Source organism: Kogia breviceps, chromosome 12, assembly GCF_026419965.1.
Source record: "Kogia breviceps isolate mKogBre1 chromosome 12, mKogBre1 haplotype 1, whole genome shotgun sequence".
Taxonomy (NCBI): domain Eukaryota; kingdom Metazoa; phylum Chordata; class Mammalia; order Artiodactyla; family Physeteridae; genus Kogia; species Kogia breviceps.
In genome coordinates this window covers 80,137,469-80,209,557 of record NC_081321.1, presented here as the reverse complement: position 1 = coordinate 80,209,557, position 72,089 = coordinate 80,137,469, and positions in this window count along the sequence as shown.

The following is a 72,089-nucleotide window of genomic DNA, read 5'->3' as shown; positions in this document are numbered from 1 at the left end:
ATCCATTTAACTGCAGAATTAAGATTAAAACAAGTATGAGGATTATGTTTATATAAGAGAATATAATGATATAAACATGAAAAATTAGAAATGCTATAACTGACAACAGTTTGGAGAAGATAGGATAGAAGATCAGTGGTTTTCTCATATTTAATAGCTGGAAGTCAAAGGAAATCAATTAAAGCTGACATGACATGGAAAAAAAGTATAATGTTAAAAAGGTAGTTATAAAAAGGTAAGTTTATCATCTAAAACTGGGAAGAAAGAGAGAAGGAGGGAAGAGGAGGAAGAAGCATTAGACATTTTCATTGTTACTTGTGGTAGGGAACTAACAGACAGTGCCAAAAGAAATGAGGAAAAAGGAAATTATCAAAAGTTTCATAATGATAAGCAAGTACAAAAAATCCATAAATCTTCAAATTCATCAGAAGAAACATACATACACATAAAGCAGTTTAAAAACAAGGTACATGATGAAAGTATTTGAAAGTAATAAAAACAAAAGCTAAACATAAAGTAACAAACCTAACTAAGACCAAATATATCTAATCATACCATTAAATGTTAATGGTACAATCTCACGTATTAAAAGAAAAAGATGTGAGATAGTATCGCAGAGAAAACTCCCTTGTGTGTTATGTAAAAGATGGGTAAAGCAAAGAGATTCAGAAGGGTTGAGAACAAAAAGATGGGCAAATGCATAGCAAGTAACTATAAACCAAAAGAAACCAGGGTTGTGATCTAATCTCAGACAAAGTTTGGTTCAGCACACAAAGTATTAACTAAGACAAATAAAGATACTTTATAATACCAAAGGGTACAATCCACAAAGAAATTCTCAATATCTAGTTACCAAATAATACATTAACATTCCTAAAACAAAAACTACGAGTGATACAACAAGAAATAGAGCCACATTAGCAGTTACTTCACTTTAGTCCATAACATATCAAAAGTCCAAACATTATACATGAAGATATAGGAGGCCTAAAAATATTAACATGGTGGTTCTAATGGATACATATCAAGCCCTATTAACCTGAAAACAGAATATCTTTAATGTTAGATACTGAATGGTCATTAGAAAAAGACATATTTTAGGCCACAATGTAAGTATCAAAAAACTCCAAGTATTAGTAGCACTGAAAATATCACTCGATACCAATCAGAAAACAAAAATCACCCATTACCCCCAAATTTAAAACCTCACTCTCAAACAACTATTAGGTCAAAGAGAATATGCATAAAACAAAATTGCAGAATGTCTGAAAACTGATAATAAAAACTCTACATATAAGAACTGCAGTTAAAGCAGCAATCATCAGTGAAGTCATACTTAAAAACTCATATTAATAAACAAGAAGAATGAATTATGTATCCAACTCATGAAATTAGAAACAGATTATAAGACAAACATAAGGAATCAGAAGATAAGTATATATTAAAGCAAAAGTTAGTTAATTAGAGTACAGAATATATGGAGACCTAACAAATAAATCTAAAAGATGGTCTTTAAAAATTAGGGCTTCCCTGGTGGCGCAGTGGTTGAGAATCCGCCTGCCAATGCAGGGGACACGGGTTCGTGCCCTGGCCCGGGAAGATGCCACATACCGCAGAGCAGCTGGGCCTGTGAGCCATGGTCACTGAGCCTGCACGTCCGGAGCCTGTGCTCCGCAATGGGAGAGGCCACAACAGTGAGAGGCCCGCGTACTGCCAAAAAAAAAAAAATAATAATAATAATGCAACAACAACATGCCCACATATAGCAAAATGGATAAACTACTAACTAATATAATCAAGAAATGAGGGGACATAAACCCAGAAAAGAAATAATTATAAATACAGAGGAAATTTAAGTAATCATATCAGATGACTTTGATCAACAGCTTTTCCAAATTAATTTCAAAATCTGGTTGAAATGGATAATTTTCTAGGGAATATAATATTCCCAAGCTGACTTCAGAAGTGAGAGAAAATCTAAACTGATCAATTACTATAGAAGAAATAAATAAATTTGTGAAATAGCTTCAACTCCCCACCCCCTCCCCACCAAAAAAGCCCAAGGCTCAGCTGGTTCATAGGAGAAGTTCTGACAAACTTTTAAAGAACAACTAATTATCAGGCTATTTAAAATTGTTTCAGACCATAGAAAAGAGAAGAAAGCTTCCAATTTTTTTCTGGAGTAATAAAAACATTTATGCAGAAACCCAAAAACGTTGTTCAGAAAGAAAACTACCAATCAATCAGATTTATGAACGTGAATAAACAAATGTCATATAAAACATTATTATGTGGAAACAGTAAGCATGTTAAAAGGAATATACTATGACCAAGCAGGGTTTATTTCAGGAATGCAAGATTGATTCTTTATTTCAAAATCTATTATTATTATTAATTATATTAGTAAGACAGATCTAAGGAGAAAAATCATAATTACTACCAAACATGCTAAAGTAAGTGCATGATAAAATTCAATATACATTCTTGAGAGACATTCTTAATAAAATAGAAATTATAGAAAAATATATGAACATAGCCTCCTTGCTTCCATCTTGCCCTTTCTCGCCCTAGTCTGTTCTTTATATGTTGACCACAGGGATGGCTTTTTTTTTTTTTCTTTTGCAGTACGTGGACCTCTCACTGTTGAGGCCTCAGATACCACTGAGAGAGAGAGAAAGACAAAGAGTGAGAGAGAGTCAGACAGACATAAACAGAGAGAGACAGAGACAAAGAAGAGATAATGTTGTTGGACAACAACATCACCTATGAAAAAAAAAAGCAATAACTAAAGGGGCAAAAACTCCCTGCACAAAGCTGATACAGCCATTACATGGAATAGTCACACAATGTTAAATACCTAAAGGTTATTTCATGCACCCACCAGCACTCTACCTGCTGAATGTATTTAAGCCACCTTTTAGGTGTTCTCTTATAGAATGTGACTAAAGACTTTTGAGTATTGGGGAAAGGGTGAAATTTCACGGACTTTCCTTCACACTTTTCCCTAAGTCCCTGAAGAATAGGAACATAAGAGATAAACTAATGAAATATAGTTAATAATTTATGACTTAATCTTTACAGCCAGCATTTCTTTTGACATTTTCTAAAAAGAAAAAAAAGTGAACAAAAAACTTGCCCCAGCATTCCAATCTGCAGGCGGCATCAAAGGAACTAAAACCAAGAAGAAAGTTCCATTCATCAGCCTCCCGCTGGCCAACAATTTCTTCCAGTAGGAGCTTGTGGAAGATCATTGTAAGACACAGTCAACCACTTTTTCATACTGTTTTCCTTGTTGGTAATAAAATTGGTTTTCTGAAATATTCTTAGGGTTTTGTACATTATGAAGTGCTAGACAAATGAAGGGGTAATACTAATAATTGCTCTCATTATTAGAAAATGGTGGTTTAGAGCAATGATTCTCAACCATGGGTGACTTTGCCCTCCAGGAGACATTTGGCAATGTGTGGAGACGTTTGTGGTTGTCACAGTTGCGGGTGGGGGGTAGTTGTGGGTTACTGGTATCTAGTGGGTAGAGGCCAAAGATGCTACTAAATATCCTACAAATGCACAGGACAGTCTCCCACAACAAAGAATTTCCTGCCCCTAACGTCAATGGTGTTGAGGTTGAGAAACCGATTTAGAGGAAGTGCAGTGTTTGTTTTGTGCAGCCACAGTGATATGATGTCGGTGTGTGTGTGTGTGTGTGTGTGTGTGCGCGCGCGTGCGTGTTGGCAGAGGGGGGGATTTGTAGAGTCAAGATATTCTCTTCCATGCTCTTATAGGCACCCACTGGGCATCCAGCTTTCCGAGGCTGAACCTAGTGTGTCTGAAGTAAGCATTCTGCCAATCAAGTCATCGTCACCGATGGCAATTTCAGGCTGCCTTTATGGAAGGAACAGCTGATGTTTATGTAGAAAAGATGGTTTCAGTAGTACATATAAAATTAGCCTCAAATCTGAGGGACTAAAGTATCTCCAGGTGGGTCTTTTGGTTGTTTCAGTTTGGGGTAGCCTCTTGTCATCACTTTGGAAGTATTGTCATGTCTCCAGGATATGCATTTGTCCCATCTGCAATTTCAGCACCTATTTATCTGACAAGGATGGAAATGACTCTCTCTTTAAGCCTATGTTGCTATGTACTAATTTTCTAAGACTTTCTGTCTTCCCACACATTATGTCTCCCCACTCATCATCATTAATAGGTAAATAGTCTTCCCAACCACCTGTGGCCACATTTCAACACACCTGAAGAGGCTCTTAGAAAATGCCTTTTAAATAAACTCATTAGCGAAATACGTACAATCAAATAACATGCTTAAAGGAAACAGAAATCCTAGGTAAAGAGTGGATCTGCTACCAAGAGTGGATCTTCTTTCACAAACCTGAAAGGTCCTTCCAACAGAAGTGGAAGGTGATGGGCTTCCCTGGTGGTGCAGTGGTTGAGAGTCTGCCTGCCGATGCAGGGGACACGGGTTCGTGCCCCGGTCCGGGAAGATCCCACATGCCACAGAGTGGCCGGGCCTGTGAGCCATGGCTGCTGAGCCTGTGCGTCCGGAGCCTGTGCTCTGCAACGAGAGAGGCCACAACAGTGAGAGGCCCGCGTACCGCAAAAAAAAAAAAAAAAAAGAAGTGGAAGGTGATGACATGGAAATTTCTCACTGTTTGTGTCCTCCACCGAAACTCCACTGAGGGAGATGGTCATGGCAAAAATAGATTAATGAATAGTGATTCTTTCCTAGTCAAATCTGAATGTTTTGGCACAGTTCTATATTTTAGTGATAAATGTGATTCAGACTTACTATTTTAAAACCAACTATTTAGAAAGTAGAGTAAAGGGAAGTCCCTGGTTGCCCAGTGGTTAGGACTCTGTGCTTTCACTGCTGAGGGCCTGGGTTCAATCCCTGGTTGGGGAACTAAGATTCTGCAAGCCATGCAGCGCAACCAAAAAAAAAAAAGTAGAATAAAAAAATAAAAACCCCCTTCACCCAGCTCCTACAGTTTCTTCCTGCTTTAGAGATTTAGAGGAAACCACTGTTAACAGTTTTTTTGTGAATCCTTCCATATCAATTTTATATCCCTTCATTCAGCAAATATTTATTGAGTACCTACAATGTGTTTGTCTGCTGGGGTTACAAGGGTGAACAGAAGAGATGTGGTTCCTGCTGTTTGGTACCTTATATTTTAGTGAAGGCAAGAAACAGAAAAACAACAACTTCAGATTAACATGTAAATAAAAGAATTATCAATTGTGATGAGCCCAAAGAAAGAAATAAACACAGAGCTGGAAAAGAGAATATTGAGGGGTCCTGACCTAGGCAAAGGGATAAGAAAACGTTCTCAGAAAAACTAAAACTTGAAGGATAAGAAAAGGCAAGCAAAGAATAGGGAGAAAAGTTCTATAACTTGCTTTTTCACTTAATATATAATAGAATTTTGTCCATGTTAATTTGTAAATATTTATTCCCTATTTTAATCAACAATCACTGAGACCATACGTGCTAGTCCTGTTCCCTAAAGATAAAATAATGAATAATATCTTTGTTTCTATTGATCTTACAATCTAATGGCAGTTTCTACAATTATGATTAATTTTAATTCTATGGTGTCATACAGTGATATTTATTTAGTTATGCCCCTATGGATGGACATTTTGGTTCTTTCTAGTTTTTCACTATTACAATCAATGTTCCTGGAAACATCTTTGTTCATATATGACTGTGCACATTTTTTGTAGGATAATTTCTAAGATTGTTTACTTTGTGACAGTACAATTATTAATGTGTCATTTACAGAATCCTCACAATCACACTTTAAAGTATGTGAAGTTCTTGTCCCCACTTTATCAATGAGGAGCCCATAGGACAGCTATGCAGAGAAACTTATTCAAGACTACATGATGGTAAGTGGCAGAGCCTGGACATTAAGCCAGAGTCTGACTCCAGGATCTGCTATAGTCCCTCCCAGGAATTAGAGTCCTAGATTTTGTTTTTTGGATTTTAAAAACTCATAATATGTGTTTACTTTTTAAAATTTGAGAAATACAAATTTAAAAAATTTAAATCATTTTTTAGCTTTTTAACAGTAATTTATAATAAAAACATCATTCATTATTGCATCCATTCAGGAAGTAAAAAGCAACTGAAAGCAATGTCATCATTAGTGACTCTACAAAAAGACAGTCCTTTAAAATATTCCTGTCCAGCTGCAACCTTGTTTAACACTCCTCAGGAAGCAAAACAAGCCAACAAGATGGTCCAAAGAATGCTTCTAGGTTATAGGTCAGTGTCCTGAATCCTCAGATTCCAGGGCATCCCCTGGAAGTTCTGGTGCACTGTAGGGGAGCAGCACAGAACAGAGATTAAGGACACAGACTCTAGAGCCAGATGGTCCAAGTCCAAAGATATATGACCATGGACAAACGATTTAATCTTTCTGGGTGTTCATTTCTTCATACGTAAAATAGAGAAAACATATTAGAACTTGATCCATATGTTATTAGCAGTAATTGTGAGCAGTATATTTAAGATTTTTAAAACACTTAAGGTAATGTTCTCAGAGTTAGCACTTAATAATGTTATTAGTTATTGTATTATAAAGTCATCTCTAGGTCTCTCTAAGATTTCTTCCTTAGTTTCAAGTACTTAGTACTATCAGAAGATAAACATAATGTAAACATAGGGAAAAAATTAAAACTTGAAGGGTCAGTCACCATTGGTTTTCTTTTCCTTTCTCTTTTTCTGTTTTTAGATCATGCCATGTGGCTTGCGGGATCTTAGTTCCCAGACCAGGGATCGAACCTGAGCTCTGGCAGTGAAAGTGCTGGGTCCTAACCACTGGACCACCAGGGAATTCCCACCATTGGTTTTCTAGAGCTAGCAGAATTGGAGTGATATTTTTCTTCTTACATTTTCTTCCCTGTATTTTCTAAGTTGTCTTTACTGAATATGTGCTACTTCTAAAAAATTAGAATAAAAACATATTTTAAGCAATTTTCCACCAATTCAATTAGATGAGAGAAAACTGAATGATTAATCCCAGTTTTGAAAAATAGATGCTACAAACGTTATGCATGGTGGATTAGTTCTTAGTTGCTTAACCTCTCTTGACTGTTAGCTATTACCACCGTGATTGCAATAACCAACAACATCGTCCTCATCACCTAGTAGTGATACCTTAAATAAGCAGAGCAATTCTAATATTAATCAAATCACTTGGACACTAAGTTCCCTCATCTGTCAGATAGGGTTAGTAACATCTGCTCCACCAATCCCAACACTTCACAAGAAGATAAAATAATATAGAATTTTAAAATGAATTAATGAGATTGACATTGAGACATACATTAGGAAATCATTTACATAATTGACTCTCATAGTTATACATACTATTGTTTTATTCTGACAAGGTAATTGAGAGCTCTTATTACCCCACTTGAGGAATAAGGAAATGGAGGCATAGAGCATTTACAGTGGCTTCTCAACTCACACACTGGATAGTAGTAAAGAATGAACTAAAAACTCAGTGTCCTGATGTCTGATCAGTTCTGTGACCTCTCTGTTCAATATTTATCTGCCTTAATCCAGAGAAGCCCTCTTCCGGCAACTGACAGCTTCTACACCTCTAATGATTGCAATCCTACTCCAAAGCAAGTCTTAGAATGTGGATTAATTTTTAAGAACCATTCAATGACCTTTTCAGTCCAACAATGCTAAAAGACACACTGAAAAGGTTTAGAAAGCATGGTGAGTAAAAAAGGCATTTCTTACCACTGTTTATTGTCTCCCCCAATACTTCTACTCAGCTATCCTTGAAAAATTAAGGTTCTAAATGTTATGGGGAAAGTTTTCCAATAGTGTTAGCCTGAAATGTAAAATAGGATATAAAGTTGAAGATAGATACATAAATAGATAGATAGACAGACATAGAGTGCAATCTTAATATTGCATCTTTTAAAATGATTAAAAAAAGATAGCCCAGTGCTTCCCTGGTGGCGCAGTGGTTGAGGGTCCGCCTGCCTATGCAGGGGACGTGGGTTCGTGCCCCGGTCCGGGAAGATCCCACATGCTGCGGAGCGGCTGGGCCCATGAGCCATGGCCGCTGAGCCTCTGCGTACGGAGTCTGTGCCCCGCAACGGGAGAGGCCACAACAGTGAGAGGCCCGCGTACCGCAAAAAAAAAAAAAAAAAAAAAAAAAAAAAGGATAGTTCAAATGTTCATAGTTAGTTGACATTTCACTAGTTATCATCTCTAAAAGTGAGAGTATGAGTGATTTTTTTTTATTATTCTCGAAGGCGTTTTTCAAATTTTCTACAATAAGCAGACATTACTCTTATGATTACGAAGAGTGAAAGATGCATGGATAGTAGTACAAGTTACGGACGTCTGCCCTATAAATACAGGGCAGTGGCTGGGGTTAAGGAAGTAAGCACAGGTCTTCCTCCAACTCGAGGCCTAGTCCCTGATGGTTAACCCAGTCAGTTTAACCCATAGTTAAACCTATGGTTTTACCCACATCCCTGGCTACTTATCAAATAAACCCAGACCTGTGCAATTCGACCTGTGGCAGATTCTGGCCAGAGGTATTGGTCTAATTTAAACATGACCGACACGTGGGGCTTCTGAGAAAGAAGTTGATCTGTTCATCTGAGAAAGCCAGAATTTTCTCTTTTGATCCTGTTGGTAGGATATGTAGATGTAAAGCCTAAAACTGCCAAGGCAGAATGGGAGAATCAGCCTCAGAATGAAGCTGACAACAAGGAAAGGTGGGAAAGAAACAAAGACCTCTATGACATCCATGAACAGCTGAATCAAACCAACCCTGAAAGCTGGCATACCTTTAGACGGTCCAGTTACAGAAGCCAACAGATCTCCTTCATCGTGAAAGCCAGTTTACCTTTTCTATTACTTATGCAATAGAGTCAGATGTGTGGGTATATGCCATACATATGAATTTATAGAGAGAGACTCTTCTACATTAGTATCACAAATTTTTAAGTAAATGGGTTTATTAAGAATAACTTTCTAATTGAATTTTTTCTTCAATATTTTCAATAAATAGGTATTGAATTAGATAATCTCTAGATCTACCTCTCATATCTAAAAACCTATGCTTATCAATTCAAGCTACAATGACATGAAATTTTTGAAGTTTAGATGTTTCAAACTTAAGCTTCAGGTGCTTTATTGAAGCCATTTGATTTATGACAAACTTCTCCAACGTAGAGAAAATTCTGCCAGTTGTAGTTTTATGCATATGTATAGCCTTCAAAAGTGGAGAGAATAAACTCTAGTAAGATGGATAGAAAATGTAGACAAAACTCATTAGCCTTGTCAGACATTTGATAAATAATTAGAAACCAACTGCAGCAAGATGCATGCATAAAACCAACCTTTGATCTCTTTGAAAACAACTGTTCCTGCAACAATTTAAAATTGTAATCACATGTAATGTATCTTCAAGTATAGAACACATAAATGTTCTTTCAATTCTGCCTGAGTCCGGATTATTTTCCAACTGATTGTTAGTTAAGAAGCAGATTCTATTCTATACCACATTTAAATAATGGGATAAATAGGGGACTAATCAGCAAAATGTTTATCATACACTAAAATGTAATCTTTCCCACATTAACTTGTTAGACTGTGGAAAGATTAACTACACCAAAGAAATATACTCATTAGCTTTTAATGATTGTAACAGACAGATACCATAGCTTTAAATTGCTTTTCAAAGTCTGGTTTCTATATTTATAATCAATGTTCTAACTAAACATTCATCATTATGAAGACAAATCCTGTAAGTCATACACATATTTCTGTCTCCCTATGACAGACATTGATTTAGAAAGGAGAGACCAGATCCAACCTCCAGGAAACAGCTGGTCTCCTTAGATAAGGAAATCATTGAACTGGCTTTTAATATTGTAAGAAAAAAGGAGAGAGAAACGAAAAAAGGGAGACAGTAGAAGCAGACAACAAAAGTCTGAACTATCTACCGGAGACAACACAATGTACAATTCACAGAACATAATTATATTTCTTGATAGTCAACTTTAAACTATCGGTTATATTTTCCCTGAAATAAAAATTGCCAGCTTTGCCATTGATAGTAAAATAAAATGTACTGAGAAAATCAGGTGGCATAAAAGGGTTAAAGGAGAAGAATTGAAATCCTGGGGGTAATGAAGCTGGAATACCTGATAGGCCACTCTTGAAAGCACAAATAGCAGTGAAACTTTGAAGAAAGCTAAACGCCCAGGGAACTGCTTTATTTCCCTCTTACACTAATAGATCCCTGTTGCACAATGATTTAACCCATACAGATATATGATGTTATCAGAATATATGAGATTTTCCCAAGGTAATTGATGATGGAGTACTGTTTGCCGAAACTTCACAAGTTTTAGAAATGAAGGTACATTTTATTTTACAGTTGCCAGGAATGTTCCTCTTTAAGAAACAGACACAAATCAGATTCCCCTTTTCCTAGTTTCCTCAGCAAAACTCTCTACTGGAATCTTCATAATGTCAACATTAAAAGAAAAATTAAATTATCTCTTCTGTATTTGGAACTAAATGTTGCCTTAAGACATGAAAATGTGTTAAGAAAAGACCATTTCAAGTTGCTTGGCTATGTTTAACCAATAGGTTTTCTCGGTCAACTTTTTTTTTTTTTTTTTTTTTTTAGAATTGGAGCGCTTGGAAGGGACTTTTCATTCCCAAATTTATAAAATACTTAAAGACTCTGCGAATGAAAGTTCCACTGAGTATATGAAAGAAGGTACTTAGAAACTTTAAGGGCTGCTTGCTCTGCACAAATTCACAGGTAATGAAGAGAGCAGTTGCTTACATTTCATGCCATGCTGTTCCTTCTCGGCATACATTTGGTTTCCTTACAACTGAAAGGGATTTTAGGTAATGTACTTCTAGGATTATATGAGCCAACTGCTAATTTTCAATTAACACAAGTCCTGCAGAGAGGAGTTCCCCCCGGGTGGATAATACAGACCTGCAGACAATCCCCAAATCCTTGTTTGGGGGGATTAAAATGCATTATATGATTTTAAAATATTTTTAACTTACTAATTCTATTTACCCTGCCCTAATACTAAAACGGGTTTGCTTGTCCAGGCCACACATCAGTGGTAACCTCTGAACATTTCAATGATGAGGGAAACCTCCTTGGTTAAAAAAAAATTATGAATAAACACAAAATGGCTAATACTGACTTTTAAGAAGAATTATAAATGCACAATGTATCATGTTTTGCTTAAGAAGAATTATAAATGCACAATGTATCATGTTTTGCTGAAAAACACGTCACTTTAGAAAGTATTATTAGTGGTAGTGCTAACATGCAAATACAATTACCTTTTCACTCAAAATTGCATATCATCTTCCATGTGCATTCTTTTTTTTTTTTTTTTTTTTTTTTTTTTTTTTTTTTTTTTTTACGGTACGCGGGCCTCTCACTGTTGCGGCTCACAGGCTCCGGACGCGCAGGCTCAGCGGCCATGGCTCACAGGCCCAGCCACTCCGCGGCATGTGGAATCCTCCCAAGCCCGGGCACGAACCTGTGTCCCCTGCATCGGCAGGCGGATTCTCAATCATTGCGCCACCAGGGAAACCCCCATGTGCGTTCTTAATTCTTATTCTTACATCTTTAAAAAAGAGAAACAGAGCATGAAAGAGAGCTAGGGTTGATAATAAGGAGAAGAAAGAATAGGAAAGGACCCACAGGTGATGAAAGAGGGAGGTGAAGAGGAAAGGGATGGGAGAAAGAAAAATCAAGAGACTGGATGGAAAGAGAGAACAAGAGATGAAGAACTCATTACAGACAAAATTAGGGGAAAAGTTAAGGAAACTAAGGTCAAGTGAGATCCTCAAAAAAGAGGCTACAAAAAGCCTCTCTTAGACATTAAAAAAAAAAAGTCTTAAAAAAAAAAAACACGTCTGGATGCAGACAGACCAAGACTGGTACAGGGGCTACTTCCTACTGCAGCATCCCAGCACATGGCTTCAACCTTAAAGCCATGCTATCATGGGATTGTGCCAACTTTCTTATCCACGTTGCCAGCTGAAGGAGGACCGACAGAAGGACAGAGAGATGCCTTGCAGTTGGATTAACTCCCTGTAAACAGTGTTCCTGGGGTTCCCCTGCATCACTTCCTTTGAATCTCATTGGTCAGCACATGGTCATAAGGCCACATGTAGCTATAAAGCAGACCGGGGAATGCAGTCTAAAATCAGGCAGAAATGTGAACAGCTGGCTTTGGGGTAGTGTTACCATACAGGAAGGGGGGAATGGAACAGCAGCTCTGACCCACTGCAAATTCTTTAGCTACTGTAGTATCATCTGCACTAGAAAACAGCAATCTGGACCCAGACTGTCTCTGATGAAATCCTGGCTCAGTCCCTTAGGAGCTGTGTGGCCTTCTGCAAGAGTCTTTGTTCAATTCTTGTGAGGACTAAGTGAATTAATACATGTAAAGCACTTGAAACTGTGCCTGGCACACAGTAAATACTCAAGATATGCTAATTAGTAATCATTTATTTTCAAATATTTGTTTATTCTAAAAAGAATGGTTTGTAGCTTACTGGAATTCTGTGCACCTTTAACATGTGTGGAGCATAAACGTCATTTTTTAGAAAGTTTCTTGAGGATCTTAGCTACGGTGGTCTATTTGGTAAGGATCCTCTAAAAGTCCCTTGACATTCAAAATGTGTCAGGTTTTAAATTCCCTCTGGCGGTAACATTTTGTGATTGCTTTATCTTTGTTATTTGAGAGATTAGGTAGGGCTGCATCCCTCCTTAAGGCCTGAAGGTTGTGTAACATATGAAAACTGTGTTTATTTCATGATGCTGATACTTCTTCTAATGTCAAATATATTTTTTGTAATCAAGTTTGGGTCTAAGGGGATAATGCTCATGAAGGCCAGGGAAAAAAAAAAAAAAAGAGAGTCAAGGAAAAATCCTTCAGAAATAAAAACATTAACCGCTGTTAACAACTCCCAAACTATTCTTAGGAACTTTTGAGCAGGGGTTATCACCTGCTTGGTCCCTGGGTTGGTCACTGTGCTCCTTATCTAAGGATGCAGAGAAAATGCTAGGGATTTGCTTAGCACATTTACATAGGTTGCCTCCTTTTATCTACCCTCCGCTTGGTGAGGTCCTATATTATTCTCCTTTCAACCATAAGAAAGCCGAAAGTTCAGGAAGACAAGACAATCAGCCTGAACACTCGAACTGGTCAGTGGCTAATTTCACGCAGCCTCTTCAAACACATGCCGCCCCGCTTAGAAGTTAGTATACTGATGCAATTAAACTCCTAAAACTGGTTTTGAAAGGGACTGAACAGCCCCAGAGAGGCATATGGCCAAAACCTCATCTCTGACTATAGGATGTGAGTTCTGTCTTTTCTGAGGGCCTGGAGAGAACATGTCATTTCAGTCAGATTATGTAGTAGGAACAGATTAATCTTTCTGTTTGCTGAACTGGTTTTTCAGTCACTTCAGTGGGCACTGATGTCATGTGTTGATATGCATGGAGGGTTTCTTTTGGGGAGAACAGAGGTTTGTTTTGTTTGGCTCAAGAAAAAAGATTTTATTGTTGCTTTATGCTTGTGTGTGTGTGTGTGTGTGTGTGTGTGTGTGTGTGTGTGTGTGTGTGTTTGGACACCCAGGAGAGGGAGAAATGAAGCAGACTGGGGACAGGTTGACAGGACGTCTGATGCACACTAGCTGAAGAGTGCACTCAAGTGTTTTTCATGGAAGGTGTAATCAGGTTTAGAAGCTGAAGGCAGGGTTGCTGAAGGACTACAAAACAAAGGGCAGAAGCAATGCTGCTTTTAGGATGTAAAATACTGAGCATACTTTTCTAATCAAATCTCCTCCGGGAGAAAGGATTCTGTTGGTTAGCAAGTGTGGGTGCATAATGGTTTCACATATTCAACAGGCTCCTATTGAAGACCCATTATCGGTTATGCCAAGTTGGGAAACACTGCCACCTGGACTTGGCATTAGGCTTCAAAAACTGCTAGACTTGGGACTATCAGACATCTGGATCTAGGATGAGGCATAGTTCTTGCACTTCAGAGGCTTATCATTTAGAAGACATCAACAACCCCCTTGGAATTTTTTCTATATAAAAAGGGCATATCCATAAGTGACATGTAGAGGGACTGAAGTTACATTGATCAGTATAACCCATTACATTTGCCCTCAACAAGTGGGCATATGGGGCAGGGAAGACAGAGGCAGTAAATAAGGATAACCTAAATGTCAGCAGAGCTCCCCTGCCTTTTGAAATAGCAAAAAAGTTACGACGACATAAATACATACATACATAAATACATAAATGCATAAATACATAACTAAATAAATCCTTTCAGTTCCTGTTCTAAGTCCTCTGTGTGCCTTAACTCACTTAATCCTTACAACATCCCTTTGAATGATGAACCAAGAGGCACCTACCATTATAAACCCCACCGTCCAAATAAAGACACTTTAACATAGAGTTAACACAAGTTAAGTAACTTGTTCAAGGCCAAACAACTAGTAAGGGAGGAGCTGGGATTTGAACCAGCTGCAAACAGAATTGGGTTAAATCACATTCCATGTGTGATGGGAGAGCCTCATTCCTGCTGAGCTCTCCAGGAATTTCTGAGACAGGGTGGCAGCTTATATTTTTCCTCATCACCTTTGGCTCCAATTTCATGCTTTTGCTGAATTGTTGCAGTTCACAGATTGTCTTATCATCCTCTGCATACTTTCTTTGTTGTGTAGCTCAACACGATAGATTTGAAACACAACTCCTATATATATATACATATATATTCACAAAATATATATATATATTTACATAAGATCTTCATATGAGTCACAGAATTAACTGGACAAATTTGAAGGACTTGTAAAACAAAAATTAGATTTATGAACAAAATCAGCTTTTAATCCCATTATGCTTGAAATTAGGAATCATAACTACAAAATGGCATTCCGCAAATGGTAATATAAATGCGTTATTGGCTAGCACAACTTTTCAAAATGTGAATCTGAATACCTCAGATGAGGCCAGTACTTTCCAACTCACTGCAGGCCCCCGTCCCTACTGTTGCAGGCAGGTCAGCTTCGTTGGTTTGCATTGCCATTCTAGACCATGAAGCACTTCCTTCCATTTGCTATCCTCATAACTACTTCCTTGCATTAAGCAAGTTTAATGCTTGGGTTGTCGCTTTCAGAGTCTGGAGTTGAAAACCAGAAGGCCGAATGTATGGTATGAGGTATTGAGAGTCTACTGTAAATTTCATCCATATTTCTCAAGGTGGAAAAAAATATCATTGCTAAATACTGTTTATTATTAATGTATCATTAATCATTTATTAATGAGAACAGAAAAAATCCTATCACTAAATAAGTTAGCAGAATCTGAAAAACCATAATCCTTTTCCTCATTAAACAAAATAGTATACAATTTGGTCCAAGTACCTGGACTAGGGAGAGAAGCCATGAATTTATGCAGGTGAAAGCTAGGCTGCTGGGAGAGAGAGAATTGGGAAAAGGAAGAACTATTAGAATTTTAAAGTAACTGGAAGCTTTGGATGACACCAACCAGTAAATTTAAATAAGGTGACCTGAGGCAGGCCATCAAGCCTCCTCTGGATTTCCCCTAAGTCTTCTGAAAACCTAAGGGTCATGGCAGCTCCCATTCAACCATTTATTCATGCATTCAAAGATAAGTATCAGGATCCATTCTGAATCAGGCACTGCTGTAGGTCCTTGAATTATAGAGGGAAACAAAACAGACAAAATCCCCTTACCTAGTAGGAAAATCCAGACCGTAAACAAAAACATAGATTATATAGATCTTATATAAGAGTTTCAGAAAATAAGTGCTCCAAAACAAAGCAAAACACAAAAAAATTAAAAAGCAAAACAAACAAACATGGGATCAAGGATGCAAGAGCCACTTAGGAGTTTACCAAAGGTTTCGAGAGAGGGAGAGGGCTTACATTACAAACATTCAAAATTCAATATTCAGCTTCCTGTTTTTTGGGGTTTTTTTGCGGTACGCGGGCCTCTCACTGTTGTGGCCTCTCCGGCTGCAGAGCACAGGCTCCGGACACGCAGGCTCAGCGGCCATGGCTCACGGGCCCAGCCGCTCTGTGGCACGTGGGATCTTCCCGGACCCGAGCACAAACCCACGTCCCCTGCATCGGCAGGCGGATTCTCAACCACTGCGCCACCAGGGAAGCCCCAGTTTCCTATTCTTAGAGTGACCATCATTTCTGCTGCTCAGAGCCTAACTCCTCACCAGCTGCCTCAGCCTTTCTTTTCTCCTATTTCTCTTCCTCCTTATCTGTTTCCTTTTACACACCCCTGTACCGATTTATTATGTATTTAAATTAGTTGAGTTCTCTTTGGTTTTCACTCTCCTGCCAACCTAGGCCCTCAGGTTCTCACCCTCCATCCTGTGGTATTTATCAAGTTATGTTCCTTACCCTGCTGGGAAATGTTAGGCAATTACCAAACCATCCTGAACCTACAATTCATCTCTATTCCTTTTGTATTGTTCCTTTTTCCAACTTGGTTCTTAAATGTCTGTGCTGAGCCATTGTTCCATCCGGAAAGTGAACTGGAATAAGGTCATTACTTTGTATGATACTATTTACACAGTGATTTTTTTTTACCCCTCAAGCAGCAAGAACTTTGCTTAATGATATTTTATTCGAAATGTGAGGAAGATTTCCATGTTCAATTTTTGCTAAGGACATAATAGGTATCCTAGAACAAAATATATGTGCAGTTATCTGAGGAAAAAATGACTTTTCTTTAACAAAAAAAGTAAATTTTAGGAAACACTGTTAGCAAATAGAACCATTCAGTTAAGAGTGGCAATAAGTAACTTTAGTTGTGGGTACTAAAGATAATGAACCGCTTATTTTTTGCTTATCGCTGGAAATGGCCAAATCATTATGGATCTCAGTAGTAACTAATGGTCTAAGACAACAGGGTTTGGCAAATGAGTATTTTATAGCTCAGTGACTCTTTGAATGCAGGCTAGACCATTCAGGTATTTAAGTGTTATCCATGGCCTCTTAAATGGAACAAATGGGTCTATAATAATTAAAATACAGTAAACACCGGTGACACCATTCCTGAGTTTTCAAAGAGATTCTCTTTATTCCTAACGGAAGGAAATGAGGTGTTGCCTTGTTAGAAATGCACTGTTTGAATCTACAAGCATCTTGACAAGCTGGTGGAAGAGGCTCATTTGTGAGCCCATAGACCCTCGGCTGCCCTGCCTCTGCAGTTCCCCAGAAGTTTCCATGAAGGGGGGCAGTGAAAGGAGACAGCAGCCGAGCTCACTCTAAAGCTTCTTTCTAGGGCTTTCCATCTCAGTGAGCAGCCCTTTCACTTCCTGAGTCAGACTTCACCATCATATCACACTCTAGATCTCCATGCATCAGCGAAGTAAAAAGTAGTTTCTATTTCTAAAATGATTGGAGACACTCTACATACAGGAATGTCGTCTTCTCACCTTTGGGTGGATATCTCATCTTCACAGGAGAAAATGTTATTACAGACTCTTCTGGAGAAAGGAAGTTCAAATGAAACTCTTGATACATGACCATTTTAACTCTGGGTAGCAAGTAGAGATCAGGTGGAATTTCTATTGCTTTTAAAACATTTAAAGAGCCAAAGATATTATTAATTTTAGCTTTGAAATATTTTGTTGACCTTTGGCTAAAGGTATATGAGAACACTGAACCAAAGTATAACAAAATGGCACCGGAAGGATGTCAGGCAGTGAGGTCAGGTGCTACCTTGTTGAAGTTTAATTAGTTGTACTTCTGAGGTCTGAGAGAAACTACCTGAGCAACCACAATAAATTGGCTTGCAGGAAATAGAAAAAAAATATCCTTACAGGGACACTTTCAAGAAGACATGACCTAAAAAAGGATGCAGTTGATTTTTGATTGACTGTTTGGGGAATCTCATCTCCTAAAGGACAGGATTTGTGTCTTTTTCCATTAATTCCGGAGTGAACCTAGTCCAGGGCCCTTGCCAGAAAAAGGTTCAAGCCATTTACAGAATCACAGACTGAAGGAAGCTCAAGTGGCCATGGCCCAAAGTCCCCTGACTATAGGAAATACCCAATGCAAATAATTTAATTTTTTAAAAGGTAAATTTTAATTTTTTTCTTTCCTCAGAAAAAAATCCATAATAAGACATTCCAAACATTTTCTTAAAGGCAAGAAGGTCTTCCTGATATTGCAGGATGAATCCCTCTTAACCTGTCAAAACTAAGAGCAGAGAACAGCTGCTTAAATCCGTTCAAATAATGTGGTTGCTTCCTTCCCATGAAGATGGTGATTAAGATCTTTCTCTCCCCAGGGTTCTCGGTCTAGGGAGAAAAACCTAGTTCTTTAACATTTCTTCACGAGAGACTCTTCCCCAAACCATTTAATAACATTTAAAAATGATCCCTTACAGGTCTCCTCCAAGTTCTCCTCAATACCCTTCCACTGTAAGATTTATGCTTCTGAAAGTAGTGGGTTTTAACAGGCTTTCCCTCTTATTTTAAGCAGAATCCCTTCTCAAGAACAATTCTTCTTGTCTAGTATACTATAGGGTCATCAACTGACCTGGTTTCCTGGGTTCTCAGGGAGTTCCTGGGATGTGGGGCTCACAGTGCTAAAACCAAGAACGTCCCAAGCAAACTGGCGTGAGTTGGTCATCCTACAAACAAAAGTCTAGCCTGCTCTGACTGGTGCGGGAGAGGGTAGGAGTCCCAGGGTCCCATCACTCTCCCCCTGAACCACTCTGACAGAGCTCCAAGGCTCCAAGGAGCTCACAGACTGAAAATCATGCTCTAAAGAATATTTAGAAGGATGTTAAGTATAGAGCCAAGTTTCTCAGCAGCAGCACTACTGACATTTTGGGCAGGATAATTCTTTGTTGTGGGAGCTCTCCTGTGCATTGTAGGATGTTTTGCAACATCCTTGGCCTCTACCCACTAGATGCCAGTAGTACCCTCCCAACTGAGACAACCTAAAGCATCTCTGGATATTGTCATATACTGCCCGGCCTGCACCCTGTTGAGAACCACCGGTCTGGTGATAATCCTTCCAACCCTTCCAGGTTGGCCCCGATCAGGTGGGTCATCAAATCAATGTAGTAAGTGACACCCACATTAAAATGTTTAGAAAAGAATGGAGAGATATAGAATAGGGCAGGATAGGATAGAATTAGATAGCCTGGGATGGGATGGGATAGAAGGGAAGAGAAAATAGAGTTTCACATATAGTAAGGGTAAGTATTATTTCGTTAAACGTTTGTCTCAGATACATACGTGTAATGTACATATGTTAGGTCGCAATGTAAAATTATTTTTTACTATGAGCCATGATCAAAAAGGTTTTAAAACTTTTTTTTTTAACTTCTTGTTAGGCTCTGTCCATCCTATTTGTGCATATTAATCCACATTAGGACACTGTCACCCTCAACCTTGACCTGCCCACTCCACCTAGCCTCTGATACTTAGTTGCTATTCTTTTGCAAAATCAATCCGGTGAGTGGCTTATATTTACAAAGTTTTAATTATCCCACATGAATTACCTGTGAAGTCTCTCCCTGTTTGCATGTATTCACTTCTCCAATTTGTCAAGGTCACCTTGAACTTGATTTAAGCTCACAAAAGCAGGTGTCACTGACAGATTTAAGATGAATACATTTTATTCCACTATTTGAGTCACTCACTTTAATTCTGTAGGCTCTCAGGGGAATACTTGTGGGGTTCAAGTTGCTCGTAGCTGGTGGCATGATATGTCTATGTCCCCTCAGGTTTTGTGAATACTGAAGGTGTTCAAATCCCAGCCATTTCTCACCGTAGGTTTCATTTCATTGCTTTCTCTGAACTCACTGCTATTTGGGTAAGGGAGTCTGCCCACGGCATTTTGCTTTAAATCAAGGTTGTCCAGTGTGTAGCTGACTTCCTCAGATTATGCACAGACCACACCTCACAGATACAGCAATGATAAAACCAGGACCCAGGGGACCCTGGAAGAGTGCCCAGTAAAGAAAATCACTGACATTTTTGTTTTCCTGAAGATGGGAGGACTGAGGGCTGGGTAGATTTGTAGGCCCTTGATCAGGGATCAGTTGGGCCATTAGAAAGAAATTATGGTGGGTTTGATTTTTTAGTGGAAGTAAACCTTGCCAGCAGTCCATCAAAGATCATTTGTCTTGTTCCTCTGTTCACCTCTGGTCAGGAAGTAAAAGTCAGCACAGTGGAAGGATTTGTGTTTTTTGACTGATGCTGAGTATAATCAGCCTGGTCTAGTATGACCTCAAGGCCGGCCAGGGAACAGGCCTTCTCAGGAGGCCTATTTCTCTACAACAGCTTGGACCCAACCCCAGGTGGATGTGGGGAGGACAGAGAGGATGATTCAGGGACCCCACATTCCTCTTCTCATTTGTAGTCCGCTATTTTGGATGTTATGGGTTGAATTGTGTCTCCCCAAAATTCACATGTTGAGATCCTAATCCCCAGTACCTCAGAATGAGACCTCTTTTGCAGATAGGGTCTTTATAGAAGTAATCAAATTAAAGCGATGACATTAGGGTGGGCCCTAATAAGTATGGCTGGTGTCTTTATAAAAAGGGGAAACTTGGAGACAGACATGCACAGAGGGAGAAAACCATGTGAAGACTGCAGCTATGCTGCCACGAGCAAGGAGAAGAGGCAAGGAGAGAAGCCCCCTTTCCTCAGAGCCCTCGGAAGGAACCAACTCTGCTGATGGACTGTGAAGCAATACGTTTCTGTCGTTTCAGCCACCCAATCTTTGGTACTTTGTTACAGCAGCCCTAGCAAACAAGTACAGTGGGGAATGGAATAATTGTTTTCCCCTCATCATGCACATTAAATACATGCACATAAATATACACACACACACACACACATACTATACACACCCCCCACATACACACACTGAATATACCACACACCTGACATTTTCATTTCTCTTAATTATCTTTCTAATTCACCTTCGTTGCTAAAAAAACAAACCAAAACCAAAAAAAAAAAAAAACCTCTTTAAAACTATTTGGAATCTTGTAAAGTAAGATATCATTTAAACCAACTCTTTCTTTCTCTCTGTCTCTCTCAATCTCTTTCTCTTTCCCTTGAGGAAAAGAGTAGAAAAGTGTAAAGCACATGTCCTAGGTCACTAGCAGTTTTTTTTTTTAACATCTTTATTGGAGTATAACTGTTTTACAATGGTGTGTTAGTTTCGCTTTACAACAAAGTGAATCCGTTATACATATACATATGTTCCCATATCTCTTCCCTCTTGCGTCTCCCTCCCACCCTCCCTATCCCACCCCTCTAGGTGGTCACAAAGCACCGAGCTGATCTCCCTGTGCTATGCAGCTGCTTCTCACTAGCTATCCACCCTACATTTGGCAGTGTATATATGTCCCTGCCACTCTCTCACTTCGTCACATCTTACCCTTCCCCCTCCCCATATCCTCAAGTCCATACTCTAATAGGTCTGTGTTTTATTCCCGTCCTACTCCTAGTCTCTTCATGACATTTTTTTTTCTTAGATTCCTTATATATGTGTTAGCATACGGTATTTGTTTTGAGAGCACAATCTAGCTTTTCTGCTTCAGAGTTCTTCACAGAAGAACTTCTCAAACTTTCATATGCTGCTGCATGGAGAGCTGGGTAAAATGTTGATTCTGACTGATGCAATAGATCTGGGGTGAGGTCTGAGATTCTGCATTTCTAACAAGTCCCCAGGTGAGGCTGACACTGCTGGTCTGCAGACCACACTCTGAGTAGCAGGTTTTACAGGAAAGCAGTGTTTCCCAAATCTGGTCCAGCATTAGAAACCATCTCAGATCTACTAAAACCAGAATTTCCAGAGACAGAGCCCAGGACTCTTTTATTTAAACAAAAATCCCTAGGTAATTTAGATCATCACCAAGGTGTGGGAACCACTGCTCCATATCGTGCTGCCCTTTGATTGGATTTTCACACTCTGTGAGCAAGGTGGAGAGAATGAAAGAAGTTCCAGAATTGAGCAACCCAGACCCAAACATCATGGCAACAAGGTCCCAGGAGGATTCTTGACCTGACTGGGTGTGAGTTAATAACCATAACAACAAAGTTGGGTAAGCATTTACAGCCCTGATTTGGGGAGGTAGGGGGCAACAGAAATGAATGAAAGAAGGAAAAGGAGGAGGAAGAGATGGTGGAGACACTAAATCCAATTAGAAATCTATCATGTCACAGACACACTTTGAGTTTCTAGGGGTACAACCAAGATCACTAATAGAATGAGATTTCTATCTGATGCTGGGAATTGAAGAACTCAAAAATGATAATACAATACTCACACCAGGCCCAGGTGATAGCACAGATGTGGGCTTCCCAGGATATGGATGAATTTCTATTCCAGCTTTGTGAATGTGACCACAGCTATGATGCCTTGATATCAGATTTAAGGCCAGTTTCTGGATTAAGGATAAACAAGACAATGTTTGCCAGTATGAAGCTCTTCAACATACTTAAATCTCCTACGCATAGAGCTGAGTTGTGAGAGGTTACGGTTTATGCCTGGAGTGTGGTTCAAAGTTATCCGCCCTGTGGATGCAACTTGATAAATACTTGTTGAATATCTGATTTAACCCCACCATGAAAGCTGAGCTCATCTGTATTTTCTATAATCATGTCAGATACACTGGAACCACAGAAGCTCCAGGGTGGGAGATTTCTCCCATCTCTGTAAGAACTCCCTGTGCTGCTTATAAATATGCTGATCAAAACCTGCATCAAAGAGAAAACACATTTCCATATTCCCAGTTTCCTTTATGATCAGAGAATGGATCAAAGAGAAAACACATCTCCCCATTCCTGTTTTTCTTTTCATTCCTGATTTAGAAGCCAAAAATGATTCACCTGTGGGAATAGAACAAGCAATGCAAAGTCCACTTAGGGGAAGAACCCCGTATGAGCTCAAGGTACAAGTATTTTCAAATTCTTTCCCCAGATGCACTTACATGGATAGAAAAATGTCTCAATTCTTTTACTTAATATATTCTATTTTACTAAAAGGTGATAATAACCATTTTTACATTTTGATACTTGAAATAAAAAGGAAAAGTATTGTAAGACTTAATATAGTGCATGATGATTTATTAAATTTTAGTTATAAGGCCTAAATTCAAAAATAATATTTTAGGATTTCAAATACACCTTAGATATAACTAAAAGATGAAAATGAATTTGCTCCTTTTAATTGAAAATGTTCTAAGATCCATCTCAAAACGGACTCACTTCCTTGGTTGTTTAATTGATGATGACTAGGTTAAGTTTGAAAATTTTAATTGTTGACTTTTCTCTCAATATTTGCATGTCATTTCTTTTTGTTTTAGTTTTACAAACCCAGAAGTGAGAACCCATGCTGTGAACATGAGCAATTTTCCTAACAATTTAGTGTGAATTAAAGAAATTAAAATGTGCTGTTGTGTTTGTTTGAACAGCTTACCCAGGATTATAATATTAATGTTTCTGCTTTTCTTTTGTGAAGGTGCTATTGACCCTAAGACAATCTTATTACACATTTTAAAGCAAGTGCCTACACAGAAAACAAATACACTATTTTACTTCACAGTTCCATTTAGATAAAGAACTTGGAATAAATTTCAATATATTAAATAATTCAATCCGAATAACAATTTATGGACCAGAGTGAACTAAAATAAATATAATTTCTTAATATACAAAAAGTATTATAATTATTCATCCTGTTGTTAAGGGGATTATTAAACATGCCTTCCTAACTTGAAAAAGAAAGGAGGGCCGGAAGAGGGGAAAATAAAGGAAGGAAGGGAGGAAGGGAGTCAAGAAGCAATTTACTACGTAAATTTAAGTTCGCTTTAGCTTTAAATGAACCAACTATGTCACTATGGATAACTTCTTGAGGATTAGCTTCTAGAAAATGAGGCTGTTGAATCAGATGGCATCTGAAATCCTTTCAGTTCTGTCATTCTATGATTCCATGCAAGAAAATCAGCCACAAAATGTTCATAAAAGTTTCCCTATAGATAGTTGGTACTGTGAATTTTACTTTAGAAAGCCAGAATTTCTAGAGTTCTCCCACATTTCTTTGTGGTGTTAAAAAATATCTCCAACTTTCACAAGGAGATTTTACAACTCGCATCGTGGGCTCAGAGCAGACATTTCCAGGGGCTGCAGCACGATCAGTTCTTCTTTTAACTTGAAAGAGAACTCTCTTACTTGAAGCTGCTTCACAGCTTGCCATGTGAAGACTCAACACTAAATGACCTCCAAACGCCTCCCCTACCTCCCTCTCCTACGTCCCTCCACAGCCCAATGAGCGTCTCAGGTAGCGGCACCAACATCTTTCTGGTGTCTCGAGTCCAAGTTCTTCTCTACACCACTCATCACTGATAAGTTTCTTGCTTGAATCTCTCCTTTCTTATGGGTTTGCATAGCCATCCATGTCATCATCACCTTATCATTTCAAAGCAAGTTTCCTTGGGACTACATACACACACACACACACACACACACACACACACACATGCACACACGTACACATGTAGACACGCACATGCACACACACATAGACATATTCTACTTTTTAATTGAAGTGTAACTTCCATACAGTCAAGTACACAGCTTGACAAATTTTAACTAACATACTGTAACATGTACTGCTTCACGAATTAACATATGTATTCATCAATGTACAGCTTCATGAATTAAAATATGTATTCATCAATGTAACCACCTGCCAGATCGAGGTAAAGAACATTTCCAGTACCCCAGCAGGCTACCTATCACCATTTGCCTGCCCTTGTGACTTGATTTTCACAATTCCAAACACCCACACGTGTTTGAAGACTCTTCCCCATCCAGTATTTGTTCATGTCATGACCTCCTACGATGGCCTCGGTTTTCCACATCCCCTTCTTCATCTCGCTGTCTTCACATGGCTCAGTGATTCTTAGCCTGCTCCAACACTCTCATTTCTTTCCACACAGAGCAGGACCTGTCCTTAAGCACAATAAGGACAGCAAACATTCTGCCACTGGTATCCAGCCCCTACTACAGGCACACTCTGTACTTAGACTGAATATTCATTATTTCATTCAATCCCCACACATAACTTATTTGTTTCTGTAGACTCTGCTAATGTCTCTTTCAAGTCTCTTATCTATTTAAACCTACTCCTCCAGAAAGGCTTTCTGATAGTAACAACAGCTGTTACTTACTGAGCGCCTGTTGTATGCCATCAACAGGGCCACCCGTACAAGAATGGGAGAGATTACTAGTCTCACTTCTACAATTAAAGACGAGGCGACACACACAAGAACACTTCTAGGCAGTAATGAGGGGGATAGTCTTCATTTTACAGGTGAGGTTCACAGAGGCTAACTGTTACGCCTGGGATTACCCAGCAAGTAAATGGTGGAGATGGAGTCTAACTCTAAAAAGCCTGTGTACTTTCCCCTTCTATTCTATGCGGTGCTTTCATTCAACAAATATTTATTGAGCTCCCACTATGTATCCGGTGTTGTTCTATACACCCTGGAGGCCCAGCGGTCAGAAAACAGATAAAAATCTCTGGTCTCAGGGAGCTTACGTTCTAGAGGGAAGGCAGCAAAAAACCCAGGATAACATAGTATTATTACATGGTGTAAAATGCACTGGTGAAAAATAAAGGGAGGGGAATTGTGAGCATTGGTATTGGTTGAGGTCGCAGTTTTAAACAGAGCGGACAAAGTAGGTCTCACTGAGAAGGTGACTGAGTGAAGTCTTGAAGGATTTGAGGAAGCCAGCCATGTGTTTCTCTGGGGGAAGAGCATGCCAGGGGAGGGACCAGCAAATGTCAAAGCCCTGAGGTAGAAATAATGAGTTGACCAGTATGGAGTGAAAGAAGAAAAGAGTAGACGAAAGGGGAGTCAGAGAAGTAAGAGGGGTTGGGATCCAGATTGTGTAGGACCCTGTAGATCACTGGGATGATTCTGTCTCTTCCTTATCATTATGGCTACAGAAGAATGCTCTATATGTATGTGTGTGTGTGCCTGTGTGCGTTTTTCCGTATTGTTAGAAATTCAGATTTGCTTTATGTTTTTGTATGGACCATATCCCAACTAGATTATGAGCTACTGAAAGACAGAGAACACTTCTTATATTTCTTTGGAATTTCTCTGAGATTCCAAAATACTATACCAAAGAGGGCAAGTATAGCATCACTTCCCACCTCTTAAGCCCATAGCATCTGTGACATTAATCCTTTCCTGTCATATACTGACATGGCCTCAGAATCCTAAAGAACTAATTACATTTCAAAGTGTTTCTGCATATCTATTACCTTTTTTACAACTGCATTCACAGTGGTAATCATTCAGTACATCAAAAACCATTTTAAAGCTAACATTCTTCTCCACAGAAAATTTCTGGCTACATTACATCAACTGTGTGCATTATATTATGAACAATACACATTAACAAGGACAGTGAGATTATAACTGTGTGGTTAGATTTATGAAACATACTACCCCAAATAAAAGAGCAATAGAAAGTTTCGGTTTTCAACAGTCATTAATGGTATCACTGTAGATTGTGAGACCACAGCGCGCTAATTGCCAACACACTGTGCCAGTGCAAACATGAAACAGAATCCTTCTTGGATGCAAGCACACATCTAAGTCAGAAATTCTTAAGTGTAATCCAGGAACACAAGCTATGCATTAGCTTATTCAATAAATATTTATTGGGACTGTACTCTGTACCAGAATTGGAAACACAGTGGTGAGCAAAAATACATAGTATGTGCCACGATGGTTCTTCCTTTAATCAGATTGTCATACAGGTGTCACCACGATGTGTTATGAACAAAAGGTACATATGCTATGAGAGCCTACAGGAAGGGAATTTGACCAGTCAAGTGAAGACTTATCTGAGAAAGTAAAGCTAAAGCTGAAATCTAAAGGACAAGTGGGTAATTAACTAGGCAAAATGTGGGGGGACAGTGTTCCAGAGAGAGGGGACAACCTGTGCAAAGGTCCTATGGTAGGAGGAGCATGGCAAGGACACATAGATCACTGGTGATATCACCACACTCCTCTCATGGAAAATGGGTATAGAGAAACTGAGAAGGAAAGTATAGATATCATATAGGAGATCCAGAAAGTGGTTACTGGAGAAAAAAACTGATGGAAGTAGGAGAAGGTATGTCTTTTGACTGCAATTATTTCTTCTATCACCCATACCAAGCTGTGCCTTCCATGTCTACTACCCAAGAGGTTGAATTTTGTTTAACACTTGGAGTGCTAGAGTATCTGCCTCATTTCTTCAGAGACAGATGCAATAAGTTGAAAGAAATAGACAAAGAGCAAGATACATCTTAGGGATTAAATGAGTTGTTAAGTTGGGGGAAGAAAGAAAAGGTGGGGTGTGAAAGGTGGATCCTATGACAGCAGGAGAGAGCTCTAAGAAAAAGATCTCCTTCCTAATTCCATACTGAACACCAAGATACTACAGTGTCTATCATACTCTTAAGAGTTGGCAAATTATTATTTCTTTTGAAATGCATATAATCAGGCCTATTATTATGACTATTTCTTACAGATAAAATTAATATTTTGAGGAAAATGTCAGTGATTTAAATCAAAAGGCTATACTGAAGGAGTTTTTAGGCACCTTATGAAGTCCTGGTCTATTTGAATATTATTACTTTTTTGTTAATGGACAATCACTCTGATTTAGCATACAAAACATCGAGCAATCAGCATGAGAACTACTTAGTCATCCCAGTCTTGAAGTGTTTTCTGTGCGATGAATCTGAGACCCTGATTATATTTATTCATTACATTTTTAATGATATATCAGGTTACCATAGCAATTCTTGTTCCCTGGAAACTTCTTTCTTGCAACACACATTTACTGTATGCCACATTAACAGCCTGATCCTATTGTTCGAGCTGTCTCATTAGCTCGAGCAATCTAAAGCTATTTCAAAATGTTAACCAGTAACAATATACAGAAAATATGATTATTTAGAAATAACATTTATTTAAGGAAAGAGCCCAGCAACAAATGACCCTTTGTCCACGAAGTTTTCCTGCAAACCATCATTTTCATTAAGTTTTAGAATAAATAGGGGTTTACATCATTCCGTTTAATGATTGAAAATATGCTTTTTTATATTGTTCATTAATTATTCTTATCTTGGTCTCGTATCTCTCTCTATATTACAGTTACTATAAATTAGAAGCTGTGATGGATGGGTTGAACTGTGTTCCCCAAAAGGATGTTGCAGTCCAATCCCCCACTATCTGTGAATGTGACCTTATTTGGAGATAGATTCTTTGCAGATGATACAGTTAAGATGAGGTCATTAGGGTGGGCCCTAACCCAATATGACTACATCCTTATAAAAAAAAGGGGGGGGGGATTTAGACACAAGAGACAGATAGGTACAGAGGAAAGACAATGTGGAGACATAGGAAGGCTGTCACATGATGATGAAGGCAGAGACTAGGTGATGCTTCTACAGGCCAACAAACACCAAGGATTGCCAGCAAACCACCAGAAGCTAGGAGAGGGGATCGAAAAGATCTTTTCGTCAGAGCCCTCAGAAGGAATCAAACCTGTCAGTACCTTGATCTAAGCCTTCTGGCCGCCAGAGCTATTAGACAATACATTTCTCTTGTCTAAGCCACCCAGTTTGTGGTACTTTGTTTCAGCAGCCCTAGGAAACTAATACAGAAGTCAACTCTAATAACTTAATTTGTATCCCTCTTAGTTTCTAAAGCAATGGATTTTATTTTTATTAAGAAGTAAAAGAATTCTTTAGCAGGAAGTCTTTAAATCATTCATTTATTCACTTGTTCGCTTACCTATCCAATAAATATTAACCATCACATTCGCTGGGCAAGGTGCCAAGCATGGGGGTGAGGATCAGGAATAGACTCTTTCTTCCAGTTTCTAGTAATAACTTCCCTGTAGTTTCTGACTGCCGTCTAACAAAAACCATTAGATACTTTACACGTATTTTTCCATTCAATCCTCAGAACCAATCTATAACTGTACGTATTATTGCCCCCAATTTTCTGAAAAGACCAAAATCACTATGGTTTAAAAAGTTTGAATAAGTTGTCAACGATCACGAAGCCAGTAGGTCACCAAAGATCACGAAGCCAGTAAGTCAGCAAAGATCACGAAGCCAGTAACTAGAGTATTTGGCATTTAAAGTCAAACCAGTCTGACTGACTCTGCTACACATCTGTCTTCTACTCCATTCTGCCTCTGATAAGGTACTGGGGACAGAGGAAAATGAATGACTCTGACATGAGGCATGAGAGACACACAGTAAGAAACAGAAAGAAGAGAGATGCAAGGCACTATAGGTGTTCAGTGAGGGAAGATGACAACTGTTTGGATGAATCAAAAAAGAATAAAAAATAAAACACCTTGATGAAAACAAACAAACAAACAAACAAACAAAAAAACACCTTGATGGAGGCTGAGAAATGGTCTGGGCGATTAGAAAGAGAGAGGGAGTGATAGTAGACGGGACAACGGCCCAAACTAAGGCAGATCATCGGAGTTGAAAACAAGCACATCCAGAAGGCTAGAGGCCATCAACACAGATGTTGCTAAGAAGAAGGCCTCTCTCTATATGGGGTAGGGTAAAGAAGAAACTTAGGTACTGAAGTCTCTGGATAAGACTAGTGTGTTCCCGCGGTACGGTACCTCTCCAAAAGATTGCATCCATTTTCAAGAGGAAGAGTTTTGCTGAGTGATGGTGGTGAAACAAAGATGTGGGAGCACCAGTGGGAATAACAGTTGACTGATCCCTCTTTGTAAATAACTGACTCAAGATAGACTAAAGTGTACCCTTCAAAGAACGGTACACTTCTAAGGAAATGATATTGTCACAGGAAAACACATTTCAATTAGGGGAGGATGGAAGAAGCATCTGAGGCAAAAGGGATGGTAGAATTTATCCCTAAATGAATAAGGATTCCATAGGTTATAATGAAAGGTGTTGGCTGGGTCAGAATTATACATCTAACAGTGAAATCTTCTATCCCAATATATGGTTAGTGGACAGTGATGAATGCCACATGCTGAGCCTTGGTAAATCCCAACAACATAAAAAAAAATTATTTTTTCTCTATAGTTCCAAGCTTTTGGTCTTCTTCACAAAGTGCTGCATTTTTTTCTCTTCATTGTAGAAGCCCTGGTGATGATCTTCATAGTTCCTAATGAATTCAACTGAATGGAACTTGGCTTTGATTAATATAATTAGGATCTGAGCTACACTATACACTGGCCTCCCTTCTCTCCTTCCTCCTCTCTGAATATGGGCATGATGAAAAGATTTGGAAGAAAACAAATGTTTCTGATACAAATCTGTGATGATGTTTGATGACATTTGATGAGAAGAAGAAAAGCATTGGTCCTACTTTCTGATCTAACATCAGAAGAGAGAAAGTCTGGTAACTCAAGTTGATGAACTTACTGGGAGGAAGAAAATAACAAGAGAACTAACAATCGCGAGACAATAAGAGAATACAAACCCAAGTATGATGCCCAAACAGAGAAGATCTTGGAAGGATAGTTTAAATACAAACACTGATTGTAAGCCCTGAGAGCAAAACAAAACAGTCTCTGGCATTCCACTTTGTAGGATGAATTGGGCCTATCCTTGGGACACAATAGAAAGGATGGGACCAGAATCCTCCGTATATCTCTAGGGAAGCACAGCAAGACAGATGATTCTTGAACAAGTCTGAAATTAGAGTGTATTTTATTTCAAAGACTCTAAAGTCAATGTCTGAGGTTAGAAATTATACCCCATTCACTGCTAGAGTTTTGAACCAATTAAGAGAAGAGATGGAGACATCAGGCAGATGGAGACCAAAGTGTCAGCTTTATTGGCCTGTGGAAAACACAGCTTAGGTGGGCAGCAACAGGACTTCCTAATTTGAAGCTCGGAATTATAAAAACCTACTCACTGAGTCACAGACAGCACTGCTCCTGCAGACATTGGAAAGTCTAAGATCAAGGTGCCAACAGTTCAGCATCGGGTAAGGACTCTCCTCCTGGTTTGCAAATGGCTACCTTCTTGCCACATCCTCACATGGTGGAGAGAGTTCTAGTCTCTTCTTATAAGGACACTAGTCCCATCATGAGACTCCGTCCTTATGACCTCATGTAAACCTAGTTACTTCCCAATGGCCCTACCTCCTAATATCATCACGTTGGGGGTTAGGGTTTCAACATATGAATTTTGGAGAGACACATAATACCCAGGGAAGACCTAAACACTAATAATCTTGGTGGGCCTCCTTATAGCAGGTGACCTGAACTTAAGGAACAATGAGAACCTATGGGGGCAAAGGGGGAGATAAGAACAGGAAGGGCAGCATCATTTCTATGAAAGTTTGCAAAAAGACATTGTGGGCCATCTACCCATGACTCTATTTTTCTCCTTTCACAAGGTTTTAAAAATAACTAAATAAGACACCAACATTTAAAAATCAGGATATTCTACTTAAAATTCTGGGTTACTGTCTTCTGTGAAACCCTGGGTGGCCTGGCACCCTGAGCCCATACTGTAGCAAGACAACATCCACTGGGAAAATTGTTATTGGCCCTTCACCACAGCCCCCGACCTGTATGCTTGACTCATTACTGCACTCATTTGGCCCTTGGAGGAATTCGGGTTAATAACCTTTCTCTAAGTAATAAACAGATTGTTTGTTTTGCCTTTGGACTCCTGCAGGAAGGTATTAAACAAGAAAGTTCAGGAGGAACAAATTGAGATGGGAAGAAGGGTGAAAGAAAAAAATTCAATATGCAAATTGGAAACTGGCCCACTTAGAGGAAACAGGAAAAAAGTAGTAACTTTTTTCCTGAAAGGATCAGGCAAATGGCAGTTGAACAGTCAAGAACCTGATTCTAGGGCAAGAAAATCAGGGATGTGGGACTGCTAGACAAATGAAAAAAGGCAGCCAGGGAGAGTAATGCTGAGGAAACCAAAACGCTGTTCAGCCAAGAAAAATATTACTTCCAAAATCATTAACCTTCTTGCCAATGAGTCTCTGCAAAAGACAATGTTCTCTATAACCAATTGCAATTTAAAAGTATTACCATGATCAAAGACAATTCAAAGTGCAAGGCAGAGAGAGAAGTGGAGATGGATTGTGACAGAAAATCACCTCAAATCTGAGACAGATGCTTGTAGCCATGTGTTCTCACTGACTCCATTTTTTGGCTAATATTAGTGAGAAACTGAACCACTATGAATAAATCAAATACTCAGAACATCCACAAATCTACAATAGCTCCCCTGATTTAACTACTTCCCCTATATTTGTTAGACAGCAAAATGTTATAGAATAGTGTCACTCTGTGGCTTCTATATCTCTGAAGCCTGGTCAAAGTGGCCAGTTATATTGTTCAGAAAGTTACTTACCCAAGACCTCGGGCCTGCATCTCAGTTAACTTCCACCAGATGGTGGTGAGCTGCACAACAGTGCTCGTATCGGCTGCAAATCACAGAGGTTGGGAGTGGAGCTAGAGTGGAAAAGTATATATTCTGGGCCCTGCCAACAAACATACTGATTCCATAGGTCTAAATAGGTTGGAGTTACAACTTAATTTTCTCATGCCTTTAAAAATTTCCCCCAGGAGATTCTGACCTGCAGTCATCTGGGGAATCACTGGATTGACTGCAGCTTACAAATATAGTTTCCTCAGAAAATATTAATCACTTCAAAGTTAGAGATAAACACAAGAAATAAATTTTAAAAAGCAAACTAAATAAAACTATTATGATACTATTTCAAATGCTAATCCAGACTAGATTGTTCTGTGTAGGAATTAGTAAGCTATACAAAGCAAAAATGTAATAAAATCAGCTTCCTATGCACTTTAAGTTGCTTTCAAACTAACTTTTTAATGAATCTCTAACCTATAATGAATATCTGTAATGAATCCCTCTCTCAGCCTATCAAGGATCTGTGTTGGCTTCATATGTGGCATAGGACCTTTTATATAGTAGGGGGTCACTCTTGTCTTATGAAATTAATGGTTGAATTTAGTAAGATAAAAATCTCAAGGCATCTAACACCTTGTTCACTATGAGCATATCTACTAATTAGGTAAGCCGTGTGATATCTCTGGGCCCTGATATGTCACATGAGATGAGAAGAGGGTTTTTACTAAAGTGTTAAATTGCTGGTGAGAATCACTTCACATCTAACAATAACAGTAAACATGTAGATAGTGCCAAACATTTATATATGTTAGGCACTGTTCTAAATAACATAAAGGTATTAGAACAAAAATTTTTTAAAATTTGTATGTTAACACAAACACCCTAAATAGCTAAAGCAATGTTGAGAAAGAAAAACAGAGCTGGAGGAATCAGGCTCCCTGACTTCAGACTATACTACAAAGCTACAGTAATCAAGTCAGTCTGGTACTGGCACAAAAACAGAAATAGATAAATGGAACAGGATAGAAAGCCCAGAAATAAACCCATGCACCTATGGTCAATTAATCTATGACAAAGGAGGCAAGAATATACAGTGGAGAAAAGACAGCCTCTTCAGTAAGTGGTGCTGGGAAAACTGGACAGCCACATGTAAAAGAATGAAACTAGAACACTCTCTAGCACCATACACAAAAATAAACTCAAAATGGATTAAAGACCTAAATGCAAGACCAAATACTATAAAACTCCTACAGGAAAATATAGGCAGAACACTCTTTGACATAAATCACAGCAAGATCTTTTTGGATTCATCTCCTAGAGTAATGGAAGTAAAAACAAAAATAAACAAATGGGACCTAATTAAACTTAAAAGTGTTTGTACAGCAAAGGAAATCATAAACAAAACAAAAAGACAACCTACAGAATGGGAGAAAATGTTGGTAAACAATGTGACTGACAAGCAATTAATCTCCAAAATATACAAACAACCCAATCAAAAAATGGGCAGAAGATCTAAATAGACATTTCTCTGAAGAAGACATACAGATGGCCAACAGGCACATGAAAAGATACTCAACATCTGGCTTCCCTGGTGGCGCAGTGGTTAAGAAACTGCCCGTGAATGCAGGGTACATGGGTTTGAGCCCTGGTCTGGGAAGATCCCACATGCCGTGGAGCAACTCAGCCCATGTGCCACAACTATTAACCTTGTGCTCTAGAGCCCATGAGCCATGACTACTGAGCCGGCATGCCACAACTACTGAAGCCTGCACACCTAGAGCCTGTGCTCCGCAACAAGAGAAGCCACTGCAATGAGAAGCCCACACACCGCATTGAAGAGTAGCCCCCACTTGCCACAACTAGAGAAAGCCTGTGTGCAGCAACGAACACCCAACACAGCCAAAAATGATTAAATGAATGAATTTATTTTTTTAAAAAAAAGATGCTCAACATTGCTAATTATTAGAAAAATGCAAATCAAAACTACCATGAGGTATCACTTCACACCAGTTAGAATGACCATCATCAAAAAGCCTATAAATAATAAATACTGGAGAGGGTGTGGAGAAAAAGGAACCCTCCCTCCTACACTGTTGGTGGGAATGTAAATTGGTACAGCCACTACGGAGAACAGTATGGGGGTTCCTTAAAAAACTAAAAATAGAGCTACCATATGATCATGAAATCAATCCCACTGCTGGGCATATATCTGGAGAAAACCATAATTTGAAAAGATACTTGCACCTCAATGTTCATTGCAGCACTACTTACAATAGACAAGACATGGAAGCAACCTAAATGTCCATTGGCAGATGAACTGATAAAGAAGACACACAATGAAATATTATTCAGCCATAAAAAAGAATGAAATAATGCCATTTGCATCAACATGTATGGACCTAGAGATCATCATGCTAAGTGAAGTAAGCCAGACAGAGAAAGACGAATATCATATGATATTGCTCTTACGTGGAATCTAAAAAAATGATACAAATGAACTTACATACAGAACAGAAATAGACCCACAGACATAGAAAACAAACTTATGGTTACCAAAGGGGAAAATGGGGGGAGGCATAAATTAGGAGACTGGGATTAATGTGTACACACTGCACACTGCTATATATAGAATAGATAACCAACAAGGACCTACTGTAAAGCACTATATTCAGTATTTTGTAATAACCTATAAGGGAAAAGAATCTGACAAAGAATATACATACATAAATATTTTAAAAAATATATATATATAACTGTACTTTGCTGTACACCTGAAACTAACACAACACTGTAAATCAATTATACTTCAATAAAAAAAGATAAATATGGGTGTATATATAAAATACATATATTTAACTATATCTTCATAACAGTCTTTATAACAGCCTATAACCTAGATCCCATTATTATCATTCTCAATTTATCAGTGAGGAATTGAGAGATAAAAAATTAAGTGACTCAGGAAGCAAGTAGCACATATCCATGTGGCAAATAAATAAAAGAGCCAGGATTTCAATCCCAAATGTATGCTGCCTCTCTTAGAACCAATGACTGTATTTTTCTTCACTGGCTTGATTGAGCCTGGACTTGGTTTTAAAGTCAGTCATATTAAATTTGTAACTATAATAAGTCTTTGTCCTTTCTTAAATCTAAGGATACTATGTATATTATTAGACGTTTAGAATTCTAGCTAGTCTCATTGGGATAGGCCATTATCTAAAACAGAACTTCCCTGTGGGTTTCCTGGCTAAATAAAATAACCATCAATAGACAGCATGCTCAGTCTATTTTGATAAACATTTATTGAGCATTTTCACGTTCTGCACTGGGGTGGTGGTGGGGGATACAAAGATGGATTAGACACAGGCCTGAACTCAAAGACCCTGCATCCCTGAGAAGGGATGGGCACCATATTTGCTGACACATACGTCTTGCGAGTTAAGATGAATGCTAACTTAACAAAGAATTTTTAGGGGGAATAAAACACCCATATGAGCTTTTCCTTGTCAGATATATTTTGATAGTGATTTTACATAGTTCTGTATGGAAAATATATTTTTGAACTTATATGCTGTGTACTGAAATCTAGTAAGAAAATTAATGGGCATCATTTACAGGCTGCTAACTAGAAAAAAATCCCACACCTAAAATAGAAAAATACTGGTATCAGTAAACACTAGCACCTATCAAGGGTTGTAGTGATAATAAATTTAAATCTCAAATGATAAGAGAATGACAACTGTGCCTTACTGTCTTTTTTAAAAAAACTACCAGCTCGGGCTTCCCTGGCGGCGCAGTGGTTGAGGGTCCGCCTGCCGATGCAGGGGACACGGGTTCGTGCCCCGGTCCGGGAAGATCCCACATGCCGCGGAGCGGCTGGGCCTGTGAGCCAGGGCCGCTGGGCCTGCGCGTCCGGAGCCTGTGCTCCGCCACGGGAGAGGCCACAGCAGTGAGAGGCCCGCGTACCGCAAAACAAAACAAAACTACCAGCTCTACGTGAAACCTTAATGTTTGTTAGATGTTTTGTTTTGGCTCTTCTTGTACACTTCCCCAAATGTACGTTTTCTACATGTAATACATGTTCATTGGCTAGGTTGATATTTGGAAATTCTGTTTTGGGAGATGGAAAGGGACATTAATATACCCCAGAAACATGGTTAGATAACTATTATAATACAGTTTAAAAGTGTCATCATTAACAGCCAAAGGGTTTATGAAACTAGATGAAAGATGTACAATTGTCAGTAAAAATGATGTGGAGAAGTTGGGGCAGAATATGTAGATTTGGCAGTTAGCATGTAGGACAAAAGAAGAGGTGGAAGGGATTACCCATGGAGAAAATGTAGATGAGAAGAAAATATTTGGGATGGGAGACTCAGAGTCTCTCTTTTTCTCTTTCTCTTTTATCAGAATTCATAGTGTTGGCCTCATGGTTGTTTTGGCTCTGTGAGAGCTGGAGTTTAAGCTTAATGATACGTGCACATACTAGAAAATCATTCAAACCATAGAACTCCTGCAGTGTTACTCTAAAGGCTCTGATAAAGTCTGCAGTAAATACAAAAGGGCTCATAGTGAGAGTAGAGTTAGTATAGAGACCTTATTACATAACAATTTGAAACATTCAATTGAAAAAGTCAATTTGTGCAGGGGATTATGAAAAGGATATATATTTCACTCCAAAGTTTATTTTAACTAAATTTGTATGGAAAGTCAAAGATTTTTTCTTTAAGTGTGGGTCTGCTGGATGGAGTTTCTTTTATTACTCTTCTCCAAAGCTTTTACCTTTTTTTCATCTGCTCCCAATTTAACAACAATTTTTGTTTTTATGACTCACCTTTATTTAGCCTTTCTAAAGCAATTTAATTTTTATACAAATAACAACTCCTGTCTTCCCTCTCTCCTCATATTTCATCAGTTTTATATAATATTTAATTAAATTACACCCAGTTTGGGAACAAATACAACTGTTTCTTATTTTTTTTTTTTATTTTTATTTTTTTTTCGGTATGTGGGCCTCTCACTGTTGTGGCCTCTCCCGTTGCGGAGCACAGGCTCCGGACGCGCAGGCTCAGCGGCCACGGCTCACGGGCCTAGCCGCTCCGCGGCATGTGGGATCTTCCCGGACCGGGGCACGAACCCACGTCCCCTGCATCGGCAGGCGGACTCTCAACCACTGCGCCACCAGGGAAGCCCACAACTGTTTCTTGGTAAGCACACAAAGCGGCTGGTGAAAGTAAAGTGTGCAGGCAAACTGGGGAGCCCATTAAAAAGGCTTCCACTGCCCAGAACTGCTAACTTCCATCAGATATTTTAAACACATTTAAGTAGAAAAAGGAAGGGATCATTTCCAAAAGAGAAATATGATGTGATTTTACTCGAGGTTGCAAATTTCACTTTGAAAGTCAGTAGTTATGAGACACCCAATATTTAGCTGGAATTGCTAAGCCACTCTGAAAGTCTGTCTGAAATGTCAACTTCTCCATCAAGCCTTTCCTGACGCTCTACTGGCAGTGCTCTCTCATTCTTAGGAATCCCTTTAGCGATGTTTTTAGACCTTACTTATGGTATATATCTCATTTTACATAACAGTGCAGACATTTATCAACCACTCTTACCTCTCTTTATAGGGTATAAACTACTTGATAAAATGGACTATACCACTCTCACTTACATAATTTGCAAAGTCAAAGTGCTTGGCACATAGTGGGCCTTCACACTTTGTTGAAGGTGTGTGCATTTGTGTGTGTGTGGTGAGGTAGGAGGTGGGGCAATGGGGGGGGGGCACAAAAAAATCTCTCTCTTTCCTTGTTTATAAATGCCCATCCTCCCATGAGATAAGGACGTGTTCCAGAGGTTCCCACTCACCTCTTTCCATATCGCTGCATGTGTTGTTATGGTACAGTGTTTACCTGGCACTCTTCCCATAGACATCTCAGCAGTAGAGACTATATTTTATTTATCTTTAAGCCCAGTGTCTGCCACAGAGACCGCCACCTAGTGTGTATTGAGTAAATGTTTGTCGAATGAATAAACAAATAAAAGACTGAATTGGAAAGTCTCCTCAAGAGTCAAGGAGAGTAAGGAATAAAGAGGTTACAAAACTGCCTCTAAGGAGAGTGAGTTTGACCCTTCCTTGACTATATAAGGTATGTTCAAACCTCTAATACATTTTTTTCCAAAAAGTGTATAGAATATTAAATTTTAGAGCCAGAGACGTCTTTAGAGATTATCTAGCGCAGTCCATCTTGAAGATGAGTTAATGGATTGGTCCAACATCAGCTAGTCATCGGAATGAAACCAAAGCAATGGTCTGTTTTTTGGCTATACCAACTCCAACTGCCTTTTAAAAAAGGTAGATCAGTGGATCCTATAAATGAAGTTTTTGGCAACGAGAATCACCACTAGAAGCTAAAGAGGATTATAGGGCAGAAAGACGGGGAAAAGGAAAGAGGGCAGAATGCAGTTCCCAATTCAGGTCTGTCTGACTTCCAGGTGGCCCACATGGACCTCTGTGATGTGCTATTCTGTCTTGCTAGGAAGTGGCAGAATGAGGGCTCAGGCTCAAATCTCCTTACCTCTTTACCAGAGTTCTGATATCTTTAAAAAGAAAACCACTTGTTCATAAATATGTCTGTAGAAAGTTTTGGAAATTAATTACAATTAAAAACAAAACCACAATAGAGCCTCCACAAAACAACATCACTTTCACTTGGCAGTAAATCTTCCCACAACACAATTGTAAAAGCTAAAAGTTACATAAAAGATAAAATACAAGAAACTTAAGATGAATATGAAATGGGGTACTTGAAAGAGTTCAGCAGTTTTACCTAAGCCCAGAAACTTAAGTATTTAAAAGGGAGTGGGGGCTTCCCTGGTGGCGCAGTGGTTGAGAGTCCGCCTGCCGATGCAGGGGACGCAGGTTCATGCCCTGGTCCGGGAGGATCCCACATGCCGCGGAGCGGCTGGGCCCGTGAGCCGTGGCCGCTGAGCCTGTGCGTCTGGAGCCTGTGCTCCGCAATGGGAGAGGCCACAGCAGTGGAGGCCCACATACCGCAAAAAAAATAAATAAATAAAAGGGAGTGGGGTGGGTGTGGAAAAGCCTGTTTTTTGAAAACTACAGCTTAACAGCAAGAATGGGAAAATTATGATGAAACCCATAAAAAGCTAGTTTCTAATTTAAACATTTAAAATCATCCTTTGGTTATATAGGATCCGTTTTTCCTAATGATCTGTGTGTGCTTGCAAAGGTGTATTTCCTATAATCAGGGTGTGAAAGTTTTATATATGCATAGAATCTACCTTACTGATTAAAAAGATAAAATAAAATCATCCTTTGGCACTACGAAAAAAGAATATCTTTGGAGGAGGCGAGATATCTGTTGTTGAAGAAGTCATAGCACTTTGGTTTTCGTTCTCAACACCAAAAAGCCATTTTAAAATGGAAAAATGTTAAGATTGCACAAGGTGGGGATTTAAGCTCCTTTTGTAATATTCTCCTGTCATGCAGATATCAGTTCAACTGGTTGCCTATTTCTCAAGGACCCACTGGTTTGTAGCCCATCAGATCTGAAAGGTCCTGGCACACAGTAAGCACCATAAATATCTATCGACTAAACAAGCAAATGAGTATTACACTGCAGAAAATGCTTGTGTTTTGGAGGGTGAATGTTGCTCTTTGGGGGGAAAATTTTCCTGCTGCTTTTATCAGGAGAAATCCTCAAAAGGAAGCTTGTGAGCTCTAGGAGTCCTTCCCTTGCTGGACGTTTATAGCTAATGCTGGAGACTTAACTCTTTCTTAAATAGACAGGTCACCTGATCTCATTTTCCATCCCAAGCTCCACACTGATATCCATTCTCCACAGCAAACTGCAAGTATACAGCTGAACAGCAGTGCAAAAGGCCCACTGTAGAAGCTGAAGAATAAAAGTAGGCATGCCCTGTCGGGGGAGAGGAGGGAGAAATAAAATCAAAATCGAGAAGAGCAGTTCAAGAATGAGGTAGGCACTGGCAAAATAAGGATGAGTAAGTCTAGAACCAAAGGAGCCTACAATTTAGGGAGGGAGGCAGGCAAAGTCACACCCAGATCTAATATCAAATCCCATGTTTTATGATAGAAACATATCTAGGATCAGCGAGTACTGACAGCAGAGGAATTTAGCCAGGTTCAGGGGAAGTTTCTGGAGTGGAGTGGAAGCCACACAAAAATGTATGCAAGCCTTGACATGAAAGGCAATGTCTCTGGAGGACGAGATGAAGTGTCCCAATCTCCTATAGATTTGCTTGAATCTTTGCCTCATTCTCTAGAGGAATCCATTCTCCTGAGTTTGTCTAAAACTATCTTGTGTTGCTACAGACACAAGGCATTTCAAACCCTTTATTCATTTATTAAATATTTATTGGAGACTTCCTATGTCTAAAATTTTAGCTTCTTAAAAAATGTGAACGACAATAGGTTTAATCAGTTAAAGAAGGTAGATCGAAGTTGTGCTTAAAGTGACAAGCCTGAGGAGGAGAAACTGTAAAATGCAGAATCCCTATTAAATATTAACAGAGGCTGGGAGCCCCGTGAATGTAAGGCTGCCACAGTAACTGAGCTGCCTGGGTGTAGCGGATCCCAGAGCTGGGCCAGGTCTTGTAGATTAGCACATAAGGGTTGGCTCTACTTGACTCTCTTTTTTCTCTCTTCTATCTTGGAAGAAGGAAAAGTTGAAGTGTGGCAGGGAGAGAGGTGGTTTTGACAGACTGTAAGGTAGTCCCACAGAAGGGTGTTGGCTAGGTGTTCCAATAAGCATCTAATTGCAGATTTGATGCCTGGAGGGAGCGGGCAGCTGCACAGGGGTTTCTCAGGCTTCAGAGGCTCAAAGCGCCAAAACTGCTTGAGGCCATTTAGAAGCAAAGCTGCTAGTGGCTGCAGGGCCCTTTGAATCCTGGCGTCCTGGAGTGAATACAACGCCAGGGGCTCCAGACCCTGAAGGGAAGGGAACGGAGCCACAGCATAACAAGGCTGGAGTTCTTGAGACTGAAGCTGCTATTTGAACCCTGGGGTGAGTGCAACCCCAGGTTTCCAGCTCTGAAGTGGAAGGAAAAGTGGGCAAGCCCGTGACAATGCTGGGGCTCCAGAGGTTCCTTCAAAACTAGAGACTCTGCAGGGACTGATTTTCCCAGACCTTTGCATTCAAATTCAACAAGCAATTACCGACATGTAACAATTCCCTGGGACTGTGCAATGTGCTTCATGTGCAAACTTACATCATCTACTCTTTCGTTGGTGTTCCAAATTTGATCTTTTTTTTTGCTGTTATAATGATAATGTCTAGATACATTATCAAGTTATATTTTGCCAATAAAATATTTAATTTACTTAAGGACATAGCCTCCATTCTGGAGTTCTCTGGAGACCTATCCACTGGAAGAGGAACAGGCTACTCTGGAGTTTAGCTTCCCCACATGCCAGCTAGCCATCCTGTGATGACCTGAGCAAACTACAAGCACTGAGCAATGCACGAAGCAAGGAATAGGGGCTGGGGGAGCTGGACACCTGCTATAAAGTTCTTACAGAAGAAAATAAAAGTAAAAGTGGAAAGGAGCTTAGGATAATCCAGTTTAATTCATTCATTTTAGAGAAGAGGGTTTTGGGAATATGAGAGGCCAGGCAAATGCCCCAAATCATACATGTAGGTGTCCCTTTCTTAATAAATTTTTGCATTGCATTTTTGGGGTTATTTTCCCAGAATAGTGCCATATACTTCTATTCCCAACTAATAAACACTTTTTTTTCCACAGCAACAAAGACACATAACCTCAGCTCTGAATCCTGGCCTCCTTGCTCCTCATTCCACCCGCGTGCCTCAGCGCCGATGCTCAGTGCCATCCACAGAATGAGTCCTTCTTTCCCGCCTCGTGTTAGCTAGGCTGTGTCAGCACAGCCTGTTGCAACAGAACCCTACTTAGCGGGGCTTAGGACACAATTATCTCTCACTGTTCTGGAGGCTGGGCTGTCCAAGATCAAGGGGCTGGCACTTCTCGTGAGTGCCATTGGTGAGGGGGCCACCTCCTGGTTTGCAGACAGCTGCCTTCTCATTGCATATCCTCACGTGGCTGAGAGAGAGAGAGAGAGAGAGGAGAGAGAGAGAGAGGAGAGAGAGAGAGAGAGAAAGAAAGAGAACATGTACATTCCTGTCTCTTGTCTTATAAGGGCATTAATCCCACCATGAGAGCTCCATTTTCATGACTATCTACCTCCCAAATGCCCCATCTCCAAATACCATCATACCAGGGATTAGAAAGTCAACATATGAATTTGGGTGGGGGATGTTGGGGACACAAACATTCAGTCTATAGCAGACGCAGGCCAGGTCTTTTCCGGTGAAGTATCATATTCAAATATTGACCAAAGTGCACTTTCCCTCTGTAGTGAGCTGAGTGGTAACCCCCAAAAGATACGTTCATGTCCTAATGGCCAGAAACTGTAATTGTTACCTAATTTGCAAAAAGGATCTCTGTAGATGTAATTTTAAGTTAAGGATCTTGAGGTGAGGATACCATCCCAGATTACCTGGGTAGACCCTAAATCCAGTGACAAGTGTCATTATAAGAGACACACAGAGGAGAAGACAGATATGGAGAAGGAGATATGAAGACACAGGCAGAGACTGCAGTGATGTGGCCACAAGTCAAAGAATGTCAACAGCCACCAGAAGCTGGAAGAGGTAAGAAGCAGATTCTCCCCTAGAGCCCTTGGAAGGGACGCAGCACTGTCCACACCTTGATTTCAGACTTCTGGCCCTCAGAGCTGTGAGAGAATAAGTTTCTGTTGCTCTAAGACACCAGTTTGTGGAAATTCGTTATAGCAGCCCTAGGAAACTAATACAGCCTCCAACGGAATACCCTGCTTCTTCTACCATAGCCATTTCTTCTTCTCTGAAATGTTATGTATCTGGTCACTTCAACACTAGAGTGGGACTCAGACACCACGGAAATCAGTAGCCATACTTCTAATGTGTGTGTGTGTGTGTGTGTGTGTGTGTGTGTGTGTGTGTATATATATATATATATATATATATATATATGGCAGTGCAAAATATATAAAAATAGAGCAATGCATGCTGATTTTTCTATTTCCTCTCTCTCTGTGTCACACACACACTTTCTCCATCTCTAAGTGTCGGCCATAACCTAACCTGCTGTAATCCATGCACTAAAGCTGTAAGCTGTACCCCATACTGATGCCAGGGTCACCTTTCTAAAATACAAATCTCATCATTTCACTCCCTTAATTAAAATCCTCCAATGGCCCCCATCACCGTCATTCATTCCAATGATACTTTTACATTATGAATCTATAAGGGCCACTCTCTAATGACTAAGAGTTAAAAAGGTAAAAATACATAGTCTGTGCCCTGACAGCTCAGAATATATATATATATATATATATATATATATATATATATATATATATATGTATATGTATAAATTTAAGATATATAAAACCCAAAAGCTTTAAAACTGTGTCTCCTGTTTTACCCTCTCAAGCAGTTGAATTCTCATACCCAGTACAGTATTCTCAGGCACCCTGCTATTTACTCCCTTATCCTTCAAGATGCAAATCCTTTCACTTAATTCTTCCTTCTTTCCTTCTCCTTTCATTTCTTCAATCATCCATCCATCATCCTCCAATCCTTAACTTCCTTCAGTGACTGAAACTAGCTACTCTGAGCCCTTGTGAAGCTGACAGTCTAACTCAAAAACCCTTCCCAAATCCTCTTGGTCATCCTCCCCCCATAGCACAGGGAGAATATCTTTCTTGGTGCACTCCTCACCCATCCCATAATGGATGCTACACATCTCTAACTTCCCACAAGACTGTGAGCCCCTGGGGTTTCCTTTTTCTCTGTCAACTACTGATAGAGGTGTGTTGAAGTCTCCAACTATAATAGTGGATCTGTCTATTTCTCCTTGCAGTTCCATTATCGTTTTGCTCTATATCCCCCCCACCAACACAGTGCCTGGCCCATAGCAAGGCTTGAGGAAGAAATAAAGGAAGAAAGGATGAAGGAAAGAAGAAAAGAAGAAAAGAGGCTTCGTCCTTCATCCAGCCTGGAAGAGGGTGCAGCATGGCAGCCTCAGCACCGCAGAGCCATGTGGCTGACAGGGTCTTGGTGCTCTGGCCTGGTGTCAGGCCTGAGCCCCTGAGATGGGAGAGCTGAGTTGAGGACACTGGACCACCAGAGACCTCCTGGCCCCATGTAATATCAGTCGGTGAGGGCTCTCCCAGAGACTCTGTCTCAATGCTAAGACCCAGCTCCATCCAGCAGCCAGCAAGCTCCAGTACGGGACACCCCATACTAAACAACTAGCAAGACAGGAACACAACCCCACCCATTAGCAAACAGGCTGCCTAAAATCATAGTAAGTTCACAGACACCCCCAAACACACCACCGGATGTGGTTCTGCCCACCAGAAAGACAAAATACAGCCCCACCCACCAGAACATAGGCACCAGTCCCCTCCACCAGGAAACCTACACAACCACTGGGGACAGACACCAAAAACAATGGGAACTACGAACCTGAAGCTGCAAAAAGGAAACCCCCAAACAGCAAGTTAAGCAAAATGAGAAGACAGAGAAATATGCAACAGATGAAGGAGCAAGGTAAAAACCCACCAGGCCAAACAAATGAAGAGGAAATAGGCAGTCTACCTGAAAAAGAATTCAGAGTAATGATAGTAAAGATGACTCAAAATCTTGGAAATAGAATGGAGAAAATACAAGAAACATTTAACAAGGACCTAGAAGAACTAAAGAGCAAACAAACAGGGATGGACAACACAATAAATGAAATTAAAAATTCTCTAGAAGGAATCAAGAGCAGAGTAACTGAGGCTCAAGAATGGATAAGTGACCTGGAAGATAAAACAGTAGAAATAACTACCACAGAGCAGAATAAAGAAAAAAGAATGAAAAGAACTGAGGACAGTCTCAGAAACCTCTGGGACAACAGGAAACACACCAACATTCGAGTTATGGGGGTCCGAGAAGAAGAAGAGAAAAGAAAGGGTCCGAGAAAATATTTGAAGAGATTATAGTTGAAAACTTCCCTAACATGGGAAAGGAAATACTCAATCAACTCCAGGAAGCCCAGAGAGTCCCATACAGGATAAATCCAAGGACAAACATGACAAGACACATACTAATAAAACTATCAAAAATTAAATACAAAGAAAAAATATTAAAAGCAGCAGGGAAAAGCAACAAATAACATACAAGGGAATCCCCATAAGGTTAACAGATGATCTTTCAGCAGAAACTTGATCTTTAGGAGAAACTCTGCATGCCAGAAGGTAGTGGCAGGAGATATTTAAAGTGATGAAAGGGAAAAACCAACAGTACTCTACCCAGCAAGGATCTCATTCAGATTTGAAGGAGAAATGAAACCCTTTACAGATAAGCAAAAGATAAGAGAATTCAGCACTACAGAAGCCAGCTTTACAACAAATGCTAAAGGAACTTCTCTAGGCAGGAAACACAAGAGAAGGCAAAGACCTCCCAAAACAAACCCCAAACAATTAAGAAAATGGTAATAGGAACATACATATCAATAATTACCTTATATGTAAATGCATTAAATGCTCCAACCAAAAGACAGACTGGCTGAATGGATACAAAAAATACCCATATATATGCTGTCTAGAAGAGACCCACTTCAGACCTAGGGACACATACGGACTGAAAGTGAGGGATGGAAAAAGATATTCCACGCAAATGGAAATCAAAAGAAAGCTGGAGTAGCAATTCTCACATCAGACAAAATAGACTTTAAAATAAAGACTATTACAAGACACAAAGAAGGACACTACATAATGATCAAGGGATCAATCCAAGAAGAAAATAATAACAGTTTTAAGTATTTATGCACCCAACATAGGAGCACCTCAATATATAAGGCAAATGTTAACAGCCATAAAAGTGGAAATCGAAAGTAACACAATCATAGTAGAGGACTTTAACACCCCACTTTCACCAATGGACAGATCATGCAAAATGAAAATAAATAAGGAAACACAAGCTTTAAATGATACATTAAACAAGATGGACATAATTGATATTTATAGGACATTCCATCCAGAAACAACAGAATGCACTTTCTCTCAAATGCTCAGGGAATATTCTCCAGGACAGATCATATCTTGGGTCAGAAATCAAGCCTCGGTAAATTTAAGAAAATTGAAATCGTATCAAGTATCTTTTCCAACCACAACGCTATCAGACTAGATATCAATTACAGGAAAAAAACTATAAAAAGTACAGACACATGAAGGCTAAACAATACACTATTTAATAACCAAGAGATCACTGAAGAAATCAAAGAGGAAATAAAAAAATACCTAGAAACAAATGACAATGAAAACACGATGACCCAAAACCTACGGGATGCAGCAAAAGCAGTTCTAAAAGGGAAGTTTAGAGCAATAAAATCCTACCTCAAGAAACAAGAAACATCTCAAATAAACAACCTAACCTTACACCTAAAGCAATTAGAGAAAGAAAAACAAAAAAACCCCAAAGTTAGCAGAAGGAGAGAAATAATAAAGATCAGATAAGAAATAAATGAAAAAGAAATGAAGGAAATGATAGCACAGGTCAATAAAACTAAAAGCGGATTCTTTGAGAAGATAAACAAAATTGATAAGCCATTAGCCAGACTCATCAAGAAAAAAAGGGAGAAAAGTCAAATCAATAGAATTAGAAATGAAAAAGGAGAAGTAACAACTGAACACCACAGAAATACAAAGGACCATGAGCAATCACTACAAGCAACTATATGCCAACAGAATGGACAACCTGGAAGAAATGGATAAATTCTTAGAAAAGCACAACCTTCCGAGACTGAACCAGGAAGAAATAGAAAATATAAACTGACCAATCAGAATCACTGAAATTGAGCCTGTGATTAAAAGTCTTCCAACAAGCAAAAGCCCAGGATCAGATGGCTTCACAGGCAAATTCTATCAAACATTTAGACAAGAGCTAACACCTATCCTTCTCAAACTCTTCCAAAATATAGCAGAGGGAGGAACACTCCCAAACTCATTCTACGAGGCTACCATCACCCTGATACCAAAACCAGACAAAGATGTCACAAAAGAAGAAAACTACAGGCCAATATCACTGATGAACTTAGATGAAGAAATCCTCAACAAAACACTAGCAAAGAGAATCCAACAGCACATTAAAAGGATCATACACCATGATCAAGTGGGGTTTATCCCAGGAATGCAAGGATTCTTCAATATATGCAAATCAATCAATGTGATACACAATATTAATAAACTGAAGGATAAAAACCATATGATCATCTCAATAGATGCAGAAAAAGCTTTCAACAAAATTCAACACATATTTATGATAAAAATTCTCCAGAAAGTAGGCATAGAGGGAAACTACCTCAACATAATAAAGGCCATATATGACAAACAGCCAACATCATTCTCAATGGTGAAAAACTGAAACCATTTCCTCTAAGATCAGGAACAAGAAAAGGTTTTCCACTCTCATCAGTATTACTCAACATACCTTTGGAAGTTTTAGTCATGGAAATCAGAGAAGAAAAATAAATAAAAGGGATCCAAATTGGAAAAGAAGAAGTAAAACGGCCACTGTTTGCAGATGACATGATACTGTACATAGAAAATTCAAAAGATGCTACCAGAAAACTACCAGAGCTAATCAATGAATTTGGTAAAGTAGCAGGATACAAAATTAATGGACAGAAATCTCTTGCATTCCTGTACACTAATGATGAAAAATCTGAAAGATAAATTAAGGAAACACTCCCACTTACCATTGCAACAAAAAGAATAAAATACCTAGGAATACACCTACCTAAGGAAACAAAAGACCTCTCTGCAGAAAACTGAAAGACACTGATCGAAGAAATTAAAGATGATACGAACAGTTGGAGACATATACCATGTTCTTGGATTGGAAGACTCAATATTGTGAAAATGACTATATTACCCAAAGCAATCTACACATTCAATGCAATCCCTATGAAACTACCAATGGCGTTTTTCACAGAAGTAGAACAAAAAATTTCTCAGTTTGTATGAAAACACAAAAGACCCCGAATAGCCAAAGCAATCTTGAGAAAGAAAAACGGAGCTGGAGGAATCAGGTTCCCTGACTTCAGACTATACTACAAAGCTACAGCAATCAAGTTAGTATGGTACTTGCACAAAAACAGAAATATAGATCAGTGGAACAGGGTAGAAAGCCCAGAGGCAAACCCACGTACATGTGGTCACCTTATCTTTGATAAAGGAGGCAAGAATATACAATGGAGAAAAGACAGCCTCTTCAATAAGTGGTTCTGGGAAAACTGGACAGCTACATGTAAAAGAATGAAATTAGAACACTCCCTAACACCATACACAAAAATAAACTCAAAATGGATTAAAGACCTAAATGTAAGGCCAGACACTATAAAACTCTTAGAGGAAACAATAGGAAGAACACTCTTTGACATAAATCACAGCAAGATCTTTTTTGACACACCTCCTAGAAAAATGGAAAGAAAAACAAAAATAAACAAATGGGACCTAATGAAACTTAAAAGCTTTTGCACAGCAAAGGATACCATAAACAAGACCAAAAGCCAACCCTCAGAATGGGAGAAAATATTTGCAAATGAAGCAACTGACAAAGGATTAATCTCCAAAATATACAAGCAGTTCATGCAGCTCAACATCAAAAAGCAAACAACCCAATCCAAAAATGGGCAGAAGACCTAAATAGACATTTCTCCAAAGAAGATATACTAATTGTCAACAAACACATGAAAGGATGCTCAACATCACTAATCATGAGAGAAATGCAAATCAAAACTACAATGAAATATCATCTCACACCAGTCAGAATGGCCATCATCAAAAAAATCTACAAACAATAAATGCTGGAGAGGGTGTGGAGAAAAGGGCACCCTCTTGCCCTGCTGGTGGGAATGTAAATTGATACAGCCACTATGGAGAACAGTAGGGAGGTTCCTTAAAAAACTACAAATAGAACTACCATATGACCCAGCAATCCCACTACTGGGCATATACCCTGAGAAAACCATAATTCAGAAAGAGTCATGTACCACAATGTTCATTGCAGCTCTATTTACAATAGCCAAGACATGGAAGCAACCCAAGTGTCCATCAACAGATGAATTGATAAAGAAGATGTGGCACATATATACAATGGAATATTACTCAGCCATGAAAAGAAACGAAATTGAGTTATTTGTAGTGAGGTGGATGGATCTAGAGTCTTTCGTACAGAGTGAAGTCAGAAAGAGGAAAACAAATACTGTATGCTAACACATATATATGGAATCTAAAAAAAAAAAATGGTTCCTAAGAACCTAGGGCCAAGACAGGAATAAAGACACAGATGTAGAGAATGGACTTAAGGACACAGGGAGGGGGGAGCGTAAGCTTTGACAGAGTGAGAGAGTGGCATGGACGTATATACACTACCAAATGTAAAACCGATAGCTAGTGGGAAGCAGCTGCATAGCACAGGGAGATCAGCTCAGCACTTTGTGACCACTTAGAGGGGTGGGATAGGAAGGTGGGAGGGAGACGCAAGAGGAAGGAGGTATGGGGATATATGTATATGTATAGCTTATTCACTTTGTTATAAAGCAGAAACTAACACACCATTGTAAAGCAATTATACTCCAATAAAGATGTTTAAAAAAATGTGGCACATATATACAATGGAATATTACTCAGCCATAAAAAGAAACAAAATTGAGTTATTTGTAATGAGGTGGATGGACCTAGAGTCTGTCATACAGAGTGAAGTAAGTCAGAAAGAGAAAAACAAATACCATATGCTAACACATATATATGGAATCTAAAAAAAAAATGGTTCTGATGAACCTGGGCCAGGACGCGAGTAAAGATGCAGACCTAGTAGAGAATGGACTTGAGGACACGGGGAAGGGGAAGGGTAAACTGGGACGAAGTGAGAGAGTGGCATGGACATATATACACTACCAAATGTAAAAGAGATAGCTAGTGGGAAGCAGCCGCAGAGCACAGGGAGATCAGCTCAGTGCTCTGTGACCACCTAGAGAGGTGGGATAGGGAGGGTGGGAGGCAGACCCCAGAGGGAGGGGATATGGGGATATATGTACATGTATAGCTGATTCACTTTGTTATACAGCAGAGACTAACACACCATTGTAAAGCAATTATACCCCAATTATTTATCTATGTTAAATAAAAGAAAAGAAGAAGAAAAGAGGAGGAGGTCAGAATAGGGTCGCAAAACTGGCTTCTATCATATAAAAGAAAAGAATACATGGGATGAAGATTGTAATGTCAGTGGAGAGAGATTTAAAAAAAAAATAGAACGCAGGGGAAGGGGAAACGAATGTCCCAATCCTTTCAAACCTAGATTAGAGGTAAATCCAGAAAGAATTTCAACTTTTATGAAGCCATACAGCATTCAAATCCCTACCCCACAATCCAAAGCCTGGAGCAGGGACCATGAAATGTGCTTTCTCTTTTCTGGAAGCTATGCTCATAAATTCACCGCTTCTCAGACCCACTCCTTTGAATAAATTGCTGCCTCCACCTGATGGAATCGAGGACCCGAATCATGTTGAAATTCAGCTGAAAGTAATTTTTGGAGTTTTCAAGTACATAATGATGTCTCCAGTTCCCTGTGCCATGCTCTGATTCTAGGAAGTCCCACATTAGCACTTCAGGAAAGAAAAGATCCATGCTCTGCTTGAATCTTGCTGGTGTCATAAAGGATGCTTAATGCCTTGTACTGCAGACTTCCATTTCACAGAAAAATTTCTCAATTTGTTTTGCACTCGAAAACTGCAAATGGATACCCTTAATCACACAGTCAGAGGGAAATCACTTGCGAGCAGGAAGATGGCTTTGTGAGATTTAATATGAGGGACCTAATTCAAGTGGTCATTTGATGAGAAGGAAAAGATCTCTGCATTCTGCCAACAGGTCTATTAGTGAGTGAAGCCTGGAGAGTTAATGAAACCATATCTGGGTGTATGACTTCTAGACAGACTCACTATACATTACCTGAATACACCTTAAAATAGCGTATTACCTCTCTTTTTCTTTTGCCTCTAAATTTACAAGTCACCATCAATTTTGTGCCTTTTAGCTGTGATTCCCATTGAAGACCAGCTCATCTTTCATGTTAAAACAAGAAAAAAAAAAAAAAAAAAAAGCACACCAGTAGACTGCCCAGTTGATACTGAGGATGACCAGCATGGTCTTCTCAGTGGCTTCGATTGTTAAATTCATTTTACTTTGTAGGTGGCAATTTTCAATGTCTTTGAAAAACACTTAGGGTCAAATTCAAGGTCAGACACAGGGGCCTAAGAACATTCATCTTGGTGAGGTACAAACTCCTCCATCACTACCAGCAGAGCAAGCAGACATCCATTTTAGAAAAAATATGTAATTGATTTTGCCTGCCCAAGGAAAAGAAAAACATCCATTTGTGTAAGTATGTGGATATTCCTTGTCAGGTGAAATAATGCGTGAGTTAACGTTCCATCTTCAACTTGAAACGTCTTTGTCCCATCATGGTCATCCTGACCTCCCTGCAGTCATACAGCTGCTTGAATTGGCTCTAATCAGCTTAATATTTTTCTATCTTTCCAACCAGATTACTTACTTCTGAATTCAACTCTCATTCTAAATTTTAGTCTCTTTCTCCTAAAATATGACTTTCTTCATGTACCTAATTTTTGTGAGTGTAGTAGTTGGTAAAGCAGTGAAAAAATATTGTGAGCAGGTGCTATCAGGTGGGGAAAAGGAGAAATGAAATTAAGGCTCTGTTCTTTACTGTTAAAAAAATAGTGGAAAAGACATGAAACCCATATGTATGATAACAATGAGAAAAAAATTTGATCCAGAACACAAAGATAATTGCAAATTAAGAGAGAAAAATACTACAAATTGTGCCAATTTAAAAGTTCAAGTACAATAATAAATGAGATGTTTTGTGAGAATTTTCAGGTACTGCTTCCTGGAAAAAAGCAAGAATTGCCGAATATGGTTTACTTTAGTCTGTGTGTTTGTGAGGCAGGGGCATTTCACTTCTCTTTGGTGTTAGCTTCCTTTATTTGCCAAAGGCACATTAATTTTATTTATCTTGACATTTATTTCCCTCTACTTGCAATCAGAACTCTTAACCCTAAAAGAGAAAATAGAAAATGCCTTATTTTCTATCTGCTGTCTTTTCTATTTCCTACTATGTTTATATCATTTCTTAACTATTTAATCTGATGGTCTCATACTACTGTTGAATATTCATATTTTGGTCTCAATATGTTATTCACTACCACTCAAACCCACTTTCATCCTTTTAGAATTCACTCTCTTTCTTTCCTTCATCCAGGCTCCTCAAGTTTATTCATTACCTCCCATCCTGATCTCTGTAATTCACCCATGTTGGTCTTTTGACATTCTGTCTCAAAACACTATTGAAACCCTATTTAAAACCTTGAATTGCAAATAATTTATTCCCCTACTCCATCAAGTCTACTGATTTCTAGTTCATCTCTGCCTCACATTCAAATGGCTGACTCTCATTTCCCCGTAAGCACTTTATAAACCTTTAACTAACATTATCTATGTCTTCCACAAAATTACATGTATTTTCATCTCTTTGTGAAGCCTGTTTTCTAATTGGTTTCGTTTATTTAGCTTATCTCTCCAATTGTCTTCTTTTAGAGTCATTTTTCATAACTCTCCTTATTGTGCCACTTTTAATCACGGAAATGCACCTTGGTTTAAATGACCTGCAGATAAATATTGAAAATGCATATCTGAATAGTCTAAACTTGATTACCTAATGGTTTGGGTGAGGATAAAAGGAACATGAAGATAAACAGTCACCAGCCAGATTTAAATACATAACAGGCTTTGGCATTTATACTCCCATATCCAGTGCCTCCTATGGCCCCTCATCACTGATCTTTCTCAAGGCTAGAAACAGGAAAGTAATCCAAGATGCATTTTTCTCCCCAGTCCAAATGTTACTTTTCATTGGTAGAAGAAGCCAGGCTCTTCAAACATGGAACAGACTATTTGTAAATCAAAAACTGAGTTTTGACCAAAGACAAAGAAATTTTAAGAAACTTTATGGTTTCTTAATGGCTCCATCAACACCTATTCACCTTGCATAGTTTTCAGATCACTTCCATGATTATTGAATCCACTGACATTCAGTAAAAGGTGTTGATACAACAGTTAGGTCAAAAGCAAAAAAATAAAATTAGTCACCTAATGAAATTGTAAACATGATTTTTACATCATTTCTTAAAACCCTAAACAATTTTTTTTTTAACAGCTGAGCAGATCTGAATCATCATTTTGCAGAATGATTCTGTTCAGAACATGGGGCCATTTGAATTCTTCTAAATTCACAATATGGCTTATACCAAAGCAGGCAAAAGTACCAGGCACGTTTTTCTTCACTTAAATGGTTGGCAGATCTTCTCTTTATTTCTTTGGAGAAAGAGATTCTCATCAGCAGGATACATCATATTCACAGAAAACAAATATTCCTACATCTGGTTCTGGGTTGTTTATAAATCAAAGATTAAGTGCTTCACTGCTTCTAAACCAAAGATGTTCCAGTCCAGCCCCTGAGGCCTTCCTCTTCATGTTAGTCCGTATTAACATTTACACTATTTGCCCTTTCAAGGCTCAGAGAACCTCGACTCAATCCAGTGCTCAATTACACACATTCTGTACCTGTGGGCTTCACTAGGATTTTACCAGTGGCCATTGCCATGTGTATAAAACAGGAGGGTAGTTGAGAATTTGCATAAATTGTATTAAAACCTGCATGCATTTGCCTAAATTATGACATCTATCCAATGCAGTTTTCCAATGGAAATTGAATTCTGGCTATCTCTTGGGGAGGTGCCTTCCTAAAAGTAGTTATCAACAGAAATGGCTGCAGAGAGGGTACAGACACATAATATACATGAGTGGGGCAGGCCAGTAGCTAAGAATAAAAAATAGTGGACAAAGGGCAGAGCCTCAACAATAATCACTTAGCCAAAGAAAACACATCTCTGAGCCATAGGCAGCTGGAGGGTACAGACCTACAGTTCTTATTACTATACAGGCAGAAACTGCTCCTGAGCTCCTCCCACAAACACATGTATAAAATGATGGTTTTCTCTACAAGGTACCAACTCCTTCCTCATGTGCAGTCACCTGTATTTACTACAAGCACCTAAGGCACTTGAGATTTCAACTGGTTTGGAGAAGCAAGGAGCCTTGGGTGGGACCTTAAGACTGAATGGTGAATTATAAAGAGGAACTCACCATACAGGCCCTTTCCTTTGGGAACCCAGACCAGCCAGGATATGTGGAATGTATTCTCCTTCAACGGTAGCTCTCCCAGGGAGAGGGCTGTAAGATAAAATATAGGACACCCAGTTCAATTTGAATTTCGGACAAACAAGAAATGATGTTTTATAAAGCAGAAACTAACACACCATTGTAAAACAGTTATACTCCAATAAAGATGTTAAAAAAAAAAAAAGAAATGATGTTTTAGTATAAGTATGTCCCAAATATTGCATGAGACATACTTACAGCAAAATATTAATTGTTATTTATCTGAAATTCAGATTGAACTGGGCATCTTGTATTTTTATTTGCCAAATCTGGCAACCCTCCCACTTCTTTCTGGGTAGTGCCTTCAGTCCCAGGTTGTCGTAGTCTCATGTGACAGCAGCAGGAAGACGGGGCAATCGCTGGCAGAGTAGCGGTGGCGTTATGTGAACTCTAGAATCAACCGTACTGCTTAGGTTCAAATCCCCACTCCACAACCTCAGGAAAATGTATTTAACTCCTGTACATCTATTAGCTTCCCAGTCTGCAGAATGGGGATGATGGTAAACACCCTACTTGTTGCATCTATTGAAAAGAGGAGGGGCTTCCCGGGTGGCGCAGTGGTTGAGAGTCCACCTGCCGATGCAGGGGATACGGGTTCGTGCCCCGGTCCGGGAGGATCCCACATGCCGCGGAGCGGCTAGGTCTGGGAGCCATGGCCGCTGACCCTGCGCGTCCGGAGCCTGCGCTCCGCAACGGAGAGGCCACAACAGTGAGAGGCCCGCATACCGAAAAAAAAAAAAAAAGAAAGAAAAGAAAAGAGGAAACGAGATAATCCATACAAAAGTGTGAGGTTCCATGTTTGGCACACAGTAGGCACTCAATAAATGCTATAATCTCCACCGCTTGCCTTGTCTGGTACAGACAGTAATCTACTTGCTAATTATGGCTGCATTCTAGCTGATATTTAAAACTATTTTACTGATGTGATAAACACTTATTTGGTATCTCCCACATGCCCCTTATCTGGAAGAAAATATTATTTTAAATTCATATTTAGAAAACTACAGTTTTAAATTCTAATACAAAGCACCAGAAAATTCTTACGTTAAACTCACAGGACAGACTGTCAATTCTTCATTTGTTCCTCAGTCCTATTTATCTCTTTTGTCTCCCCCTCACTTCAGAAGGAAATGTAAGAGCAGCAAAACAGTCATTTGTTTTATCCACTAAACAGAACAGGACGCTATCTCCATCGCAAACGCTGGGGAGTGCCCCCCAGACACTCCCCGCTGCAACAGACACACACACACACACACACACACATCCGCCTGTCCCACCTCTACCCTCACCCTGGAACTCCGTGTCTTGGGACATTATTGTTCTCCTCTTAACATAATAAGCAGGAAACCTGCTCAAGGGGACACAGAGGGAGCCAACTGGGGAGCTGAAATTGAGACTGTCCCAGTTCTTGGCTCCCTGCCCAGTGCTCTGTCCAACAGACCATAGTGGACACCTGGGTCTGCTGAATAGGGGCCCCACGGTTGCTAGGGCACAGGATGAAGCCAAAGTTGGAAAACTCTTACGATGCTCCCCATGGCGATTAATCTGTTTGAAGGTCTGGGCTCTGAACCTTGGATTCCAGGTCTGCATTCCTTCATAAAAGCTTATGTTTTGAAAGCCACAGTCAATGACCCTGTGAATTTAACTAGACGCATTCTGACAAAGAAACATCATAAAGGAAAGCTCCTAAGTGATCGGAATCTGCCAACCTGCTGTCTTGTGCTCCTGGCTCCCAGTATGGGGGCCCCGGAGAGGAGAATCCCATGCCAAGTCAATTTTCACTGCTTGGGCTACCAGTGTGGAATGCTGGGCTTCCTTAGAGGCATGGCTGTCATTTTGGATGCTCTTCTTAATGAAGGCTTAGGCACTAATCTAAAAGGTCAGTGCCTGCTCACACCACAGTAGTGGTGGCCATGCTTAAATACATATCCACGGCTGGTAGGGTAGTGTCTCTTTAAGACATGAGGAAACCCACATCTCTCTAACCCAATAAGATGAAATCTATGCGCTCTTTGCTTTCAAAAGCTTCCAAGTCTTTATCCATTTCAGTGGATAAGCTAAAGGAAAGGTAAATTCAAGTGCCACAGCCTCCTAGAAAGGACACTGTGACCTTTCTCTCTCTCTCTTTCTCTCATTAACTGCTTTCATGAGAACTAAGGAAAAACAAGAAAAAATGATTCTGGTTTAGAAAGGAAAATGGTCTCCATCGTGTCTAAGATTCTTCAGAAAGGTAGCTTCCAAGAAAGTTTGTTATACTTATTCTGATTAAATACATTCCATTCAGTCTTTCAACCTTATTTACTGATCTGCCTCCTACCGGCTGTGTGCCTGCAGCTGAGCCAGCGCTTCTACTTAGAGGGACATTCAAAGCGGGACCATGTGCATCAGAGACCGTCTGCCTAGTTCAGGCATCTGTGATTAATTGGGCCTGGGTAACCTAGACCTCTACAAAAGCAAGGCCCGCTGTAGACTCATGGCTTTTACTTGCATAGCGTCCATTTTAACAAAGTGTGATAACATTCTGATTTTCCTTTCAAGAACTATGCTTCTTTCCCATTCTCAGTCTGTGTGACTGAGATGCAACCAATCCCACCTGCAACAGGCCATACAACCTAGGCTTAGGCAGTCAGCATTTTCCTTTCCTTTTGCCAGAATAATTGGTTTTACACTGTGCCTGAGACTCAACTCAGACCAACTAGAGTCAGGGGGTACTTTGCTAGAACTGTGAGGAAAATGGCACTCTCCTCCCACTGGGCTTTGTGGGGCTGGCAGGTCACGGATCACCACCCCAGACGGAAAGTTGACCTGAGTGAGATGAAGCAAAGCAGAGAGAAGCAGTGCTGAGCGATGAAGAGAGACTGATTTCTATCGATGGTAGAGACACACCTAGAGCCAACTTTGCAGCAAGTCAGTAACAGCCCTGGTGATTTCAGGTACAAGAGCTGAGGCACCCGTCCTTTGGCCTAAGCCAGTGTGGACTGGGTTTCATCACTTGCAGCTGAAAGACTGTTGATAATGGTGCAAAAATATGGAGACTGCCTAGATTCAAACTCTATAGTGAGAATTAAATGTACTACACATACTCGTATGTATAAGCAACCACAAAGGATGTATGTGGTTTCTGTTCTTAGTCTCTGCTTCTCCTCACCAAAATGAAGGAACAGTCCCTATCTCTATCCCCGCCCCTTCATCAAAACAGCTAAGCAAATAATTCTTGCCCATTCTGTACCCTTTTCACTATCTCTGACGTTGGCATTGTCCCAGATAGCTCTACTAGGTGATTGAATTTTTCGTATTTTTTGATGAGTTGGTTCTTTCTGTTTGTTTATTTGTTTGGGAGAAGGAGGTGGGTTTGGGGGTTTTTTTTTGCTTTTTTTTTTGTTTTGTTTTGGGGGGGTATTTTTTGCTTATTAATGATCTAGATCAGAGATCAGACAACTATGGACTGGTAGACAAATCTGGCCCACTGCCTGTTCTTGTAAATTAAGTTTTATTCGAACACAGCTATGTTTGGTTTTTCTCATATTGTCTATGGCTGCCCTAGCACTACCAGGGCAGTGTTGAGTAACTGTGACAGAGACCACATAGACCACAAAGTCTGAAATATTTACTATCTGGTCATCGATGGAAAAAGTTTCTTGACCTCTCATCTAGATCATTAACCTGGGAATGCCTGCAGCCTTTAACATATTTGTGTTTTGTGTCTGCAGTGCCTTTGGTAACTCTATTCTCCTTACAGTCAGTGTGCTTTTGCAGGCTACGGTGATGAGAGGGGGAGGTTTAAACTCCTTTCGATTATAAGTCACTGCCTATGGTACTTCTATTTGTAGTTTTCTAAGGAAGCTCCATATTGTTCTCCATAGTGGCTGCATCAATTTACATTCCCACCAACAGGGCAAGAGGGTTCCTTTTTCTCCACACCCTCTCCAGCATTTATTGTTTGTAGATTTTTTGATGATGGCCATTCTGACTAGTGTGAGATGATATCTCATTGTAGTTTTGATTTGCATTTCTCTCATTATTAGTGATGTTGAGCATTCTTTCATGTGTTTGTTGGCAATCTGTATATTTTCTTTGGAGAAATGTCTATTTAGGTGTTCTGCCCATTTTGGGATTGGGTTGTTTGTTTTATTGATATTGAGCTACATGAGCTGCTTGTAAATTTTGGAGATTAATCCTTTGTCTGTTGCTTCATTTGTGAACATTTTCTCCCATTCTGAGGGCTATCTTTTCATCTTGTTTATGGTTTCCTTTGCTGTGCAAAAGCTTTTAAGTTTCACTAGGTCCTGTTTGCTTATTTTTGTTTTCATTTCCATTTCTCTAGGAGGTGGGTCAAAAAGGATCTTGCTGTAATTTATGTCATAGAGTGTTCTGCCTATGTTTTCCTCTAAGAGTTTTATAGTGTCTGGCCTTACATTTAGGTCTTTAACCCAATTTGACTGTATTTTTGTGTATGGTGTTAGGGAGTGTTCTAATTTCATTCTTTTACATGTAGCTGTCCAGTTTTCCCAGCACTACTTATTGAAGACGCTGTCTTTTCTCCATTGTATATTCTTGCCTCCTTTATCAAAAATAAGGTGACAATAGGTGCGTGGGTTTATCTCTGGGTCTTCTATCCTGTTCCATTGATCTATATTTCTGTTTTTGTGCCAGTACCATACTGGCTTGATTACTGTATCACCTCACACCGGTCAGAATGGTCATCATCAAAAAATCTACAAACAAAAAATGCTAGAGAGGGTGTGGAGAAAAGGGAACCCTCTTGCACTGTTGGTAGGAATGTAAATTGATACAGCCACTATGGAGCACAGTGTGGAGGTTCCTTAAAAAACTAAAAATACCACTACCATACGACCCAGCATTCCCACTACTGGGCATATACCCTGAGAAAAGTATATTTCGAAAAGAGTCATGTACCACAATGTTCACTGCAGCTCTATTTACAATAGCCAGGACATGGAAGCAACCTAAGTGTCCATCGACAGATGAATGGATAAAGAAGATGTGGCACATATATACAATGGAGTATTACTCAGCCATGAAAAGAAACGAAATTGGGTTATTTGTAGTGAGGTAGATGGACCTAGAGTCTGTCACACAGAGTGAAATTAAGTCAGAAAGAGGAAAACCGTATGCTAACACATATATATGGAATCTAAAAAAAAAAAAAGGTCATGAAGAACCTAGGGGCAGGACGGGAATAAAGACGCAGACCTACTAGAGAATGGACTTGAGGACATGGGGAGGGGGAAGGGTAAGCTGGGACAGAGTGAGAGAGTGGCATGGACGTATATACACTACCAAATGTAAAACCGATAGCTAGTGGGAAGCAGCCACATAGCGCAGGGAGATCAGCTCAGTGCTTTGTGACCACCTAGAGGGGTGGGATAGGGAGGGTGGGAGGGAGACGCAAGAGGGAGGAGATACAGGAATATACATATATGTATAGGTGATTCACTTTGTTATACAGCAGAAACTAACACAACAATGTAAAGCAATTATACTCCAATAAAGATGTTGAAAAAAAGAAAGTCACTGCCTACTTATAATGGAAATAGAAGCTAAAAAAGGATTTTCCTCTCCCTCACCGAAATATGAAGAAACATGGACGCCATCTGTGCCAGATTGTTGGCAATTTGGTACTATTCTCTCCTTTAGATTATCCCATGTATCTTACAGCAGGGGTCCCCAAAGCTTGGGCCGCGGACCTGTAGCAGTCCTCGGCCTGTTAGGAACCGGGCCGCACAGCAGGAGGTGAGCAGTGGGTGAGCGAGCAAAGCTTCATCTGCCGCTCCCCATCGCTCTCCATGGCTTGCATTACTTCTGGAACCACACCCCCCCCTCCCCTGTCACCCTCCTCATCCATGGAAAAATTGTCTTCCATGAAACCAGTCCCTGGTGCCACAAAGGTTCGGGACTGCTGTCTTACAGGCTAAAAGTCTAGAAACTACATTTCCCAGAATACTTTGCTAGCAAGTTTCCAGGCTAGTTTGCAACAGTAAAAAGAACTCCCGTGAAATGTAGAAGACAGAGGAGAAACAGAATGATACTAGTGCTCTTCCAGCAGAATGGGGATGGGAATGCATGGGCTTTAGGTGGTGGGCAAAAAGTTTTGGCAGTGGTCTCTGAAGATCACATAATTTAGTGTTCCAAGCTGTGGTGAACATTCTGTGGGTCCTGCAGGAAACTTCAGTAGGAACCTGAGATCTAGCCGAGCCTTTTTCCTGACCTTTCAACCTCCAGATCTTCCAGTAGTTTTTTTATGCATCCATTCCTAATTTTAACACCCCTCCTGTTTGAAATACCTAGAACAGTTTCTGTTTGTCTGTCTGATCCTTGACTGATACACCATAATATTCCCTGGATAACACAGTGTAATATTTCCATCAGCCCCAGAAGCAATGGATGACAGTGCTGTGGTTTCTTAATATCCCTGCATGTTTAGTTAGTGCGCCAATGTTTTAAATCACTAGGTGACTGATCCTAGCGATCTGCCAATTGATCATTGCTGGGCAGGCATTGTATGCTACCACTAAGTGCCACTATTGTTATGACCTTTCTGGCAGAAGGTGTGGTGTGTGCAAGGATGCAAAAGTGAGACTAGACGTGTACAAAGGACAGAGGGTAAATGTGGGTCCCTGAAGCATGAGCCCTGGGAAGACTAGGGAGGATGAGGATGGAGGAGAAACTTTTATGCTAAACCAAAGTATTTAAAGTTAATATGACTGCCTGTTTCCTCAGTCTCCTGGAAAAGCATAAGAAAAGTAAATTAATGCACAAACCAATTGGCACTTATCTGACTGTATTTTCAAGAAAAGTCAAAGTGACATCAAACTAGAAATAATGGGAATGGTGACCCGATTGCAGGGACACTGCATATGCCAGTGACAAAAGCCCCGAACTGATTTCAGGAAAGGCAATTTCCAGTGCAGCTGCAGCCACAGCTGCCTGAATGACCTTGGCTGAGTCACCCTTCACAAGGTCTTAGCCCTTTTCTCTACGAAATGAACTAGACAACCTCAAAGGCTTTTTTTTTTTTTTTTCTTTTCTTTTTTTACGGCTGTGATTCTATTATCCATGGCTTAAAGGGGATTGAGTCAATGGAGAGTCTCAGGAGCTGTGAGCAGATTAAGGCAACAGAAGCACAAATCTCATCCAAACAAAGTTCTTTCTACCCTTGATAAGTTATCACAGAATCAATCTCACTCAGTGGACACCAGCAAAAGAGCCAAAGCGGCCATCCAGGTTTGCCTCCTTCCCTCCCCTTCTTGTTCCTGGGGTCCCATCTACAGCAGGATGGGTCTCTTTTTCTTTCTTTCATTCTCTCTCTCTCTCTCTTTCTTGTACACATATACACAGGAAGGCCTGACTTCAGTTGGGAAAAGAAAACAGACTATTACTAGCTTTGGGTATTCTCTCCACCAGGTGTGCACAGACATCACTGTCACTGTCAAATTTGCTTTTCTGTAGGGAAGAGAAAGACAAGGGACAAAAAGAAAGACAGTAAAGATGCTAACATGCTTTGTTTGGAAAATTTTAAAATTAACCTGGAACAGAGACTACTGGAGTAGGAACATCCTCTATAGAGGACTTATATTCTCAGCTGTTTTCAAACTGTGACTTCTAGAAAAATTAAGCCGTATAAAATGTTTTTTAAAAATATTTTTTCTATTCATTTACAGTTGATTTATTCAAAGCACTGCCCCTTTATTGGAGTAGGGTGTCAAACTAAAAACATTATATATTTGAGATGTGAAGCTGTCATGGAATTATCGGAAGAGATTTAACACTTGATTCCAAGTGTCCTTCTCTCCACAAAGGCAAACTGTGCTTTGGTATTTTAAGTGAGCCAAGTCCTTTTCATTAAGGAAAAAAAAGTCTTGTTATTTATCCATTCCCAATCAATCCTGCATTTCTTTGCATGACTTATTAACAAACATTATTTGTGACCATGTGTTTGCTCCATTTGGGAAGGCTGCATGGCTGTCATCTGTTTGGTGTCTCCCTACAAGTCATTGTTTTGATAAAATAGGACAGTCTGCGTTTATGAGTGTCAAAAGGGTCTTCAGCAAGGACTTAAAATTAGACTTCCCAGCTGTGTGCTCCAGGAAATGGGAACTTATGGGCCTGTCTCACTGTCCCTTGACTCTGACAGTTTTTGCCTAAGCCAGACAAGGAATTTCAATATCTGAGTCTCTTGTTTTTCAAATGTTTGGAAAGCAGCCCTTGTGGTCATCCAGATCAGCCAACAGTTCTAAATAGAACCCACAGTTAAGCCAACTAAAGAAGGAATATTTGGGATAGAGTACAAGCCAAGAGGTTATTTCTGGAGGGAACACCAGGTTGTAGACTAGGGAGATGTACAACATCATCATCCTGACTACTATTTCCAATGTACCTACTGTGTGCCAAACACCAGGCAAGCCAGGCATTTCATACATGTTAACTCATTTGATCTAAGTCTTACCACCAGGTACATGTGTCCATTTTATAGATGAAGAAAATGTGTTTCACAGACAAAAAAAAAGACTTAGCCCATGAGCATATAGCTTCTAAGAAGCTAAGTCAGAATTAGAAGCCAAGTGTAAGACCATAGCTTGCCTATTGAACGGCTTTGTGCAAATTAGAAAAAGATGCCCAAGGGCACATGGCTTGCCAAATAGACTGTGCCTGTGTACTAATTAGTACAAGGGGCCTTTCCTGCTAGTAGGTGCAGTCCTAGTTCAGGGCACATGGCTTGGTGAGTACTACACTGACTACAGTCAGGGCCCACTCACTCACTCAGCACAGTGCATTTGTGAAAGGCATGGACTGAACAATTCTTCCTGGCAGCCCTCATGGCGGGCCAGGTATGTCTAACCCTCCTAGAGGGATGCTTAATTTTATGTGTCAACTTGGCTGGGCCATGGCGCGCAGGTATTTGGTCAAACGATATTCTGGAGTTCTGTGAAGGTGTTTTGGATGAGATTAACAGCTGAAGCAGTGGACTCTGAGTAAAGCAGATGACCCTCTATTGTGTGGGTAGGCCTCATCCAATCAGCTGAAGGACATATTGATATCTATAGAGATACAGATGTACAAATACATAAGTATACAAATATACATACACATGTATGTATACACATATACACACACATACATATACCATTGTTTCTGTTTCTCTGAAGAGCTCTAATATAACCAGAATCTAGAATCTAGATTCTTCTCACAACTCCAAAGAAGTTTTTCTCGATATCCATGGAAGATGACCAGAGTGCAAATAAGAAAATTCTTAGCTGGTTGAAACACTTTACTGAAAGAGTACCAATTAGTAAAACTATGTCAATGCAGAAGGAAATCTTTAGGACATGCTTCAGGGATCCACACTTGGTACTGTCCTATTCAACACTTCTGTCAGTGGCTTATGATGTAGGATCATGCAAATCCAATTTGAGGATGAAATGAAGCCAGGAAGGGATAACTAACATGACAGATGACAGGATCAAGACTTTGACAGGTTGAGTTACTGTGCTGAAACTAACAAGAAGGATAATGGTAAAACCTTACATTTTAGATTTAAAAAGTCAATAGTTATAGCACAGCTATAGATTTAGATTTATAAGGGTATATTTTAAATGGAAAATTTGAATTTTGTTCTTCTCGAGTTCAAAATGAATCCACAAAGTGACACAGTTCCTGTAAAATGTTAATAGTATTAAAATCAAAAGATAAAAATATTAATGCATCCTATGTAACGGTCTTTCTGTAATTTGCATAAGTCTGAAAATATCAAAAATATCACAACTGATTCTAAGTGAAGATTCTTCTAAGTGAAGATTCCACACTTCATAAGGGACATGACAAAATCAAGCACCAAAGAGAAGGACAACTGGAAACGTTTAGAATTTATTTGGGATGAAGAGCAGTGTGCGAAACTGAGGGTTGATGTAACAGAGGAGAAGACCTCCGACAGAAGAAAAAGAGGGATCTTCAAGCACTGAAAGGAAGAAGAACTAGTCTTCTTTCCGTGCACTTCCCAACAGTAGAACTAAGATGCGAATATAGAAATTCCAGGTCAGTAAAACGAAAGACTTTCTAAACACTGGAAATAGCTAAGGAGAAATCTAAGGTACTCTGGGCAAAGAGAGGTCCCCTGGCTGAAAGTATCCAAGTTAGGCTACCTGATCACTTTATCTAGTGCCTTTCAAAAAGGAGAGACCGTGTCAATAACATTCCCCTACTCCTTCCATCTCACAAAACTAACAAAAGGGACGGGAAGTTAATTTGGCATGACCTGTTCTTGGTGAGCCACTGCTGCCTCTTAGGAACCACCGAATTCTTTTCTAAGTGATTACAACTTGGTTAATAATTTTTCTTACATTTTCTAAAGAATGGTGTCAATTACACCATCTATTAATTTGGAATTACATAATTGTGTTTTCAAGAATTATTCTCCTATAATCATGAGCACGAATAACTACCGCTGCTATTTTGTCTTATCATTTCTACTACTATGCCATTCACTGTGATGTTTTAAATATTTAATCTCATGTAAATCTTGCAACAATTACCTGAAGCTCAGAGACCTTGGGTCTCTACCCCAGGACACTAGCTTGCAAAGAACAAAGCTAAGATTTAAGCCTAAAGCCATCTGATTTCAAAGACCCTGCTCTGAGCTGCTATAATTTGTGGGCCTATCTCCACCAATGCCATACATATCCTTACTTTCCACCATGCTTTCTTTACGATGTCACCTACAGTGCTTTTCTCTCTCCTCTCAGTGCTCCCTACAAGATCCAGCTCTCACTATCATCTCTGAGATAAAGTCTGCCCACACGGATTAGCTCAGGCTACCATGACCTTTTCTTTCTGTGTTAGATATTTTAGTTATGAGTGGAAGAAAATCAAGTTGAACTACTTTATGCAAAATGGAGAACTTTTTAACTCACAAGAGCAAATAGCAGAAAAGAAAGGGAGTAGATCCACTTTTTGAAACTTCAGGAACAAGAGACCAGAACCTTCAGATTTTCCCTCTCCCTGTCTCTCATCTTCACCTCTGTGTATGTCAGCTTCTTTGTCTCAAACTGGCCTTCCCCATAGGGCTAGAAATGAGGCCTCAGGCAGCTCTGAGTGTATATTCTCAGCCTCAGACCCAGAGAAAAAGGTTTTGGATTTTTAAAAAATTACCTATATTGAGACATATTTAACATACAAGAAATGTACCCATTTTAAGTGTACATTGTAATGAGTTTTGTCAAATGTATATATACGTCTATATGTAACCATCATTACAGCCTCCATATAGACTACTCCCATCATGCCAGCTCAAGTTTTATAAAACCAAAAGAAGGACTCTGGTGAGTTTTGCGTCAGTACGTGTTCTGTAAACCAATCACGAGGAGGTTGAGAACTAAGATGGACAGCCCCCACTATGGAGTAGTGGTGGAGTAGAGAAAAAACAAAACGTTAAGGTCTATAGCCTAGAAAGAGCCCCTGGAGACATCATTATGAGTTTGAGGTGTGGGGGAGGGAAACACACCCTATGTCATTCTTGGTCTAATTAGGAGACTGAAATTACACAGTAATTGTAACAGGTAAATTTTAAATATAAAATGCATTAACTATAACAAGGGATCAGCTAATAAGAAGTAAAGAGAACTCTAAAGAGTATCAAAACAGCTATTATAAGGAACAGCCACTATCCCTAGGGCTGAAATAGAGCACCCAAGAAAGAGGCTTCCCCTAGGGTTGAGGTCTTCCAGACTGGCACACCAGAACTAGGATGCAAAACCCTTTCTTTCTACAATGACAAAGCTTAACCTCATGCCAGCTGGCAAAGAAGAAATATATAAAGGGCCCAGATCCATTTTCACAGACCAGGCAAAAGGGATATATTTGGAACTGAGAGATAATACATCAATAATCAGCTCACACCTCAGTTCGTTTCTAGTAATCATCCTCTGAATTCCAACAGTACCTACTGGAATTTAATATTGATTACCTGCCTCCCTAGTTATTTCTTATATGTATCTGTACATAGATACACATAAATTGGTCTTCCCAACTAAGGAATTCCCAGAAGATAAGAAACATGCCCTAAATTACTGTAGGCTTCCCTTCTACCCATCCTCATAGTATTTGGTACAACGCTAGGCCCACATGAGTACCTTTAATGCACGTCATGCATTGGCAGAGATTGTAAAATAACCCCAAACCTCTACACCAGAGTTGCAAAGAGGAAGCCTCCAGCCAAATCCATCCCACAAACATGCTTGTTCATTGTTTAAATATTACTTGCACAGTGTTTTTTTAAATTAGCTGTCAATACGCAAAGTTAGAGATTTCACATAGAAACTGACCATTCTGGAAAAATGGAAGGTGATGCAACAACAGGCTTGCACAAGCGGGCTGGAGCTGACCATCAGCCTCTCCTCTCCTTTGCCATCGTCTTCAGAAGGCCTGTTCATCTGTATCAAAGGTTTGGATCCTGTAGTATTTGAGTTCTCTACCCCTGCTCTATAGGACAGATCCCCTTAACTCCTTTTGTGGGTCAAGGAATGTGGAAAATAAGCACTAATTAGATATAAATATTTTGTAAATACTGACGATTTCTTAGTCCCTTCTTTTCACACACACATCAGAATTGCTGAGTACCTGAGGTCATAAGAAAATTAACACAGGTTTTGAATTTAGGATCATTGATAAGGGATTGGAAGACAAAATAGACAGAGAGTCTAGTTTTTTTTGGTTTTTTTTTTTTTTTTGGTGGTACGTGGGCCTCTCACTTCCGCGGCCTCTCCCTTTGCGGAGCACAGGCTCCGGACGCGCAGGCTCAGCGGCCATGGCTCACGGGCCCAGCCGCTCCACGGCATGTGGGATCTTCCCGGACCGGGGCACGAACCCGCGTCCTCTGCATCGGCAGGCGGACTCCCAACCACTGCGCCACCAGGGAAGCCCGAGAGTCTAGTTTTAAGAGCCATCACTGCTATTATCTAGCCAGTAACCCAGCACATCTCACACTCTCCCTGATCTCAGCGTCCTGATCTGAAAGTAATAAAAGGGCTAGTTCTGACACTGTGATTCTAAGAGGTTGTTACAAACAGAGGCTCTACTCATTTTGAATAATATAAGGACCCTGGCCTGGTTAAAGAATGTTTAATTAGGCAAGAGTTTTAATTAATTACTCAGTTTTTTACACTTTTCTCTTTGCTGCTTTAAGAACACCATCTATTAACACCTGCCTCTCTCGTGGATGGACAACTTTGCCATGGCTCTTTTATCACCAGGAAAACCACAAGAACAGCCTTTGAAAAGAGGCATCTATATTGTAGTCTCATCCACAAGAGTAGGAATCTCAAGGAAAAAAAAAAAAAACCATCAAAAAATGCAACTGGATTTGTTTAATTATCAAACATTTATTGACTGTCCAGCACTATGCAAGCACTCTCCTGCACGCTGTGTATACATTTGGGCCACCTCAGCATTATTACAAGCTAGCTATGCATCTCATTTACAATCAACACACACGTTAAACTTGGGTCCAAACTGTTAATTATACTTTTTAAAGTGAAAATTATATTTTAGTCAAGTGCATTAAAAATAGACCCTTCAGAGCATGACTATTTATTAATGAGATAAGGTCACTTAATCACTTTATCACACATTCAGATGTGTAAAGAAAACGTAGCTTCTTATTTATTTATTAAGATACCTCACCCTCCCTCTGAGGTATTTGATACCTCATTATTTACTTATTTATTTGATACCTCATCCTCCCTCTGAGATTCTTCCTGCTGGGCAGAACCTTTTAATCCAAAAGGTAAATCAATGCAATGAAATTATTTCAGCAGTCCCTTTCACTGATTGCTGTGTGTTGCTATTTCAGACCTCCTGAACCTTGCCGTCTCCTTCCGAGTGATGACTGGATGTGTGGAGCTGACCCGTGGAGAGATGGCAAGAACCCTGAATGCACACAGGGTCCCCTGGATCCTTGTTGGTCTCTGTGACAAAGTGGCTGGACAGTGCTGCTCTCTGTTCCCTGAACCATCAGTCACACTTGACATAACTGATTACTCCCTTCTCCTTCAAATGCTTTCTTCATTTGGCTTCTGGCTACCTGTCTTAACCAGCTCAGGCTGCTATAACAGACTACCAAAGAATGGGTGGCTTAAACAAGAAACATTTATTTCTCACAGTGCTGGAAGGTGGAAATCCAAGACCAGAGTGCTAGCATGGCTGGGTTCTGGTGAGGACCCTCTTTCTGGTTTGCAGTTGGTCATCTTCTGGCTGTGTCCTCACATGGGGGAGAGCAGAGAGAGAAAGAGAGAGAGAGAGAGAGAGAGAGAGGGAGACCCCATGTCTCCTCCTTTTAAAATAAGGGCACTGATCCCATTAATGAGAGCTCCACCCTCATGACCTAATTCCTCCCAAAGGCTCCACCTCCAAATACCATCACACTGGGTATCATCATATCAATAGCTGCATTTTAGTCCACACATTCAGTCCATAACACCACTATTCTCTGCTGGTCTCCTCAATGGCCAACCCTTCTCAGTATCTTTTGTTAGTTGCTCCTGGTCCCTTGACTTCTCAACATTACAGTCCCCAGGCTTCAGCTCTTTGTCCCCATCTCTTCTCTATTTACACGTATTCTCTAGGTGATCTTACCAGCTTCATGGTGTTAAAAAGCATCTAAATGCAGTAACTCTCAAATTTATATCTATAGATAACACCTCTCTCTGGAACTCCAACTCATTTGTCCTACTTTGACCCACAATTCCAGTTAGAAGGCTCAAAGTCATCTTAGATTCAACATGTCCAATTCTGAATTCCTGACTCAGAATTGTCCCCAGATGTGTCCCTCCTATACTCTTGCCCATGTCATATACATATCATTCCAGATGCTCAGGCCATAAACTTTGGAGTCATTTTCAACTCCTCTCTTATCTTATTTGCACCCATAAGTAAATCTTATTGGTTCTGCCTTTGAATATATCCACAACCTGACCAGTTCTTATCAGCTCTTCTACCTGGTCTAAACCACCATCATTTATCAGCTGGATAAATGAAAAGGCTCTATAACTGGCCTCCCTGCTTCCACCCTTGTCTCTCAATCTATCTGCACCCAGCTAGTGTGATCCATTTAAAATATTAGATTTGAGTTCAAAACTCTGCTCAAAACCTTTTCATCTTACTTAAAGTAAAAGCCTAGGTGCTTATCTGCTCTGTATCTCCTACCACCTCTCTGATCTCACTTTCTTCCTTGCTGATTCAAGTGAAACTGAGCTCCTAACTCTTCTATAAAGAGGGCAAGCAAACTCCAACCTCAGGGCCTTTGCACTTGCTGCTTCCCTAATGTAATACTCCCCTAAGATAGCCATATGTCTTCCTTCTCCATACCCTCAAGATCTGTATTTAAATATTATCTTATAAGTCCTTCCCAGATCACCCTTTATAAAATACTAATTCCTCTATCTGATACTTCCCATCTAATTCCCTTACTTTATTTTCTCCATAACATCTATCACCATCTGACATATGCCCTATACTTGCTTATTTATTTGTTGTCTATGTTTCCCCCACTGGGATAAAGCTTTTTTAACATAGGAACTCAACTGGTTTTGTGAACTGGTGTACCTCCAGTACCTAGAGCACTGTACAGCACACAGTAGATGATCACTAAATGCTTGTTGAATGAATGAATGGACAGGTGACCTATGACATTTGTCTGATCCTTAGCTCTTGAACATGATGTTAACACCCATTGTGTGGGTCTTTTGCCCAAGTCTCGGCCTTTTGCCCCTAATTTCATTGCCACCTACAATGGCCTCTTCACCCTGACCCCAAAATGCCATTCATCGGCACCTTCAGCACCTTCACTTCCCCATCCTGGGGCACATAAAACCTCTGCATAAGAACATCACAGTGAAAGCACAAGGAGCTCTGCCTTGGACACATCTATCCACACACTTTCAGTTGCTACCCCAGTGCCCTCAACCCATGCCCTGTGGAAACAGCTGTGTATGTAGCTTCACCTAATGAGCTACAGTCTTCCCCTAGTAGTTGGGGGATGTGTGCTCTTGGACTGAATGCTCTGTAGCTCCCCATACTTAACTGGGCCTTTTAAAAGATTTCCTCTTATGACAAACCTAAACACACAGCACAGTTGGGAGAATTTCACAGTGAAGACTTACATACTCACCATTTAGTTTCTACCATTAACAAACATACTTTATCACGTATCTATCCATCAGCACACTTATCATTAATTCGTTATATTTGTTTACTTCTTTTATTTTGATGTAAAATTCACATACAATGAATTATACAAATCTGAAGTGTATATTTGTGGATGCTGACAAATGCATACACATACTTATCTCTGTGCTACCCAAACTTTTATCAAGATATCAGACGATTATCACCACCCCGGACAATTCCCTCAGGTCCCCTCCCAGTCAGCTGTCCCCCACCACGTCCCCACCTCCACAGAGGCAACCAGTGCTCTGATTTTTACTACCATAGATTAGATTTTCCTTTTCTAGAACTTCATATGGACAAATACTATTTGTGCTCTTTTTCATAAGGTTTCTTTCACATAACTGTGAGGAAACAGAACTAGTTGACAGTAAGTACGCTGAAGTATTTAGCAGGAAGTCTACAGATTTCCACAATTTACTTTGAAATACATCAAAAAATAAGATGGATGGATGGATGGACGGACGGATGGATGGGGGATTCATCCCCATTATTGCATGTAACAATAGTCTATCTTTTTTATTATTAAATAGTATTTCAGGGTATGACTCTACGACATTTTATCAATTTTGCTATTGATGGACACTTGAGCTATTTAGGCCTGTTATATAAAAGCTGTCCTAAACATTCCCGTACAAATCTTTTTGTAGACATATGTTTTCATTTCTCTTGGGTAAATTCCTAGAATTGAAATCTCTGGGTCATAGAATATTCATATTTTTAGTTTCACTTAAAAAAGACAACAACCACTGCCAGACATTTGTCAGTTTATGCCACAATACACTCTCACCAACAATGTATGAGATTTCCAGTTACTATCTACTGACTGGGTAGCTGTAATGCCCAAAACATG